The 67,296-nt window shown below is 38.5% G+C and overlaps 5 protein-coding genes across 7 annotated transcripts in view; 2 read left to right on the forward strand and 3 right to left on the reverse strand.

Moving 5' to 3' along the window:
- The first annotated feature begins 995 nt into the window (after positions 1-995).
- Positions 996-6,190, forward strand: synprb (synaptoporin b). Its single transcript, XM_085354409.1, has 5 exons — positions 996-1,019; positions 1,575-1,699; positions 4,858-5,056; positions 5,539-5,730; positions 5,819-6,190. The coding sequence occupies exons 1-5, from the start codon at positions 996-998 to the stop codon at positions 6,188-6,190; spliced, it is 912 nt and encodes a 303-aa protein (XP_085210535.1).
- A 1,479-nt stretch (positions 6,191-7,669) lies between these two features.
- On the reverse strand, positions 7,670-14,583 carry LOC146632462 (green-sensitive opsin-like). 2 transcript variants are annotated; one of them, XM_085353353.1, is made up of 6 exons: positions 14,199-14,583; positions 13,939-14,107; positions 13,609-13,774; positions 13,248-13,487; positions 13,071-13,162; positions 7,670-7,688 (listed from the first exon to the last, which is right to left on the reverse strand). In XM_085353353.1, the coding sequence occupies exons 1-6, from the start codon at positions 14,581-14,583 to the stop codon at positions 7,670-7,672; spliced, it is 1,071 nt and encodes a 356-aa protein (XP_085209479.1). The 2 variants fall into 2 exon arrangements, with proteins under 2 accessions (XP_085209479.1, XP_085209478.1); XM_085353352.1 differs by lacking the exon at positions 7,670-7,688 and having other exon boundaries at positions 13,064-13,162.
- Positions 14,584-27,476: 12,893 nt separating this feature from the next.
- LOC146632463 (green-sensitive opsin-like) lies at positions 27,477-29,258 on the forward strand. Of its 2 annotated transcripts, XM_085353355.1 has the most exons (6): positions 27,477-27,498; positions 27,747-28,091; positions 28,182-28,350; positions 28,542-28,707; positions 28,835-29,074; positions 29,160-29,258. In XM_085353355.1, exons 2-6 carry the CDS (start codon positions 27,767-27,769, stop codon positions 29,256-29,258), a joined length of 999 nt encoding a protein of 332 aa, XP_085209481.1. In that variant the 5' UTR covers positions 27,477-27,498; positions 27,747-27,766. The 2 variants fall into 2 exon arrangements, with proteins under 2 accessions (XP_085209481.1, XP_085209480.1); XM_085353354.1 differs by lacking the exon at positions 27,477-27,498 and having other exon boundaries at positions 27,707-28,091.
- Positions 29,259-45,039: 15,781 nt separating this feature from the next.
- LOC146632464 (green-sensitive opsin) lies at positions 45,040-48,772 on the reverse strand. Its single transcript, XM_085353356.1, has 5 exons — positions 48,388-48,772; positions 48,122-48,290; positions 45,888-46,053; positions 45,384-45,623; positions 45,040-45,138 (listed from the first exon to the last, which is right to left on the reverse strand). The coding sequence occupies exons 1-5, from the start codon at positions 48,770-48,772 to the stop codon at positions 45,040-45,042; spliced, it is 1,059 nt and encodes a 352-aa protein (XP_085209482.1).
- Positions 48,773-64,058: 15,286 nt separating this feature from the next.
- Positions 64,059-67,296, reverse strand: part of LOC146632465 (sodium- and chloride-dependent GABA transporter 2-like) — a 12,945-nt gene continuing 9,707 nt past the window's right edge. Inside the window, exons 13-14 of the mRNA XM_085353357.1 lie at positions 64,591-64,761; positions 64,059-64,223 (exon numbers count right to left, since the gene is read on the reverse strand). Of these exons, the coding sequence (XP_085209483.1) occupies positions 64,059-64,223; positions 64,591-64,761 (336 nt within the window). The remainder of the gene's footprint in view (positions 64,224-64,590; positions 64,762-67,296) is intronic.

Genomic DNA, 67,296 nt, shown 5'->3' on the forward strand with positions numbered 1-67,296 from the left:
CTGATCAAAATTAATATTGAAGGGAAATATACTTGTCTGTGGAGGTCACTGAACTAATATTACTTAGGATTATTACTCAAGATCCCCTGACACTCTGGGCTTACTGAGCCCCAATAATTACTGAGACCCATATGTTGTTATTAATGAATACAAAGCAATTCAAAGGAACTGTAATTAATATACTCATCAGACCTCAGTGTAAGCAACACAGCTACACTGGAGCTACATTAAAATGAGAGTAACCAGAGTAACCAACTGCATATCTGTGTCAATTCGACTCCCTCATTACGCTAGAAATAAACAACTACAGCATGTAAACTAATATTTTTAGGATGATTTCGGCTTAAGGGTGCCATCAACTTTGAAGTTTTTCAGTAATGCACTGGATATCTAAATAAGCTGTGATGATCCCAAATGGAAGGAGAAAATTAAACCTCCAGTCTTTCATTTGCTTTTTCATTTTCAGCTCAAAGCCCAGAAATCAAAGGTAGACAACACAAGACTAATTTGTTTCATTTTTTTTATGTTTACGAACACAATTTCCCTCAATTTTATGTCTCATGTTGAAGGTTTTATGTTTAACCTTAATTTCAGCATTCAAATTCACCTGATTAAGTTCAGAGAAATAATTGTCATGATGAAAACACTGCCCCAGATATTTGCATCCGTTTCATGTTCCTAATGCAGCTTTATTTTGAAAAGATGTTTTTGCCATGACACGCCAATCCTAAAAAACAGGAATTGTTCTTATAATCAGTGCAACACAAGTAAAGTAAACAAAATATTTACCTGATATTTTTTACACAGCTTATTGCAGCGCTTGAATAAATATAGCATCTGACTATGTCTCCGACTCCTCCTTGGGGAAGGCACCTCCTGTCAGCCCTCCCCTCTGCTGGAGGAGTCGCTCTGGTTTTCCTATCTACATCAGTGACATTTCAACCTGGTGACTAAAGCTGTCTGCACTGTGCGGAGTTGGGCTCTGTGATTTTTAAATGTGTATGGTTATATTTGCTCCGGTAAGTTTCTTTGCTTGGTGGTTTATTTTCTGTATTTATCTCTTCGGGTTGGTGAAAATGATGACGTCTGCTTCTATTCACATTTAAAATGTAATTGTATCAATAACAGCAGTTTAATTAGGGATCATTTTTAGTTTGTGTTTGATGTTAAAAGTAATAAATGGACTCAAAGTTGCCGATGCAGAGTAAAGCTCTTGTTCTTTGTGTCAGTGAAGTGGAAGAAATAGGAAGCTGTCTGCCTCACAGTCAGTTGGGTCTCACAGTAAGTTAGACCTCTGAGTTTGGTATTAGCATTGACAAATTGAATCTCACTGTACTGCTGTGGCCTCCTTCCAGGGCACAGTCAGGAGCTCTGTTTGTTGTCTTCCAACCTTTAAATTATTCAGGTTTTGTTTTCAAACCAATTATAAATCTTAATAATCTGTCATATAATTTATTGATGTGTATACATTATGCAGGAAGCTGCACTCACATGCTGATTGGAGTCAACTACTTTTGGAGAGTCTGAATAAATGATCAACTAATGGTTACTGGTTTATGATTTTTCTTTCAAAGATTTTTGCCATCTGTGCTTTTGCAACATGTGGAGGATACTATGGTCATCTCCAGGTTAAGGTGGACTGTGCAGACAGGAGGCAGAATAACCGCAGCATCAACATTGATTTCGGGTATCCTTTCAGGTAAACGAATTGCTTATGTTTCCTTTTTGATCCCTTTTGGTTGTTTGCTTCTAAGTAAGATTCCTTTAATCTTTCACAGCTAACTTTAAATAAATCTCTTTACATTTTATTATTTTAAGAGCTGAAATGTGAATAGTCTCCTAAAAAAGCATGTCCACAGTAATCATCTTAAATAGGCCCAGAAAGTATTTTAAAATTGTACAGGCCTGCTCCATTGACATGACAGCTCTAAAACAGAGGAGCTGCTTTTTCTTTGTCCAACTTAGGATGAGAGAGCTTGACAGCTGAGCAGGAGTCTGACCCATTTATTGTCCCAGAGTCTAAAATACTTCCCCGCATCATTAGATTCATCCGTACCTGGACTCCTATGAGAAAAATCTTAGCTTCAGGTGCTTTTGTTTTTAACTTCTGTTCCAGTGTTTCTATTTTACCACTCGCTCTCATCTTACAACATGTACGTGTAGGTGATTTGAATGCTTAGCGACCCAATGATATTATGATGAGCCACAAATTAGTATCTTTGTCATAGTGTGTGTGGTAGCGGATCCCAAATTTGAACCCAAAAATCACTGTGAGGAGTAAAATCTAAATCATGCCTTTAATAAATAAATGAGGGAGCAGTTCAAATGAAAACTGAGATCAAAAAGATAACAAAATCCAAGGACTCCAGGAAAATGGACACTAACCTAACTAGGAACATCAGCAGGAGGAATAACAAATGCACAGAGCAAGGATAACAGGAAAAGTGAAGCTGCTTCTGCACACAAGGCTACTCAAGGGAAGTGAACGCAGCTGGGGAACAACACAGGTGCTCACAGTCTGCTGCAAACAATCTGGAAAATAAGATGAGGAGAAGTAAAACTGAATACAACTATAAAAATAAAGCAGGAAGTGAAGCATGATAACTAAACAGGGGAAACCCAGACATGGCTGAACTAACGCAGGGAAACTGACATGAGAAGATAGACAGGAACTAAGGGAATTGAAATCATGAAGCAAATAACAAGGCAACCTAAGAATCAACAGAAAATATTAAAATGAACAATACTAGAAAGTCCACAACTCGAAAACACTGCATCAATGACCTGGGGCCATGTCAGCCTTTCTTTGTGAACCATTACATAAACATTACTCGGCTGTCTTCCAGGATGACAAAAAAAAATTGTTCTTATTGCTTTGTTGAATCTGGCAGGTCCTTTTTATTCACAGCAATTACATATTTTCAGATCTGTGGTGGGAATATAGAATATAATTACCCACTGATTAAATGAAATTGCTGTGTTATACAGAGAATCCAGCCAAAAGTGGATGTTGAAGAGTTTAATTTTATACCAGTAAAGTGCAAAGAGCAATGCATGAACATTGGGGGTTTTTATTGTCTAAAAAAAGCCTGGTTTAGGTGAGTGGCTTCCACAGGGAGGTCACACTTTTCACATCATTTCATTTGAGCCATGAGTGGTGTGCCTGTTAATCATAATTACTAGTCTTGTGTGTGTGTGTGTGTGTGTGTGTGTGCAGGTATTAGTCAACCTTCGCAGTGTAATTGTGGAAAATAAATGTTGACAGTTGTGCAAAAGTTGCCATCATGGCAAATAGGTTCTGTTGGCTTTGTCTGTAGAGTTTGGATGCTCCTCCTGTGCCTGCATGGACTTTCTCCAAAGAGTTTGCTGCTACATTGACTGTAGATGTGAATATGAGTGTGAATGATTTTCTGTCTCCATGAGTTCAGCCTGTGATAGACCAGTCCAGGCCTGTATCCTGCCTCTTGCCCATGCACAGCTGGCTTACTGTCCTGAACCGGAAAAGGGGTTGAGACGATATGAAAAATATGAACATTTACAACTGCTTTGCTATTTCATTCAAATGAATAAAATGTTCATTTGGCAAATATGTCTACACTGCTTTTCTATGCATATATTTTAACTCGCTTAGCATGTGAACAGTGTAAAAGTGGGAGTTGTGTTGAAAAAATTGCTTCTGTTTTTCATGCTCTTATTTGTGATGGGTTTTTTTTTTAATCATTAATTTATAACAAACTGATCAAAAGCCAAACCCTGGTGAAAAACAACCAGCCACATGAACCGACCCACTCAAACCTCTCATGCCCTGTACAACTGCATTAGAATAGATGCTGAGAGAAGTCAAACATACATTGTTAAGAATACTGGGCAGCGGTGGATCAGGAGGTGGAGCAGGTCATTTGCTTGAGAAGGTCAGCAGTTCCTCTAATCTGCATGTTGAAGTATCCTTTGGCAAGATAGTGAATGCGGATGGATCTGTGTGAATATTAAGTTAAAAGCACTTAGTAAGGTAAAACTGGTGCTTGTGTAGGTGAATGAAGCTTGTAGTAAGAAAGTGCTCGAGTAGAAAAAGTGCTATATGAGTACCAGTCCATTTACCATGTACTCCTTATGCTTTAGTATTTTATAATGAAGACCTAATTAATATTGGGTCTACTTAGTAGAATTTTTTTTCTTCAGTGCTTTTTAGGCCATATTGTACTTTTTGAGCATGCATAAATACGCAACACCTTGCATCACACTTTTCTCTCTGAGGAGAAGACAGAAAACAGCATCAACTATGAAGCACAGCGTCTGCGGTTTTTCAAGTTTTATCAACCATTATAAACCAGTATAAACCAGTATAAAATGCTAACTGAAAAAAGTGACTAATCCTCACTGAGTGAAGGATTAATGAAGATTTAAACTTGATCCTGTCAGGGTAACAGTTGCTCAGTTTGCTGTTATCAGACTGGTCAGTGCTTCATATTTCAGAAGCAGTTTCACTGTCCTTTTGTCATATTGGAGAGAGATCTTGCAGACGTCCTTGGCTTTTTTTTCTTTTTGCAGCTACTTTATAAATATTGTATTGCATTGCTTCTTATATGAGCAACACCAAATTCACAAGAGTCTCGTGAGAAACAAACAAAAACAACAGCTAAGAAAGAGAAAACTGAGCTTTATTTTTTATTAAAGCACCACTAGATTTCTAAGCTGTCCTTCACAAACTTTCCTTTTTGTTTTTTCCCAAACACTGGTGAACAAGTTTCAGACAGACTTTGAAAACTGATTGTATATAAAGAGTTATTTAACCAATCAGTTTTGCAGCAACAAATTTCCCCCGCTTCTCCACGTAAACCTGCTCTTTCTGTTTTGTAGATTACAGCAAGTGCATTTTAAAGCTCCTTTGTGCAAAGAGAACAGAGATGAGATTATTTTCCTGGAAGGTGACTTCTCCTCAGCTGCCCAATACTTCATGACTGTGGGTGTCTTTGCTTTCCTGTACTCGCTGTTGGCAACGATTGTCTATGTCTTCTACCAGAACAAGTACTTGAAGAACAACAGAGGTCCACTTGTGGTCAGTGAGTTTTCATGTTCAGATTTTTCAGTGTTCCAGCTTCATATTACTGTCTGATAGAGTCTTGTTTATGTATTATATAAAATGCAATTCAGACGTGACCAATATAGCTAAAAGAATAGTTGCAGTATTTTGTGACTCCACTCTGGAGCCTTCCTGCACATCCATATACATGAAGTGTATAAAGTGGGGAGCAGCATCAAGACCTGCTTATTAAGTCAGACAGGGCATAAAAGTGGAGCTAGGGTGGAGACTGGTTGTCAAGTAGCTTGCAGATTTGCACTAACTTGAAATAGCATGCTCTGTATGAGATACCCAACTGTGTAGTGGAGTCATTGGCTGATATGAGGTGGCATTAATATAAGCATATCTGCTGGTATTAGGCCTGAGGCTGACATTCATGATCTAACTTTACTTTTTTTTTTTTTTAAGTCGTTGCTCAATTTGGTTTTTGACTTTTTCTCCTTTCTCCTGTGTCTCAGGACTTTGTTGTTACGATCATCTTCTCCTTCATGTGGTTGGTCAGCAGTTGTTGTTGGGCCAAAACTCTTTCTGATATAAAGACAGTCACCAACCCAACACAGGTGCTTCTTCTCATCACTTCCTGCAGAGCTCAGGAAAACAAATGCACAGCTACAGAGGAGCCTCTCTGGTCACGTCTTAACACATCTGTGGTATGTCTATAATTAAAGAATGACGCACGTTCTGAAGCACTGCTATTGAAAGCGATTTTATATTAGTGTGTTTTTTCCTTTCCTCCAGGTCTTTGGCTTTGTTAATGTTGTCCTTTGGTCTGGGAATATTTGGTTTGTCTTCAAAGAGACGGGCTGGTACAAGACTGGACAGAGATATCCGACCAGGAGTGCGTCTGGGAAACGCTCCGGTTCAATGCGACAGCGGCTCTACAGCGAGAGCAGCTTCGACCAGCCAGAGGAGAACTTTGCTCCCTCTCGACAAAACAGTTTCAATCTGTCAAAGGGAGACTTTGATCACCAGTTGCAGAGGCAAGCTAGCATCAACCAGACACAGGTAAGCTTCAGCTTACCACAGACATATCTTGGTAAACCGGTAATTTATGACAGAGAAGATAAAGTGGCTTCTCAAGGTCCAATGATATTTGTCAATGAGATGTGACTTAGAGTTTGACCGTGCACATGCACGTAGAGAACTGAATGAAAATTTGCTACTGCTGTTTTGAGTTTGTGAAAATGACATCATTGCTGACTAAATGTAATGCTGAAGGGTTTGGATCACAACGTAGTTTATCCTCTACATAAACTTATACGCTCATGATTGCTCAAGAATACTGTTTCTGAGATCTCTGGGTCCTTTTGCATGTTTTACTGTGCATTTTCTATTTTCCTTTTATTTTCTGTGGACAATTTTTTTTTTTTTTTGGGGGGGGGGGGGGGGGGGGAGACTAAGTTTCATCTAAATCTAATCTAAACTCTACATTTCCAGAAAACAATTAAAATATCCTTTCACAGTTACACTGAGATAGGATCTGGTTGCTTTAGCGTTATCATTCTGGGGCTTTGTGTTCTTCATAAAGAAATGATTTTACTTTACAAACTTTATAAGTGCTTGATCTTACCTTTAAATGAAAAAACACATCACACTACAGTGCTCTCTAATATGTAATATGGAAATATGTTGTATCAGTGGACAAATACATGTAACCAGTGTGTGAGCATTCTCCCATGAATATTTATTTGTTTGACTGTTCTGCATAATTGATTCTGTTTGTTATTAGCACTGCAGTGTCTCCATTTGAACATTTATGAGTATTAATAGATATGTGCTTCTGTAAATGCATGCATAGTCACCTTTTGACGTAGTTATATCAAAGCTGAATGTTTCCTTTATATATCCCTTCCAATATATCAGTATAATTTTCATGTTGAAATCATACTGTTAACATGAAACAGGCGTAAGTATATTTTACCTGCTTGTGCTTGTATGTGCTCATGGGATTTTCAGCCTATTTCATGTTTCACTGCATATTCTTCAGTTATATGGTTGATTTTTTAGGTAGTCACAGTTTAATCAGGGTGTATTCTGTGGTTACTTTCTTCAGTAAAAGATGTCAATCTCTATGTTTTCATTAAAAAAAGAAACAAAACAAAGGACATTGAAAGTGAGGAAATACTAAAAAAAACCTAATGGAGATATTTCCAAAGGAAATAATTAGTGAACGCTGTTATGAGAACACCAAAGTAAAGCGTTTCTCACACTGTGTATCAGGATTATCTCAAGTGCAAAGCCCAAAGGGATAATCCCTCAGGGTATCTGTTTCATCCTATTTGAGACAATTAACAAAATGCTAACTAATACTTAAAACCGCTTAACCTGTTTGACTACACAGGTTTGGTCCTTGTAAACAAGTCGCTGCAAAGACAGAGTGATATACATGCATGATGGTACAAGCATGATCAGCCAGTGCATTTCAGTTTAAATAAAATCATGAAGTTGAACACGACTGTACAAACTGTGCAAACAACTGTGCACCTGTGGTTGTAGCGGGAAACCCAAACAGTTTTCATAAGACACCACAGAAATTATTTTAACTTGTGAACTTTACACATAACTTTACAGCCTGTTATTGTGTTAAATTTATATACTACTACTACTTCTACCACTACAATTATTATTATAATCATTATCATCACAATCACTATCGTATGAACAGTATTTACAAATATCCTTAAATTAAAAGATTTACTCAAATAGCACTATGACAGCACAGCAGTTACAGTGCTGATAATAGAAAGTGTTTGACCCCTCCCTGATGTCTTAGTTTTTTTTTTTTTATCTATTTGACACACTTACATGTTTCAGATCATCAAAATATAAATTTACATTAGTAGTTGCCACTCTCTCCTTGTTAAATCATAATTTAACTGTGATTAACTTCCTTTTTAAAAGGCGGCGAGAGTCATTATCCACAAATGAAAAAAAAAGACATCAGGAAAACTACCACAAGAGTGAACCTTCCTCGGAGTCATTTTCCTACCAAAATAATTCCAACAGCGCCTCCGTGACTTATCCAGGAAGTCATAAAAGAATTGCTCAAAAAAACAAAATTAACCTTTTGAAAGTACCCAGTCAAAACCCAGACTTAAATTCAATTGAATTACTTTAGCAGCACGGTGGCATGGTGGTTCGTACTCTCTCACAGCAAGGAAGTCCTGAGTTCAGCTCCACTATCTGGCTGGGGTCCTTCTGTGTGGAGTTTAAATGTTCACTTGGCTTCCACCCACAGTCCAAAGACATGCAGTTAGTGGAGTTAAGGGTGATTCTAAGTTTCTTGTAGGTGTAAGTGTCAATGGTTGTCAGTCTCTCTATGTTGGCCCTGCAACAGATTGGTGACCTCATGAATAAGAAGAGGAGAGTGGATGGATACTTTAGCATGACCATTAAACAGGGTCTTCATGCTTGTGCTTCCTGCAGTTTAAACCTCCTGCAGTATGACTGAAATAAAACAATTCTGCAGTGAAAAGTGGGCCAAAGCTCCTCCACAGGGATGTTATACTGCAGACTCATTGCTATATTTTATCTTATTTTATATTATCTCAAGCACTTGATTGCAGTTCTTGCTGTCAAGGATGGCGCAGCCATTTGTTAGTTTTAAGCAGTTATATTTAGGTTTACTTTTTCACACAGGGCTAGGTCGATTTGGACATTTACATTAAATCTTAATTTAAAAACTGCATTTTCTTTTCACTCAAATTATATTTTTCTAAGATTACAATTTGTTTGATGATCTGAAACATTCAAGTGTGAGAAATGTAGAATTTTTTGAATTTTTTATTTTATTTGTTTTGGATTAGTTACAGCTGTATTACTGCTTATTAATGCCAATTTCTAATCAGCCAATCACATGGCAGCAACTCAGTGTATTTAAGTATGTAGACGTCAAGACGACCTCCTAAAGTTCAAACCGTGCTGTGTTCAAAGTGACTTTGAACACAGCACGTGTATCAGGATTATCCCACAGTGACATTTGGATGGTAGGGTCAGAATTTGATGTAAACAAGATGAAAGCATGGCTTCCTGCCTTGTACCAATGTTTAAGCTGATATATGTTTTAATTATACATGTAAATTGAAAAATACAATACACACGTCTGTAAATCTGCTGGATTAGTGCAAGAATTGAATCCAACAAATGTACTAGAGTTTTGTTATGCATGTATAATATGATCAAGTGACTCATGTTGTTTATAGTTTATCTTACTCTGAAGGATTTAACTTTAGGATGTATGTTATGTCAGTTGTTGCTGTGCATATTTCTTCAATCATAGCGTGATAGTGGGTGATATATGCCAAAGTGAGTGTATACCATTATTAGTTTGTGTAGAAAGAGATACGACCCACTAATTTCAGTGACAAAGTATATAAGTAAAAGAAACAAAAAAAGTAGTAAATACTAAAAAATACAGAAAGCAATCAAATTTGGGAAACCAGCATAGTGAATCACTAATGAATACTGATTTAAAGAAGCGTGACTCACACTGTGAATGGAATCATCTCACCTGCAAATCCTGATGGAATAATCTTTTCGAAGTCAGTGTCATCTGTTTAAGGTGGCCATAATACTAATACCTAAAATGTTTCACAACTCAGACCATAAACTGTTCATGACTTTGAGTTGGTAGCTGTTGGTTGAGCTGATTTGTGTACATGTTCACCAATATAAATGTCAGCAATCCGTAATGCTATAATCCACCTTTGATTTTAAAGTCATTTCCATGTCACCTAAGTAAATTATTATTGTTATAAGTAAGCCACTACAGGTGGAATAAATATTCTTCACTGAATGATAACTTTGCTTGTGAACCTCAGTGTGTCAGTGGATCTCCACCACTCATTCATTCATTCATTCACGGGAACACCACAATGTTACACATGGAATTCGGTTATCATGGCAGGTGCCCAACAGTTGCCTGTTTTTGAACGTGTTTTGTGTTGTTTGACAAGTTGTTCTTGCTTTAGCCCATGAGAAGGCATACTCATAAGTAGTTTGATGTGGTATCTGAGCAGCAAATAATATGACAACACTGTTTGTGCTCATCTGAGCATTGAGGCTGCATACTCAGTGAGGCAAATGCTTCAAAATCTGTTTGACTGATTTAACTTGTGTTCTGTAGAAAAATAAAATGAGACTGAAATGCCTGATATTTAGGCTGTTTCAACAAACACCGGGATGATATGTCATCAGAACAAATTGGTTTTAAGAAATGTTTCATTTTTTTTCACACACAAACATTAACCTGCCAAAAAAAAGAAAAAAGAAAAATGCAAATAAATTTTCCACTACATAAATTTGCCGAAAAATGGCAAAGCAGAAAAAACTCAGAAAAAAATAATTAACTTTTCTTGTCAGGGATCAAATAATATAGATTTCGTATGTTAAAAGCAAACTGTGGTAAACTTACACTTGCTGACTGGGAATCCTGCTTAAAATTAGGCCGGTTGTTAACAGACTGCTGCTAACGGAACTATTATGTAGCTCCAGCCGTCCTCAAAGTGAACATTAGCTTTGAGTTACAGTCAGAGCATCCCCAAGTTTGTTATTAAGGCCTCTGTATGCAGTCCGCTATCTGATTAAAGCAATTAGAACAAAGAGGGGTGATGCTCGCCTCTGCCGGCCCCCTGACAAAGAGACTGAGCACATGCAGGTGTCCAGAGGAGGCTCTTTGAAGAAAATTGCAGTGAATGTACCCACAGCATGCCAATTAGGGTCAGGTCATCAGCAGGAAATAAAAGGCTACATCATGAGATAGATGGCCCATCTTGTATGGAGGAAAGGCTACATTTAAATGTAATTAATCCCCTTCGTAAGATGTCATACTGGCATGTAGCACTTAATGTTGGTTATGTCTGTTTTCCCTGGTGTACATGAACCAGCTGTGACTTTTATTTCCAAATGAAGCACATTGAGGAAGATGTTGTACACAGTGGTGATACAGAGACATAAGATATTTTTCACTTTTTGTAAACACCTGCAGGGGGCATTATCCACCTGTTTTATCATCTGTAGGCTTTCCAAGCGAGGGTCCTACTATGTTTATTAAAAAAAAAATAACATCAACTCTTTTCTTTTTTTTTTATCATTCCACTTGAGCAACAATTATGTGCTACCTTTCTAAATGTCAGGTCTTTGCTTTTCATTTTGTACCTTTTTTCAGTCTCAGAAAATGTAGCATGTATAACAGCAGACACGTAAGGTTGTATGTTAGGAGTTAGGCCTCAAGGGGGTGGTGTAACATCACACCAAATATAAGTTGTTTTTTCTACTGATGCATTCCCGTAAATAGGATTAATAATGTCCTCTTCTTCTCCGTGCAAATTGCAGGAAAATAAGTCATTTTTTCACTTGTTCTCCAAAAAGAAACAAACCACAAAGGGTGTATGTTTTTTGTTCTTGTTGTTGGTGTCAAATGTTTTATTACACATATTTCTCAAAAATGTCTACACTCATTTATCACCACATTGCAGAAAAAAGCTAATTATTTGTAAAAACATGTTTGGGTGATTTCTCATATATCAGCTTCACATCTTCAGACGTAAGAAATGTGCTATCAGAATTGTGTATTTATACATAGACTCATGACCAGGCCGAAGGACATTTTGATGTTATGGTCAGCAGAGGTATTCATCATACCCTTGGTGAAAAATGTATTGACGCCCATTGTAGACCCGTTGTTATAATCCCCTCACTGTGATTGTTTTCCATCATAAGAGAGTGAAACAGGGAAACAGACCGTTTCTGATGCAGGTCATTTATTTCACTGGCCTACTTTCACATCTCAGCAGTTCTTCATTATTTTAAACATTCACACATCACAAAACCTTCGCTATATAAAACTTGCAATAAGTGTGACACTTCTGTCTAAGGAGCACTTCCTTTTCTTTTCATTGCTGCCCTTTCATGGTGGATTACTATAATTTATAAGTATGCAACAACAGCCATTCCTGTCCAAAAGGGAATCATTAACTGTCAGTCTTGACTAACTTGAAGATGACATGTTGACAATATAATCAGCAAGTGACTATGTTTTGTTTTTAATTGAGAAAACAGTAATAACAGCCTGGAGAAATTTAGTGGGTGTTGAATGATACACATATGGTAAATGGCCTGTATTTGTATAGCGCTTTACTAGTCCCTAAGGACCCCAAAGCGCTTTACACATTCAGTCATCCACCCATTCACGCACACATTGGTGATAGCAAGCTACATTGTAACCACAGCCACCCTGGGGTGCACTGACAGAGGCGAGGCTGCCGGACACTGGCGCCACTGGGCCCTCTGACCACTAGGCAACGGGTGAAGTGTCTTGCCCAAGGACACAACGACCGAGACTGTCCAAGCCGAGGCTCGAACCGGCAACCTTCCAATTACAAGGCGACCTCCCAACTCTTGAGCCACAATCGTCCTGCACATATGTGCAAACCTGTGTGTGTGTGTGTGCCCTTTGGATTTAATTTAAATCTATGTGTAAAGCTTTAGAGTTAAACAACAAACAGGTATGTTTCTTTTCATGCATGCATTTATTTTCTACTCAAGTCTATATTTTATTTTTTTATACATAAAAATAACACCACTGGTAGACCAGTTAAGTATACAGTATGCCCCCCACACACATCCCCAACCATAAAATTACATGAAAACAATCAGCATGTGATTGCACATTCATCAGGTAAAAGTGTCACATTTCAGCAGTTTTACAGTTTTTCTTTTGACATTTTGAGGATCTGAGTTCCTACACATCGACTCACTCACTCAAATGCTCTCACATGCACACAGACGCACAACTGCTGTACAAGATCACCTCAACAGAAAATGCATTTTTTGTTAGTTCAGAGATAAGATAAGATAGAATTCCTTAGTGTTTTTGTCCAAAGTCCGCTTCTTAAATCCATTTGGCAAAAGATTTCTCTAATGGGAATTTTGAAAATTTGCGAGCGATCATCAGTGTCCTTATATCTGAAGATGCCATCAAGATTAAGACACAGAGGACACCTCTGTCTTGCTTGTTGAAACTGAGGTCTCATCCTCCACCATGCCGCCCATTCCAATGGTGGATAGCATGCAGTTACGGAACTGAAAGACAGCCAATTCAGAAACTCAGTAAACAGCAAAAGACTGAAAAACAGAGAAGAAAACTATGAGAATACGTAACACCAACCTGTTTGTTCAATAGCACGTAGATAACAGGGTTGTACAAGGCTGAGCTTTTTGCAAAGAAAGCAGGGATGGCTGCAGTGAGGGGACCGAAAGAAGCTCCCTTGTTCATGAAAATCCAACCAGCAAAGCTAGCATACGGTGTCCAAGCTATTAGGAAGCCCATGACCATCAAGAAACACATACGGGTCACTTCCTTCTCAGCTTTCTGGGTAGAAGCTGAGTCCTGCTGCTGTGCTGCTGCCTGTTAAGTTTTATGGTCAGTTAGGTTAATGTAACACCAATAAATTCCACAGTAGCAATGGCTAGCTTGGTTAGATTAACTAAACTATTATAAATAATTTAAGAACTTTAGCTTCACTTACAGCTTTGACTGTCAACACAAGGCTTCCATAAGTGAAGAAAATGGTGAAGACAGGAAAGAAGAAGTGAACAACAAACATGTAGATGACATATGACTCATTATTGAAACCTGGAGCCAGTGTGTAGTAGTCAGGACCACAGGAACACTGCAATCCCTCAGGAAGGTACCTGTGTGAGATTGTGAGAAAGAAAGTCATGTCCTCATTCAGTAAAAATAGCTCTTTACATTTAACATCTAGTTTTGTGAGTGAAAATATCTAATTTTCAAGTTAGTGGCTTAAAAGTACAAAAGGCTGTTTAACTAAATAAAATATTAAGAAATATTTGAGTACCTGGACCATCCAAAGAGTGGAGGTGCAGCACAAGCCATTGCCATGATCCATGTGAAGAGTACTCCAGCACCAGCATGAGTTCCAGAGAACTTGAAGCTTCCCATGGGTTTGCAGACCACAATGTATCTCTCAACAGCCAGGACAACAAGTGACCAGAGAGCAACTTCACCTGTAGACAGAAAAGGTGAGTTATTCATTGATATTGTATATCTGCCAATGAAATAGAAAGGATCCTGAAAAGGATCTGACTTCTTGCTTACCTCCTAGTGTGGCCATGAATCCCTCAATTGCACAGAAGGTGGCTCCAAGAATGAAGTAGCCACTAAAAGCTGATGTGATGGTGATGGTGAATCCAAAGCAGCACATGATGAGTCCAGCCACAGCCAGGTTGACCAGGATATAGTTGAGAGGTTGCCGGAGCTTCTTGTTCTGAGCAGTTACAAACAATGTCAGGCCGTTGATGGGAGTCCCAGTGCAGATCAGGAAGAACATGTAGAAAGCCAGGAGCTTGAAAAAGATCGGGTCTGCCATATAATACTGATTGTACTCAAAAGGACTTCTAACAACCCCAGTCCTGTTGGACATGGGAATGTAGAAGTTCTTGCCTTCAGTGCCATTGGGCTCAAGTCCTCCTTCCCAAGCCATCTTCTGTTGTCTAGTTTGCTTGAGTTTCAGCTGATGGAATATCCCAGTAGTGTTAGAAAGGTGTAAACCAACCACACACAGGTAGTTTATGGCTGCCTTGGTGTTTTATACCTGCTCCGGGTTATCCTCAAATTAGCAAAATTAGATTACAAGAGGATTGTGAGGAAGTGAACAGATCAAGTCTGACTGATAATTGACTTTAAAAAGCAAAGAGGGACAATGACCTTAGGGTCAAACATCTTGGCCTCTTGACATATAAATTTCCTCATTTTGCAGAAAATGATGCTTTACATTACACACCCCCTTCTTATAATGTAGGAAATGATATTTTTCTTTGCTTTTGGTTGTCATTGCTTAAATTCACAGTATAGTACAAACATTGTTTCAAATAGTTTTAGAAATTCTGTTTAAAGTAAAATAAATAAGTAAATAGGTTTTATGGTTGGAGTATTTAAAAATGAAACCTCAGAAAGGAAGTAACCATAACCTTAACACAATCCTAAAACTATTGTATTAAAATATGTGATTTGGAGCATTTGAAAGAATTTCTCCCAAGTCTTTGCAATTAGGAGATAGAAAAATGAAGTGTTTTTAAACTTTTGATCATTTGTTTAAACAGTTTATCAAAGGAACTTTATCAAAGTAACTAAAAGGAACTGAAGTGATTAAGGAAATTGTGACTATTAAATATATGAATACCTATGACAATTATTCATGGTAAAGCAAGACTGTTGATGTAGCGATGTATCTCTTATTTGTTTCAATACATGTTGCGTGTTCAGTACCCCATCAGCGTGGTGGGGTCAAACACAAAGATTAGGAAAAAACTGAGTGTATTCAAAACAACACAACTGAAGACCTAATTGCTATAGTTTTGTTATTTCAGTAGGTGTTACAGTAGGTGATTCAGCCAACTAGTCCAATGCCTAATTAACGCCTCAAAGAGACGTTTAACATTTGACCATGAATATGTGAACTCACGCCAGCAGTTAACAGCTTAGAACAGACACGCAGACATTACATAAATGTAACGTCGGTGTCAGCATGATTTTGGTCGTTTCAGGTGTCATATAGTATTTCTAATTTACATTTTCTGGTGTGCCGAGAGTCGTTTTGGCCTAGCGTGAACAATTACTGCACAAACTGCGATACTGCAAACAGTAACAAATGGACGGACCTCTCAGAGCTCACTTCAAGTGCAACTCGCCACTGGGTGTCCCCTGCTGCGCGCTAAAGACTCCCATACTGTGTGTGCGCGCATGCACCCGTGCATTTCTTTCGCAGTGCTCCCAGTATCTACCTGCTTCTGCTACAGATTACTTTTAGAGAAACCGCGAAATGGATGGTCGGAAGAAAAGAAAAGGACAGAGGCAGAGAATTAAAAATGACAGAAATCCCTCAGCGTCAGACGCACCTAAATACCGCAAAATAAGCCCCAGTCAGGGATCAGGTTAGTCAAAAACACTCGCTATAACACAAAAAGAATATGTAGATTGGCATTCTAGCTCGTAGTGTAGTGAATATGGTTGTTGTTGTTGTTGTTGTTGTTGTTTTTACTTTGATAATTTTGTTTATTGTTTGAATATAGTGATAGTTATCTGGACACTCGCTTTTCAAAATGGGTATACAGCTATTTTTATGCCTCCCGTGGTGCGTTGTGTTTTTAAATGTAGTTTTCCCAACCATATACACGCTTTCCTCATGTACAAAAAAGGCACATAAACGCAACACACTTTGGAGTTCCATAAATATCTAGACGTGCGTGAATCTCGGAGTAAGTGTGCTGCATGCAATATCTTACGCCAAATACGAGGAAGTGCCAAAGCTTGTAAAACTTGTTTGATATTCTGAGCTAGTTGGAGGAATTTATTAAATACATGCAGCTTGATACAGCAGCAGGATCAATAGTGTCAGAGGATTGTGCTGACGTTTGACTACCAAACCGGGGAAACAGGTGTCGCTTCATCAATTAATTAAGTAGTTTCTCCGGACAAAATATGATATATTACAATATTTAAGCGATTCCCCCCTTTTTTGTAATCCACGCAGACAAAACATTCAACCTAATGTGCCATAGTGGGAAAAACAGTTACTCTCTCTGTCATGTATTATTCAATAAATGACGTGAGCTGCACTCCCAACGCCGACTTTTACTGACTTAATTATCCCTCAGAATGTTAGTTATAGTGCACTGATTTGTTTGGTACAGTTGCTTTAGCTCACTATAGTGCATGTATTTATACTTAGGCATTCTTTAGCCAAAGGGATACGCAGTAACAGTAGGCTAATGTGTGTTAATTGGCTGAAACGGTTTTGTCGTCTTAGCGCAGTGTTTGAACTCTAGCACTGGGGAACAGGACTGTAGGCTACAGTATGGATTATTACAATTTTGTCTCTTTCTTCCTGCAGAGAAATGAAAAAGCTAATCTTGTTTCTCCTTCAGATGTTATAACTGACTGTTTTGGCCGTGCTAGGGTTGAGTGGGGTTAGTTGGGTTTGTTATGGGACTAATCAATGTTAATGTAATTACTTTTCTGTTTATATAATACGGCTTACATAGCTAATTACTAACATATGATAATTAGCTAAGGTTTTTACTGTAAAACCGAAACATGTATTTGCATATTTGAATCATATTTTTATCGGTACTGGTATATTTCCAGGTAAAATAAAAACAGCAGAAGTCATTCTCATTTATGCAAGTAATAATAATAATAATAATAATAATAATAATAATAATTATTATTATTATTATTCATTTATGCAAGTGATTAGAAGCATTTTTTCCATCAAAGAAAAATGTGTCTTTTGTTTTTGAAAAGTTATGATAATTTCATTGAAAAATGCGATTTATTGAATAGCCACCTCAATGGGTGTCATTTAAATTGTAGAAAACACGTTACAAAAATTGCAAATGACAACAAGGAGTACATTTTGGGGGTGTTTATTGATCTTAAAAATGCATGTGAAATGGCAGATCACAGATTACTAATGAAAAGATAGACTGATGCTAGCTCACTCATGACTGAGCACATCTGTATAAAACTCGTCATGTACAGATAAGAAATGTTGACTCTGGTTTAAGGTTACTTGTCAGGTTCCACAACCTTCAGTGCTGGGCTCTAAACTGGAAATTTTATAAATAAATGACACATGTAATGTGTCTAAATTGTTGTTTGTCAGTTACACTAAATATGGGTAAAGTTTGGAACAGCTTCAAAATAAAGTGGAAAGGGAGCTAATATTTTTGAAAGAAACAGTTGAAATTAATAAATTATCACTAAAGCAAAACAACCTTTATAATGTGGCAAAATAATTTTTTATTTTTTCTTTAAAAAACTAAATGATATTGAAATAGAGTGTGTATGGATTTTCTTTTAATGTGAAGATCATTATACATCATTATACATCATTATTAATTCCCTGTAGGGAAATTACTCTCTTTATTTAACCCATTCACTCAGTGAAGTAGTGGGCAGCCACCAATCCAGCACCCAGGGAGTAGTGTGTAGGGATGGTACCTTGCTCAGGGTAGCTGTTTGGTGGACCCCCGACCTTCCAATCATGGAGCTACCTACTAAGCTATCTCTTCTATATCTCTTTTTACTACCTATTCATTTATTCATTTATCATTTTTCTTGGTGTTTGCTTTGATAAAATCTAGTCAATAAAGGGATTTCATTTAGAATGTGTTCTGTATAAAACATAGGCTGAAGCTAAAGCTTCAGCTCACATCTTTTTGGCCAAAATGTGTTTACATTGAATCAAATTCCCTGTTGTCAATTAAATAATCATTGGTTGTTGTTTTTGAAAAAGGGTTAATAATTATAGACCAGAACACAAGTCAGTCTATGCCGTTGTGTCACATATGCTTTAACGTATTTTATCATGTAGACCTTTGACTACAGGGTCAGTACAGTTGGAAAGGCGTTGTCTTTCTTGGTGAATTTAAGCAGCTAAAGGCTGAATTAGCTCACATGCTTTACATCTACTGGTCACACATAGGTGACGCATGACAGAGACATAATTTCCATAGTTATGCTTAAACCACCACAGTACATTTTTAATAACAGAATCAATATGTGATTGAATTACATACTTTCACCTTGTTCTTTTTACACAGCCATTTCTAGAGGCTCAAAATTCATTTAGAAAATTGACCGACAAGACTTTTCAAGGCCATGTGACTCCTGTTCCCTTGACATGACATATTTGCTTTATCACAAATCAATCATTAAGCTTAAAAAATAAATCTGTCACATGGGTAAACAAAACTTTAGAATAAGCTAGCTACATGCAGTGGCAGAATTATTTTTATGTTTAAAAAACGAAAAACAACATCAGCCAAGTCTGGAATACTCTGGAAGAGGAAGGCATCTCATCAACGTTTACAAACAGGAGATGCCTTCATTGAAATCCAGAGGGTTTTGTATCATGATGCAAACCTCTGGTACACTCAAGAACAAGAAGGGCAGACGAGACTTTGTTAGAAAAACATCTAGAAAACATCTGAAGGAACTTGGCAAAAACAAACACCTGGAAGAGAAAGTCAAGAAAACAAACGCAGCACATAGTGATGTTGAAGGATTTTCATCCAATTATTAAAAGTAACCGAACAAATTCCTCCACTAGTGGAGGACTTTAAATATTGTCAGAGACACTTTGCCACTTTTTGCATTTCCCAAAGGCAAATTGGTCCAGGATGAAAGGACATCTTAAAATCGATTCTAAAAATTCCATGTAATGAAAACTGAGACACTAAAATATATTGTTAAGAAAAAAGTTATCAGGGCCATTCTTGCCTGCCAAGTAGACCCTCTCTGGGCCTGCCTCATGTATTAGGGGTCTGTGCCTTAGTGGACTGGGAAACATCCAAAGGCAATTTGGTTCCTGATTTCCAATAGGTGGAATAATCCGGAGAGAGGGGAGCCTGGTCTTTGGCTTCAGCCAGACTCACCTTAGAATGCAACACAATCTCCTGCAGAGGAGGTGGATTATATACTGTACGGAGATTTTGGATAAGAGGATTTCTTTTACCTGTGTCTTTGGGTTGAGGGAACAGCATCTGATTGTTGTGGTTTGCTTTTTGAGTCTTCACATTCTTCAAATCCTTATGTGTTGTCTCCAAAATGGAGACCTTTTTGCAGCCACAGTACAAAGACATTAAATTTTTAGGGGTTAATTGGTGATTCTAATTAACCCAACGCCTAAATGAAGACCAGCTTTTTACCACTGCAAGGTGAAAAATATTAGATTGTTATATCTTGGAGCTCAATTTACATTTTGCCTTTAGCCCTCACCAGTTCTGTTCATATCTAGGTTTAGTGGGTGCATCTTTGCTTTTTGAAGATGAAGAGGTCCTGTTCACATCATGAAGGGTTAAGCTTCAGCTTGCAGAGGGGTCTTTAGTTTCTGGTTGGAATAGAGCAGTGTCTTAATCAAGAAAATGTTGTTTTGGAGTGTAGGGTGTTTCCAGCATTGAAGTAGCTCCTTGACGCTCTTGTTAAAACTCTGCAAAAAGGAAGAAAATGAACCACACAACATATCTAACATGTATTGAACTTTATTAACACATTATTAACATTTTTGATTGAATTTATTTAGGCTAAATGTTTGAAAATTTATTCATATATTTTCTAAGATAAACTAATAAAAATATATTTATTTGCATTCAAATTCTATTCTACAGGAGAATAAACTTTTATTATAATAATAAACAATCAAAGCATAAAAACTGGTGTACTATGTTTCTACATTCCAAGTAAGTTGACAAGCTGCCTACATTATATACTTATAGAACATAAAGTAAATACATTTTTCTATACTTGTCCTTTTTTACTTTTATTATTCCATCACCAATGTGGTACAGAAAATATATAATTCTGACATGAGCTGTTGTGTATAAGGAGTACTTTTACTTTTGATTACTCTTACTTGATACGTTAAAAGTAGGCAAGTCCTGCTGCTGTAGAGAGAGTAAATGTTCACCACTACATGAACTTAAACAAATCCCATATATCCTCATTAGGAATTTTGTATTAAAAAATCTTAATTGTGCATTTTTTAAATTTCCAGATAATTTGAGAAAATTTAAAAGGCTGGACACTGATGAAATTTTTTTCCCCAAATCCCAATTCATCCCAAGAATGAATTTAACAAACAAAATTAATAAATAAAAAAACAAAACTATACTAGTTACATGAATGCTAATAGCTCTAAACAAAACATGTACAATTAAAATTGGTATGGCAAAGACAAAAAGCTCAGAGCTTTTCATTTTAAATCCATAATTTTCAAGTTAGTTTGGTCAGTTCTGGTTTAATTAATAACACAGTAGATATGCATTTGGCAAATACCCTATAATAACTACATAACCACATTGAGATAGTTAAGTTCTCACTCATTAAAATAAATAGAATTTATCACCAAACATGCTTCACATATGAAACCACATCCTAATAATATCATTTTCTCTACTGCTGAAAACAAAACATTCATTTCCCTTAACATAAAATGCCACAGATCTAAACTGAGTAGAATATTCATGATTTAAACTGTTCCCTTGACTACAAGGGTAGCCAAACTTTCACAGTCACTGTAGTGGACTAAGCAAAGATTTCAAATCTTAAAATTTCCAGTTAATACTTAAGTCGAGTGGGAATTTACAATAACAGTGCAGATGAAATTGTGCTTTGATTGAAAGCAGCGTCTCACTTTATTGCAACAATATTGTTACAGCTCGAATACTAATTTGTAATTTCATGTTCTACTTTGCCCTGAACAGACTACTTCTCATTGTAGCTCTGTCTTTCTGACAGGCTCATCAGGTCTGCTTTTATGACTGCTGTACTCTCCATGCTGCTGAGCCTGTGGCTTGGTGCTGCGTGGGAGCCTGTGGCTTGGAGGGAGGCTTATACTACTATACTCTAATACTTGATATTGTGACGCAAACAGGTACTTTGTCTTCTGTACTTCTATAGAGTAAGTGTTCTTGTCAGAGCCCAATCATTTATTCAACAGAGATTCTGTAAAATGACCTCAAGAAAGACACTCATCCTGAGAATATGGCTGAGCTGAAGCAGCTCATTAAGGATAAAAGGCTCAAATTTCTGCACATCACTGGCCGTATTCACCAAATCTCACAGTATAAAGAGATGTTCCTCGTAATTAAACTTTAAGGAAATTCTTAAAATGGTAAAGTGTTTTGATAATTTCTGCCTTAAAGGTAAGATTAAATACAGATTAAAACTAAACTTATCCACAAAGTATCTTAAATAAGCTTCTGAGGTGAAAAACAGGAGTAGAAATGGAGACTTTTAAGAGGCTAAGAGTTTCTTAAGCAGAAGAGAAAGAAATGGTGCTAAGACAAACAGGGAGTTTGTGTTGAATGTCAGCGATTAAGAAAATTTTACAGATTAAATTGAGTAAGGATAAAGTTTGCGCTCAATCTCATTAGAGATGTGCTTACAGCTTCTGTCCAACAGAATAAAGAGCAACAGTGCATCAGTTCATCAGCGATGACTTGTGTCTGTCGCATCCATCTGGAAGCACAGTCATCACACAGACAGTTACAGTGCTTTTAAAAGTCATATTGCTATATATTTATATCTTATATCTTATATATTCATGCGTAAAAGATTCTTGTTAGCTTAAGTGTATTGTGTTTTTATTATCATTCATGCTCGATTCACAAAGGTTTTTTGCTTATTATATTTGCATTAAATATGATCTAACTTTCTGCAGCCTTTAACTGCACTTTGTTCTTTACTCCTTATTTGCACTTAACGTTTTAATGTTGCATTAAACTTAAAATTGTTCCAGGTAGATAGTTTCTGTAAACTACCTAAATCTTGTTGTTCATAGTTACAAATTTAAACCACACGAACCTTTAACATTACTCAGTACAATAGGATCTGTAATCCGTAGTGAAAGTGAAGCTTTTTCATTGTGTACAGACTGTAGTGAGCCATATCTTTGAGCAACCAGTATTAATTTATAAATGATAGACATTATTACGGTATAAGAGATACAAATTATATGAAGGAACCAAAAAAGTTTAGATATTTACATTTTATGTCTTCAGTTGCAGTTTACCTTAGTGTGTGGCCATGAAATCCTGGAAACCATCATCTCCACTCCATCCACAGCTAAGTTGACCGGGATGTAGTTGAGAAAGTCCAGATCAGATTTTGACAAACATAAAGAAATCTACAAAGGTCTACCAAACGAAACTGTGGGTGTTCAAAGGACTTCAGCCTCCTCGTCTGGTTGGAAATGGGGGTGTAGATGTATTTTACTGGACACCTCTAGGAATTAACAAACATTTAATGTAATTACAGTTCCTTATTTTATAAATGGTGATGACCTCAACTTAGCGAAATTAGATTTCAGGGCCCTGTTTCAGGAAGCCGGTTTAGTGGAAAAACTGAGTAAGTATACCCTGAGTTAACGAAAACTCTGGGTTTTCGGTTTCACAAAGCGAGTTCAGCTGCAGCCTGAGTGAGTCACTATGACGACACACTCCGTGAAGCTAACCTGCCCCCTAGCAGGTTTACTACAACTAACCCTGACTGTCTCCGCCCCTTTGTCGGAAACCTGACAGTAGGAAGTGTCGGACATGGCGTGCCACTTCCTTGAAGAGCCAGTAGATCGTGAAGCCCAAATTCTCCGCAGAGCTCTCCGCCGGGAGAGAGTGATCAGAGCGCGTTTGGACATTTTATCATTTCCTGATGATTTTCTGTGCGAACGTTACCGTTTCTCAGCACAATCTATAATTTATTTGGATAACATCCTCAGGCCATATATTACGCATGTGACACATCGCGGACATGCTCTCAGTTCATTGCATATTATTTGTATTGCACTTCGGTTTCTTGCAAACGGGAGCTTTCTGTATAATATTGGTGACGCTGAGCACGTTTCCAAGGCTACCGTCTGTCGGGCAGTCAGGAATGTTACAGTTGCACTGAAACGTCTCCTGTACTCGTCTGTGGTGTTCCCCGGTCACAGACCCACAAGATTTATCAAAGAGGGATGCCACAAAATTGCAGGTATCAGGATGACCAAAACTTAATGTATGATGTGGTGATACTTGGACTACTACTTAAATTGCACATTTATTTTCAGGGTTCCCAGGCGTGATTGGCTGTACAGATGGCACTCACATTCCAATCATTGCTCCTTCAGTAAATGAAGGAGACTATGTGAACAGGAAGTCTTTCCACAGCATTAATGCACAGGTACATAGTTCCCTGTAGCATGTCAAACTAACAAATTATTTCATTATAGTAATGGATGCTAATTTGTGTTCTCTGCACTGTGAAGATCATATGTGATGCTGCCAACATTATCACAAATGTGGAAGCCAAGTGGCCAGGCTCTGTCCATGACTCACAAATATTCCGTGAATGTACACTGAGCACAAAATTTGGACATGGTGAGTTGAGAATACTTTAAAATATATAAAGACCAATTGCTTCAGGGACATTTGAACTGAAGTGTACCCTTCTGTCTTAGGAGAGTTCACTGGCTACTTGCTTGGTGATAGGGGGTATCCATGTTTACCCTATTTGCTTACCCCTTACCCTGACCCTGAACCGGGCCCACAGCAGCGATATAATCTGGCTAATTGCAGGACAAGAGCCAGAATTGAAATGACTATCGGAATGCTTAAGGCCCGGTTCCAGTGCCTGCAAAGACTCAGGGTCACCCCAGAAAGGGCATGTGACATTATTGTGGCATGTGTGATTCTTCACAACATTGCCACAATTAGAGGAGAACACTGTCCTTCTGAACCAAACATCAGCAGTGATCCAAACCATGAACATCCTGACCCTCCCACGGACATACAAGATGGAAGCGCAGTCAGAGACACCATATGTCACAATCATTTCCTTTGACCCATCACCTCAACATGTTGAAAGAGGAATAAACAGATTTTTTGTTCAACTGGCTTTATTGGTCGCCTGTATTTCCTGTACACAAAGTATTAAAAGATGTAAACCTCATAAAGTGTCTCTGTTGCTTCCTCCTCTGTAACAGCTGTCAATGTTTCTTCATTATTTTCCTGTAGTAAAGAAATAGACAACATTGCTGTTCTACTGTAAACTCATATAATCTGTGGAGTATTACTCACAACTGCATGTTGGTCTGGCTCAACAGGAGGCTGCACCAGATGCAGTACACCATCACCATCAACTGATAGAATATGAGGTTTATACAGGTCACTTATAACTTACAAGGGACCAAATGGCAATTAACAAACATACCAAGCACCTTACACTTCATTGTCATTATGCTCTCAAAGACAACCAAGACTGAGGGAAGGCAAAATCAGTAGGAAAATAACTTCACTACAAAATAATCCATTATGGTAAAGAGTTTATCAAATGAATGAGTAGCACTGCAAAGGTGACTGTGAAGAAAGGATGTATGCACATCATGTATTATTTTGAATTTACCCCTTATGTAGGCACTTGTGTCTTGCGGGGTTATTGACTCAGAGGATGTCCCCGCAGAGATGCCTTCGGCCACAGGGCGCCCACTGTTTTGGCTGAGGGCCAACTGCTCAGCCTCTGTGAGTGGTGGTGGTGGAGGACCCCCACCTGTTTTTCGGGCCTCCGCTTTTTTTCTGTTGGCTATAACGGGCCACATTTGAGCATACAGAGTAAGCAAATATGTACTTGTAATGTGCTCAGATAATTTCAATAAGTGCTTACAGAAAGAAAATTAATGTAGCCTCTAACTGCAATTGATTTACATGGGACAAACAGACCAAGCACTATGGCTCATAATACAATTACACCTTACCTGTTTGGACTATATTTTTATATTTCATTTTTACTTGCTGCCAGGCATGTTTGGGGCCTGTTGGGTTGCACCTGCGCTCACATCACATCACAAAATAAAATGTATAAAATAACAAATAAAATAACATATGATAAAATAACGTGTTAAATGGGTGGAAATCCCTAGATCAGTGTTTATATTAACACTCACGCATTGACTCTGTCGGCTATGTTTTGCCATGCATGCTCCCTTTCTTTTGCAGCTGTGGCTGTGTTACTTTTTTCCGCGGAATTTGCATGTTATCGGCATATGCTGCCATCAGAATTTCGGCCTCAAGCGCTGTGAAATACATTGACCGCGCCTTCTTTCCCTCCGTCTCCATGGTGACTCGCTTAATCTGTGCTCCGCTTATCAGGGCTTTATGTATCCTCGTCCGCGCGCTTCACTTGGGGTTAAAGCAACTCCGCGTTGACTGAACTAATTGTTATCAGCCTTTCTGAAACCGAATATTCCGAGTTGGACAGTTCGGGGTTACTCAACCGTGAGTGTCGTTTTTCACTCTGAGTTTTCCAAACCGGCTTCCTGAAACAGGGCCCCGGTTGGGTGAGGTTAACCCTTTACAGCCGATCGGAGCGGGCACGCTCTGTTTTGCGTAACTATTTTTAAATCCCGGTAGCTCTGCAACCAAGTAAGCTAGCGCAATAATTTTTTTTGCATATGAAACTGGAGGAGTTGTACTTACATCTTATGCCATCAGCTTGTCCTAGGTCACAGTTTCCTTCCACATATAGCTTTGCAAAAACTGCATAAAAATCACTTGCAGCAACAAAAACATGATATTCCAGAAACACGCTTCGCCGATCCATCAGCTGTTTGTAACACTTCCTACGTCCATCAGCGCGAACTATCACATGACCGCATGACCTGCCCGAAACCGGAAGTGACGTCATTTTGCGGAAATGTAGTTTTTTACGATCGGGGCCTTATGAGCTTGTGTTTTACTTGTTATGTGTTTTAAAAAGTTATGTTTGACTTTATGACTTTCTGTGTCGTTTCTGGGATGCTTAAGACTCATATTGCACTGCTGGAAATAGTTTATTTTGATGCATATGCTGTTATTTTGCAAATTTGCACTATAATATTTATTTTCGTTTTTCCTGCAGTATATAAAAATTGGTGTATTTCAAAAATAAAACTATGAAGACACTCAAAATAAATTTCCTGTGGTGGGAAACTAGTTTGTGTAACTTTTTTGTATTTACAGTTTTGAGGGATAAGCCTCTTAAATTTCTCTAACTAGAAATATATGTTAAAAAAACAAAAACGATTTTCAATTTTTTTGTAGTTTATTGCACTTTTTTGCAATTTATGTAATTACTATGCACCTAATGCAGACATATTATTAAAGTTTGGGCTATAATGGTTGTATTGATGTATAGCAACTTGAAATGCTCCCAAAAATGGCTCCACAGCATGTAAAAATATAATATAAGCTCTGGCGAACTTGGTTCTATGGTAGGTCTTAAAGGGTTAAGAGAAATTTGTTAATGATCTTAACAGTAAATCGTGTTTTAAGTCTTTCTCTTAATTTGTTACCTGAGGTCAGGTAATGAGGCTACCACCTGAGGCACCTTGAGGTGTGTCAGAGTTGAAAGGTACCACTGAGGTTAATCCAATCAGGATAATGACACCCAAAGTTCCTCCATATGGAGACAGACTGTGAGGGTAAAAAAAGCTTGACTGTAGGTCTTGTCTGAATTAATAAACACATAAAATTTTTAATGTAGGGTAGTTAAGCACTGTAGGAAAGAAAGCACCCACAGTGAATTGGATTAGAAGAAGGCAACACATACATTTCAACACATACATAGCTCACATTAAAAGACACAGACTGTGTAAAGCACACTATCACTAAACATTATCTGCTGTAGTTAATATATTTAACACTCTAAAATCAGTACACGTTATTGTTTTTATATACACAGACATTTCTCATATTTCAGGTATGATTTGTGTGTTTGCTCATGATTAACTTCTCTTCAGACTTTAAAAGCTGAGGGAACGTAATTCCCTTTCTCGAGTAAGGATTAAGAGAATTCCTCCGGACTTGGAAAGGGGAGCAAATTAGTTTGGACCCTGTCCTGTCTATCCGGTGTTAAGATTAATTAGTGACCTCTTAGCTTCTGCACTACCTCACAACCCGCTAATCCCATTTTGGCTGTTTGACAGGGTTAGTGGAGAGGTATAAAAATCATAGGGTGTAACTTGAAACATCGTCACCGTCCACACAAGTAGACTTTTTACACAGACACAACTAAACAGCTGACTAGCAAAGATGGCTTGGGATGGAGGAATTGAGCCCAATGGCACTGAAGGCAAGAACTTCTACATTCCCATGTCCAACAGGACTGGGATTGTTAGAAGTCCTTTTGAGTACACTCAGTATTATATGGTAGACCCGATAATTTACAAAGTTCTAGCTTTCTACATGTTCTTCCTGATCTGCACTGGGACTCCCATCAACGGCCTGACATTGTTTGTAACTGCTCAGAACAAGAAGCTCCGGCAACCTCTCAACTATATCCTGGTCAACCTGGCTGTGGCTGGACTCATCATGTGCTGCTTTGGATTCACCATCACCATCACATCAGCTCTTAATGGCTACTTCATTCTTGGACCCACCTTCTGTGCTATTGAGGGATTCATGGCCACACTTGGAGGTAATAAAGAAAGCAGATCTTTTCAGGATCCTTTCTATTTCATTGGCAGATATACAATATCAATGAATAACTCACCTTTTCTGTCTACAGGTGAAGTTGCTCTCTGGTCACTTGTTGTCCTGGCTGTTGAGAGATACATTGTGGTCTGCAAACCCATGGGAAGCTTCAAGTTCTCTGGAGCTCATGCTGGTGCTGGAGTTTTCTTCACATGGGTCATGGCAATGGCTTGTGCTGCACCTCCACTCTTTGGCTGGTCCAGGTAAATTCTATTTCTTTTCATTTCATCATAATGATTTTAAACAGTCAGAATACTGCACAAAGGAGATTAACAAGATGAATAAGTAGTTAGTTGTAAAGGTCTTGAAATATTATGAATGTTGAATAAAAGCTGGATAAAAGCTAATTTTATTGAAGAAATACATGAGATTTTTAAAAAATAATCTCACACAGGTACATTCCTGAGGGAATGCAGTGTTCCTGTGGTCCTGACTACTACACACTGGCTCCAGGTTTCAACAATGAGTCATATGTCATCTACATGTTTGTTGTTCACTTCTTCGTTCCTGTCTTCGTCATTTTCTTCACTTATGGAAGCCTTGTGATGACAGTCAAAGCTGTAAGTGAAGCTAAAGTTCTTAAATTATTTATAATAGATCAGTTAATCTAACCAAGCTAGCCATTGCTACTGTGGAATTTATTGCACCTTGCTATTATTGATTACATTTAAATGAAAAACTTAACAGGCAGCAGCACAGCAGCAGGACTCAGCTTCTACCCAGAAAGCTGAGAAGGAAGTGACCCGTATGTGTGTCTTGATGGTCATGGGCTTCCTGGTAGCTTGGACACCGTATGCTAGCTTCGCCGGTTGGATTTTCATGAACAAGGGAGCTTCTTTCACTGCCCTCACTGCAGCCCTCCCTGCTTTCTTTGCAAAGAGCTCCGCTTTGTACAACCCTGTTATCTACGTGCTAATGAACAAACAGGTTGGTGTTACGTATTCTCATAGTTTTCTTCTCTGTTTTTCAGTCTTTTGCTGTTTACTGAGTTTCTGAATTGGCTGTCTTTCAGTTCCGTAACTGCATGCTATCCACCATTGGAATGGGCGGCATGGTGGAGGATGAGACCTCAGTTTCAACAAGCAAGACAGAGGTGTCCTCTGTGTCTTAATCCTGATGGCATCTTCAGATCTATGGACATTGATGATTGCTTCCAGATTTTAGAACATCCCATTAGAATCATTTTGCCAAATGGATTTAACAAATGGAGTCTGGACCAAAAACACTAAGGAATTCTATGTTATCTGTGAACTAACAGAAAGGCAAATGCATTTTCTGTTGGGATGATGTTGTACAGCAATTGTGTGTCTGTGTGCATGTGAGAGCATTTGAGAGAGTGAATATGAGTGAACTTGTAAACGAAAAACACCTCAAACTGTAAACCTGCTGAAATGTGACACTTGTACCTGATGAATGTACAATCACATGTTGATTGTTTTCATGCAATTACTTGGGGGAGCATATATTTCACTGGTCTACCAGTGGTGTTATTTTTATGCATTATATGAAAAGGAAAAAAAAATATAGGACTGAGTAAATATAATAAATGCATGCATAAAAAGAAACATACTGGTGTGGTTGCTTAACTTTTACATGCTGGTTTGATTATCTGCTGCTTAAAACCAAAGCAGAACATCACACATTTAAGGGACATTTTCGATTAAATTCCAAACTTTTTTTTCTTGAGCAAAATATAAGATTTAGCTAATGCAAATTATGGCTAGCTGAAGTAGTAGCCCGGCTATTTCCAAAAAATATACCAAGGTGGAACATCCAAGTCACAGATGCACATTTGAGAATAGCTGTCATCACACTATAGTTACACTGATAGTAATCCTTTGTAAAGCTTCTGCTGAAACAAGAACAGAATGTGTCATTTGGAACTGCTGCAGAAACACTAGGTCATGTAAATCCAAATCCAGTTTATTTATATAGCACGTTTAAAAACAAAAAGTTTGCCCAAAGTGCTGTAGAGAAACACAGGGTAAAACACAAGATACAACCACTGACACTCACATAAAACATAATAAAACACATAAAAACCATATCAACTCAAGCCAGTCTGAACGCTATCGAAAAAAGGTGTGTTTTCAAAAGCATTTTAAAAACAGGAAACGAAGATGCCTGTCTAATATTTAAAGGCAGCGTATTCCAAAGTTTTGGGGCCATAACTGAAAAGGCTCGTTCTCCTCTACGTTTAAGCCTTGATTTTGGGACAACCAACAGCAGCTGGTCAGCTGATCTGAGGGTCCATGAAGGAATATAAGGCTGAAGTAACTCGGAAAGGTATGGGGGAGCAAGACCATTAAGGCATTTAATTACAGCAGCTGCTTTATACTCAGTGTTTAGTTCTCAAAATCTTTGCCAATGCACGTTTGAAACACATGAAAAGCTTTAGGTTCAGTAGAAGTCATGTTGCAGCTTAGGTAATATACAATTGTAACAAGATTGAAGGTCAGTATTTGTTATGGCCACATTTATTCTTCAGCACAGTCTGAACTCTCATAGGCAAACTTTCTTCTTTTTTCTTTAAGAAGGCTTCAGGAATAATTCTGCAGTCTTCTTGAAGGGCATTCAGAGCTCTTCTTTAGATGTTGGCTGCCTTTTGTTCTGTTCTCTGTCAGGATGATTTTTCGTTTTTTATTCAGGTATGCTTTTACTGCACTGGCAGTGTATGTGGAATCATTCCCGTGCTAAAATTAAGCTGTTCACAGGTGCTTACTACCTGTTATTGCTGCTGGCGCGGTCTCTGCGCACAGAAAATCTGCGTTGCGCACAAAAAAAAATCTAACCTGAATTGAAATGAAAATTAATACTTTAACAATCCTGTTTTGCAGTGTTAGTCAGTGAGGCGTGGCTGATGTGGAGTGAAGTCACGTTAATGACAACGTGCACAATCATTGGAGATGTGAGCAGGACAGACGGAACAATTGAAATTAGAGGGAACATTGCTGAGGGAGTGCAACACTCCGACAACTAGAAGTTGATGATCTATTATCATGACCCATCTATTTCTTGCATTTCTGTTGTCTTCCTTATCACATTAACAGTTATAAGTGAAACTTAAATTCACTTTGAGTTCTAACTAATCCTCAAACAAGAAGATTTACATTATAGCTGCTTTTTAATTAAATCTTTGGTAAACTGTTGCAAATGTTGATCATAGGATCTGGTCTCAGACACTTTACTTTGCAGCCCAGTAACAGGATTACAGCCAGAAGACTGTTAGGGAAGTGAGATGTGTGTGCGTCATGATGTGCGTCTAGTACTTTGGATACCATATGCCACTTTCACTGCATTGAATCTCCCTTCGGTGCCATCATCACCTTTAGAGGTTAACAGTGCACAGTCCTGTTATCTGTGTGCTGATGAACAAGCAGGTTGGTTTATGTATTATTTGTCTTTCTTTTTCTTTCTGAGCCGATTGTTTTTTATTTGGGTAAGTGCATGCTGGTGGTCGACAAGGTGATGGGTAAGACTTCACTTTCTGCCCACAAAACAGAAACTCCTCTGTCTTTTAAAACACATTTTTCTATATCGGGACATTTTGCTTTTTAATTGTCTGTTTGATGTAGAATATATTTTGATGCGCACTAGTCAACATGTTGAGTCCGAACCACTTGATTTGGACAACTTGATTCACAAACACTCGTGTTTGTGAATTTAAAATTGCGTATCAGTGTATGTGTGCTTACTTTAATTCCCCCTGCTATTTAAGGTAGTGATATACGCTTGATGTAGCACCATAGCACCATCTACATTTCATCTTTTCATTTTCATCTTTTATCTTTATCTTTTTTAATGCTGCAATTTTTTAATGAAGCAAATGGCATATAATTTAAACATTGCATTCATCAGGCTTAAAATTGGCTAATAGCAGCTGACAGAAAAGCTTGCTTTTTTCCCCATGAAGAATTCCTGCCATGCTGTTCAGGGCTTACAATTATTTTAGTGTTCCTACTAAAGATTTAACCTGGCCAAGCACATATCTCTCCTTACTGACAGTAGAGGGCAACATCTCCCACAAGAGGCATCTTTAGATCATGTAATTACAGTTACTCAATCAAGACGGTGCTGACACAAAAGGGTGTGGTAAAGCTAGATCAGGTTAATCCACTTAATAAAGAAAAGAAGCGAGTCAAGCCCACCAGGGCTGCACACCTTAGCTTTTTGGTAGAACACCAAGCGCTATGAGTTGAATGAACTATACTGGTTCTTTTAAAATAGATAAATGCCATAGGAATGTGTAAGTTGGTAAGATCTATCTGAAATATAAGCATAATGTGACAGCATAAGGGTAGGAGTAAACAATACAATAAAATACCCAAGTTCACGCACATGTGAACAAGAACCTGAGATATTTTAAGTCCTCCACATTGGGCAGCAACTCATGACTGAGAGCTATGGACTCGGACTTGGAGGTAAAAATTCTTATCCCACTACTTTACACATGACCGCAATGAACTATGTCAAACATTGTGGTTATAAGCCTGTGTATAGAGATGCTGACGCAAGTTTTAGCTTAAAAGCTTTTTAGCAATTACTTTTGTATGTGGCAATATCATCGACTTACTACAACCCTGTAACAGTAGCCTCTTTGGTCATAAAGAGGCTACTTAATGCCCTGTACACAATATAATAAGGTATTATATAATACCCTGTACTTACAAATTAAGGTTATTTTCAAAGATTACTGAACAAAATAGATTAACAAACCATTGCAACGTTGACTGATAATTTGATGTGATAACAATGATGTGTATACTAATTGGTGGCCAGCTAATGAAATGAAAGAAGATCTCTATTCATTTATCTGTCTGATTTTCTGGGTGGCTGCTGGTCTCTTCTTTACATCACTTCCATATTCCCACGCTGTCAAACTCAACGCTGTCGTCATCACTCTGGCCCAATCATTTTGTTGCCCTGCTCCTGCGAACCAATCAGTTTTTGTCCCATGTGCTATAAATCTCACTGCTCTTCTGTCATTCTGCCTGCAGGATTCCCATTCGTGCAGTAAGGCTCCTCCCAACATCAACCTCATCCTTCATCAAGTCTCCATCTGCTGCATTTCTGCCAGCATGTTTCAAGGCTTTGGGAGTCCTGCCCTACTTCTGTCAGTGTTGTACTCGCTCTGCTATGTAGCTACATTGTTGTCTAATCACAAAATAATGCATTTATTAAAACTCTGATCTACATTAAATGATGTTTAGTTCTTTCAAATGTTCTCTCTTAATGAGTTGCATCAAGAAGGGCAAAGCTGCCAAATCAAACATCCACCCACTGCGGTGACCACTTGTAAATAGGTGCTTTTATTAGTAGTATTATAAATTTTGAGGGGCAGTCCTGTTAGTAAAAGAGGTAAATTTATTACTCTGAGAACACTAGCAACTGTTAAAGCTCTGAGTTAATAAATCAACATTGGAATAAAGTTCATGTTGATCATGCTAACCTCAATTAACCTAAATTTAAATTTTATATGAATTATATGAAATAATAATAATAATAATAATAATAATAATAATAATAATAATAATTGTATGAAAATAATACAGGAGATAAATTGAAAAATAAAAGATTTAAAAAGACTCACCAAAGGTAGTTAAAAGAAAAACAAAAAATACAGTAAAATGTTAATTGACAGAATAAACAATAAACAGACTTATAACAGTACAATAAATAGATTCAAGACCTTTAATGTTGTTGTGCAAGCATAAAAAAAATCCTAGCCTCACACGGTGCATAGCATTAAATATGAAGCAAACATCTACACATGTAGCATCCAGTCGAATTGAGAAGGCCAGAACTGATGGTTGTTGAACGACCTTTATTGTTCCTTGCCGTGTATCGGACAACGAACCAACGTAAGAGCTAGACAAACAAATGAAACAATTACCATATTATTCATGTACAGCATCTTAACCGCTCATTACGCTGGTCTAACCGTTATCTATTAAACTATATAATACATATTATGCATTTCAACTTGCTCAAATTAAATCTTATACATTACAAACCTTGTTCCCCTGTCGACTGTAGCTAGAACCATTTGTCTTCGTACAATTTAACTATATCCCTCTCTCCCTTTTCTCCGTTAGCATTAATTTTTCACCTTCTTCCGTCTTTCTGCACATCAAGCCGTTTACCGTTAAAACATTCACTTCCGGTCCCACAGGAAGTTACCAAAACAAAAGCACAAACGTTACATTACGTGAATGTGGGCCAGCTTTACACATCCGCCGCTACACTCCCACCAAATTATTTGCTGTTACAAACAAATAAAACACAAATAATTTCTAAACAGGTAACTTAACAATGATAATACCTTTGTATATGCAACAACAAATTCTCATTGCATTTTAACTGCTTAGTGCATCTTGTTTTTCACAACTTTCCAGCAGTAGAACCAACTTATGAACTGGGCGTTCCACTGTAGACATCTTATGCAAACGTTCACCCTTTTTACTAAGGTTTCTGTCTGCAAAGGTTACTTTGACCTTTCTCACAAGTCCATCTTCGTCTGTTATGGTGTCCACAACCCTACCAAGTCTCCATTGGGATCGTGGCAGTATTTCTTCCTTGTCCATCACTATGTCACCTACTTGCATATTCCTTTTAACAACATGCCATCTCTGCCGGACCCTGATGTTGTGCAGATATTCTCCCTTCCATCTGCTCCAAAATTGCTCCGTTAGGTATTGCACCTGACGCCATTGCTTCCGGGCGTACAGATCCTCTTTAACAAACTGTCCTGGAGGAGGCAAGGCTGTTGTGGTCTTCATAGTTAGGAGATGATTTGGAGTTATTGGTTTCAAACTGTTTGGATCATTGAGATTGTCTGTCGTCAATGGGCGGCTGTTTACTATTGCAGCTGCTTCATAGAGAAAGGTTCTGAGCGATGAATCGGTGAGTCGTCTCTTTGCGAGAGCGAGTGTGGCGTTGAGGACGTTTCTCACAGTCCGAATTTGTCGTTCCCATACTCCACCTGCGTGGCTAGCATGGGGTGTGTTAAACACGAATTCACATTGTTTCTCAGATAGAAAGATTGTCAGTTTTTCAGTGTCTATTTCATTCAGTGCTGCACACAGTTCATTTTTGGCACCTACAAAGTTAGTACCTCGATCACATTTTATTTGTCTGACAGAGCCTCTCAGAGCTATAAAGCACCTTAGTCCATTAATGAAAGCGTCCGTAGTCAGGTCTTCTAACATTTCTACGTGTACTGCTCGTAAATAGAAACAAGTGAAAAGGAGAGCGTACCTTTTGTTTTCTTTTCTTGCTTGTTTGGTTAGGAACGGGCCGAAAACATCCATACCACAGTATGTGAAAGGCGGAGAATGCTCGACTCTTTCTGTGGGGAGATCTTTCATTTTTTGTCCTTCCACAGCTCTCCTTAGTCTCCGACATGTCACACACTGACGGATGTAGTCTGATACTGTTTGACTTAGCTTGGGAATCCAATAACCGCTGGACCGTATTTCGTTCATTGTGAAGCTCTTTCTTTGATGATTTATTCTTTCGTGACAGTGAGCGATTATGAGTTTTGTAGTATGATGGTCTCTTGGAATGACAGTTGGATGTTTGAATGTGTTAGGAAGCGATGAGTGTTGTAGCCTTCCTCCCACCTTGAGCACATTGTCTTCGTCCAAGAAAGGATCCAACTTGTAAATTTTGTTGCTCTCATGTAGTGCCTTTCCTTTGCTTAATGTCTTTATCTCATCTGAAAATGTTAGTCCTTGTAGGTTTTTGATAATCACCATTTCAGCGTTTTGTCTTTCAGTTACAGTGCTGAGTGACTTTGATTTGTCTCTGAGTAGGAACCGCTTGAGACGTGCTATGGCACTGACAGCATGTGACCAGGATGAGAACCTTGTGAGACGGTCACAGAGACTCCTGTGTTCTGTAGTTTGGCTGTTGAGTGTTTGCACTTTTCTCACCTCTGGATCTCCCACCAAAAGTTCAATAGACTCTTTAGTTGGAAGATTTAACTTCCTTTCCCATAAGAACTGAGGGCCTGTGAGCCAGTTTGATGATAGCAGCTCTGCTACTGATGTGCCCCTTGAAGCTATGTCAGCAGGGTTTTCACCCGTTGGTACATAGAACCATTGCTGTGGTGCGGTATTGTTACGTATTTTTTGCACTCTATTGGCAACGAATGTGTGGAAGCGTCTTGCTTCATTGCTAATGTACCCCAGCGTGACCTTTGAATCTGTCCAAAAGAACTCTTCCACATTGTCATAGGGTAACTCTTCCTTTAGCATGCTGCTTACTGTGATTGATACTGCAGCTGCAGTCAACTCCAGCCTCGGAATTGTGGTAACCTTTGTTGGAGAGACTCGAGCTTTGCCCATTACAAAACTACAGTGTACCTCTTTGTTTTTGTTTATCAGTCTTAGGTAAGTGCATTGTCCATATCCTGTCGTACTTGCATCAGAAAAGTGGTGCAATTCTCTTTTTACCACATCTCCAAACGATGTAGGAACATAACATCTGTTTATCTGCAACCTTTTCAGGTTGTGTAGATCTTCTTTCCAGCACTGCCATTGCGGGTTGAGATGTTCAGGAAGTGGATCGTCCCAGTCTGTACCTTGGCGGCACATTTCCTGCAGGATTCTTTTGCCGTTAAGAACGTACGGAGCAATGAAACCCAACGGGTCGAATATTGCTGCGACTGTGGACAAGATGCTGCGTCTGGTTGGGGGTTGATCCTTTACAGCTTTGTTGAATGTAAAACAATCCTTTTCTATGTTCCAATACATCCCGAGTGCTCTTTCTGTTTGTGATTCGCTGAATGTCAAGTCCCTTGTTTTTCTGTCTGTTGCATGTTCTGAAGCAGGAATGTCTTTGAGTGCAACACTGTTGTTAGACACAAACTTATGTAACCTTAGCCCACCTTTCGCACATAGCTCACGTGCTTCTCTTGTGAGTTGTGCAGCGTCTTTCACGGTCTCAACGCTTGTTACCCCATCATCGACATAGAAGTCTCTGGTTATAAACTGTGCCGCTACGGGGTACTTGGAGCTGTTCTCTTTGGCTAAACGTTTAAATCCGTAATTTGCACAACCAGGTGATGAAACAGCACCAAAGAGATGTACGGTCATTCGATAAGCTTGAGGTGGTTTGCTCATGTCTCCTCCTTTCCACCATAGAAAGCGTAGGTAGTCGCGATCGTTCGTGTCGACTTTGAATTGGTGGAACATTTTTTCAATGTCGCACATTAGCGCTACCTGATGTTGTCGGAAGCGGACGAGCACGCCGATCAAGTTGTTTATCATGTCGGGGCCATTTAGTAAATGGTCGTTGAGACAGGTACCCTTGTGTCTGGCTGAACAGTCGAACACCACACGTAACCGTTCTGGTTTCTTTGGGTGATAGATGCCGTGGTGCGGTATGTACCATGTCTCGCCTTCAGGTCCATTATCATCGGTCTCTTCGGCGTCGCCCCTTTGTATGATGTCATTCATATATGTGACATAGTCTCTTCTGTATTTTTCATCGCGCGTTAGTTTACGTTTGAGCTGATTGAGTCTGCTCTCGGCGAGTTGTCTGTTATCTGGCATTTGTGGCCTTTCCTTAAATGGCAATGGCATTTCGTAATGTCCCCTTTCTGTTTGTGTTATGCCTTGTTCAAGTTTCTCGAGAAACCTAAGGTCGTCTTGAGACACCCTCTTTTCGTTTATTTCGTCTTCTTTAAAGTCCCTTTCTAGTGCACGTATTGCATCTGCGGGAGTACATGGAGGCATTTCTTTAACAATTATTCTGTGACAGAGACTCCTTGTTGTCTCTGATGCATTGCATGGCGCTGAGTTGCCAACGATGCTCCATCCTAAATCAGTTTGGATGGCATATGGCTCATTGTCTTTACCTAAGAGTACTTGTCTGGGCGCCAGAGCTTGGGGACAAGTATAACCAATCAGGAGACTCACCTCACAACTGAGGAGCGGTGGGATCTCATCTACAATGGACGACAAATGGCTCCACAGTTTTGCCGTGTCACATGTTGGTATGTGTTCTCTATTTGCAGGTATGTAGTCCTTTGTGTAAGCAGTTGGGAGCCTTAGCACTGTTGCTGAATTGTAACCTCTCACTAGAAGATCACACACCTTTCCGCTGCTTACTACTGCATTTTTACCCATCATCGTGGTTAGTCTGAGTTTCACAGGGCACACATTTGCTTGCAGTTTCTGTGTTACATCCTGATCTATAAAAACAGTGTCGCTCTGCGTGTCTAGTAGCGCATAGACTAGTTTTTCCCTTTGTGGATTAGCAGCCGTTGAGACCCATACTGGGACTATCATGGAGGTGCTGACTGTGTGTTCTGCTCTAGCGACATTTAACGCTATGGCTGTTGCACTTTCAGGTGAGTTCCCTTGTGTTGCGTTGTCTATACTCACTTGAGCTTGCTTTTCTCTTTGCAGACTAATGCTGTAGTTCTCATCGTGAAGACAGGTCGGGTGTCTCTTAGAGCAGGTTTCACAAGTGAGGCGCCGTTTGCAGTCCTTAGCACTATGACCTTGCTTTAAACAACCATAACAATGTTTATTGTCCTTTACATGTTTCTTTTTCATTTCCAGGGTCATTTGCAGAAAGTTTGGGCACTTTATAAGTGGATGCAACTCTTGGCACAGTGTGCATGAAGAACTGTTGTATATTTTAGTCTTTGCATCTCTTTCAGTTGTGTTAATGTTAAATACACTTGCCTTGTTTCTTTTGACTTCTTTTGTGTTTCTTTTGTCATCATTTGTTTCTGGGGAGCGAAGTGCATGTATGGAAGTGACTGGGTTACATGCTACTTCTGCTTCAAGCGAGAGAAAGGAGGCAAATTCACTAAAGCTGGGGAATTCACCACCGCCCATGAGTATCTTTGTTACATGCCTGTTCCATCTTGTGTTTATCCAGTCTGGCAATTTATGCAACAGTTTCTGATTTTCTTCACAGTCATTGAGTATTTGCAGTCCTTTCACATGAGGCATGGCAAGTGTGCATGCATTCACAAAATCAGCAAAGTTCCTTAGCCCATCGGCATCTCTCGACTGTATTTTAGGCCAACTAGATAACTTCTCTCTAAATGCCCTTTGTAGCACGAATGGCTGGCCGTACCTTTGGTTTAACTTTGCCCAAGCGTCGTTATACGCTTCTTCATCATTTCTGAAGAAAGTCCCTTCAAGGCACTTGCGAGCTGAGCCAGTTACATACCTTTTTAGATAGTACAGTTTGTCTGCTGCTGACATGCCAGTTTGTTCAATAAGTGACATGAAAGTGGATTTCCATTCAATAAATTTTATTGGCTCACCACTAAACATCGTTGGTTCTGGCGCGGGGAGTCTATTTATTCTTATGCTGTCTTGTACCGCCTGTGCAAGCTGGCTGACACTAGGAGGGGCTGTTGGTGCTGGTATGGAGTATGATGGTACAGTGTGTTTGGGTGTGTGCTCTGGGTTCACCTTTTCCATCTTAACTGAATATGCATCATCAAGTTGTGACAGCTCTCTGTTGTAGGCGTCCAACCTGGCGCGAGCGGCTTCCACCTCCCTTTCGGCTTTCAGGCGTTCCAACTCTGATGTTTGAACTGCCATTTGTTTCTTATGCTCCTCTTCTAGAGCCTTTATCTTTTCCTTCTGTCTTTGTTCCTCTTGTACAATCTTGTACTCTGCCTCCTTTGCTGCTAGTTCTGCTGCTGCATCTGCTCGTTTTGAAGCAAGATGTGAGGCTGAAGACAGTTGGCTACGTTTCGATGCTGCAGTTGAACCATAGATGGATTGGGCATAATCATGTTCTAATAGTCTGCGTAGACGTTTTCTTTCATATTCTCCATCAAAATCTCCATCTACGCCGCTTAGTCTTTCCAGGATGACTTTCACGATGTCATGAGTAACTGCTTCACATGCATCGGTTTTTCTTCGTATGTCCGATGAAGGTGCAATGTGACTTCTCATTTCAGTGTACAGCTTTAGCAGTTCATCTTTTCTTTGCTCTACATCATCTGCAAGATCTGCCATTTCTTTCTCTGAAATGTCCAACTTTAATCTTTCTCTTGTTTCTCGCACTCGTATTTTCCATTGTTCATAAAGAGTTAATAGTCTTTTTTCTTTTTTACTTATCTCTTCTTTCTGATAAGTTAGCATTTTTTCGGTTGGCACCTTGGCTCTTTCTGAATGTCTTGGAATCGCGGAGTCACTTTGAGCTTTATCTTGTGGCTCATTTAATATTTGTTCTTTGTTTGCAAACTGTTCATTAATGTCTTCTTCTAAATCCTCCATTTTAACTTTATTTTCCTTAAGCCTTTCACCGTTTTATTCTCTGACCTGCTTCTGCCATCTGCTGGACGTTGTGGGAATTGCCGTTAAACCTTGAGCCCTCGTGGTGTAGCAAAATGGCGGCGGTCAAGCTCTTACTGTAGCATCCAGTCGAATTGAGAAGGCCAGAACTGATGGTTGTTGAACGACCTTTATTGTTCCTTGCCGTGTATCGGACAACGAACCAACGTAAGAGCTAGACAAACAAATGAAACAATTACCATATTATTCATGTACAGCATCTTAACCGCTCATTACGCTGGTCTAACCGTTATCTATTAAACTATATAATACATATTATGCATTTCAACTTGCTCAAATTAAATCTTATACATTACAAACCTTGTTCCCCTGTCGACTGTAGCTAGAACCATTTGTCTTCGTACAATTTAACTATATCCCTCTCTCCCTTTTCTCCGTTAGCATTAATTTTTCACCTTCTTCCGTCTTTCTGCACATCAAGCCGTTTACCGTTAAAACATTCACTTCCGGTCCCACAGGAAGTTACCAAAACAAAAGCACAAACGTTACATTACGTGAATGTGGGCCAGCTTTACACATCCGCCGCTACAACACATATAAAAAGTATAAAATTGAAAAACTCTAACAAACGACAAAACTGATTTAAGTGATATATCCCTTTAAAAACAGAGAAACAACTTTCAAAGTGTTTTGACAGAACACTTAAGGGATAGAATAAAAGGTTAAAAAGGTTAAATATTACAAAAAAATAAAGCAAATTAATTAAAGAACAAAAGGCTGCAATTAGGAAAACAAATAAAGAGAGATAACCAAAAAATAAGAAATCAAATGTAACAGAATCACTCATAAAGGGAAATCACTTATTCTGCTGGCCTTATCTCCTCAGCCGACCGATTTCAAAGCTGATGACACTAAAGGCAAGCCAACAGTGATCATCAGATTTAAGCATTAAAACAGCCAGAAGGGCCCCCAAGCAGGCATATATGGGGTCTATGTACCTAGATGCAGATGACATTTTAGTGATCAGTAAAGTCTATAATCTAATTCTAAGATGTAAAAGAAGCCAGGATAAGGGTGATGTGATTTTATCTTTTTTCTATAAAGTGAAAACAAGTCTCACACAAACAGTTTGGCCATTGTCCTACTACGCCTATATCAACATGTACTGTAGTGTGTCTCAGCAATTATTATTTATTTTATTATCATTTCATTTCTTTATCATTTTAATTACAGAATATGATAAAAAGCAAAAAATAATAAAATAAGTAAATCAGGGATTTCCTAACTCCAACAGTAAAGAGCAATCATTATTCCTGTTTATTGCAGAATCAGTCATCTAAGCAGAGAAGCCCAGATCTCCCTCTTGCTGCTTCCTGCAGCTCTTCCAGGGAGACACCGGGATGAAGACAGCCAGCAGAGGCAATCACTACATCACATTCTGCATCCACCCCAGAGCTTCCTAACAGGGATATCTGCCCAAGACATGTCACCCTTGTGGCTCACAGGTTATTTTTACAAATTACATTTTCACCATAACCGTTTGCTTTAATGTTAGTTCCTCTTCGCATGCACTGAATAGCAATACATCATTCTCATTCTCGTATTCCTATTCGCACGAGTCTCCTCATGGTTATCTTGTGTGGTTACTCTTCCTGTATATTACATTCATAAAAAGAAGTCTGTGATTGGTTTGCATGTATGCACTATTGTGACAAACATCAGTAACATCAGACGAGCTCTACAGGACAGACGAGCTCTACAGAGGGTTGTGCGGTCAGCTGAGCGCACCATCCGCTCCGAGCTCCCTGACCTGCACTCAATCTACAGCAGGCGGTGCTGGACCAAGGCCAGGAAGATCGTGAAGGACCTCAGCCATCCCAACAACAGACTGTTCTCTCTGTTGAGGTCAGGAAAGCGATTCCGCTCCCTGAAGACCAACACAGAGAGACTGAGGAGGAGCTTCTTCCCGCAGGCGATACGGTCTCTCAATCACACCACCACACAGTACTGACCCACACATATGGTTCTTACACACACACTGGACTTTCTGGACATTGTTTTTGCACAACACTGGTCACTATATTCTTCATTTCCAGTTAATACTTGTACAGCTGCTGTTATTGTGTATATATTTATTTATATTTAGATTTCTTCATACATTCTTATATAGTTCTATATTGTGTATTGTGTATTTTGTTGTACAGTTATTTTATTTTCAACTTTAATTTATATATTTTATCTTATTCTTCCCAGTTAAATTTACCCTTCATTCTAATTTGTGTTGTACAGTTATTTCATTTTTAACCTTAATTTATATTTTATTCCTTCCTAGTTAAATTTACCCTTTTTAATTTTGCATATTTATTTCCTATCTTATTCATAGCCTTTCCTTTTTTTGTTTTCTTTAGGTCACGAGTAGTTGTCCAAGCATTTCACTACATATCGTACTGTGTATGACTGTGTACGTGACAAATAAAATTTGAATTTGAATTTGAATTTAACTATATCAGTAACATTTGTGTTTCCACAAAGTTCAGGGATTAAATCTTTAGGATGAATTAAACAGTTGCAAAATCTGTTTATTAGATGTGTTGGTTTCAGTGCTGTACATAAATGAGAATATTAATCTGTCTGTAACTTGAATACAGTGATTAAAATGCTTGTTGAGAATCCTGTAGTCATTTTAATTTATTAAATATTTATGTTTTATGTATATTTTATTAAATAACTGTGAGGGTAATGAGGAAGCTAAGGGCCTCACTTTACTTAATGTGACACATTAATTAGCTCACCCTTTAAAACCTGAAGGATGAAAAAATTACCAGAAAATTTACATTTTTTGAAAATGCAGTGTTTATTGAACCATTTGACAAATTTGTTTAAAAAATAATTACATTTTAATGTCTTTTAATTTATATCATATTTGCTATATCAGGCATTTTTTTAATCGCTTTTAAATGTTTGTGCAATTTATTTAGATTTTTCTTTCATTATTTATCTCTTTATTTGAATTTTTTTGATACATCCATCCATCCATTCGCTTATCCTTTTCCAGCTGTCATAGGGCGAAAGGCGGGGTACACCCTGGACAGGTCGCCAGTCTGTCGCAGGGCTAACACATAGGGACAGACAACCATTCACACTCACATTCACACCTAGTGGCAATTTGGATTATCCAATTAACCTATCCCCACAAGTTGCATGTCTTTGGACGGTGGGAGGAAGCCGGAGTACCCGGAGAGAACCCACGCAAACACTGGGAGAACATGCAAACTCCACACAGAAAGACCCCGGCCTGATGGTGGAATTGAACTCAGGACCTTCTTGCTGTGCGGCAACAGTGCTAACCTCCGTGCCACCGTGCTGTATCTGATCGTTCAGTCTGACGTCACTACTAGCCGTGTCTGGGCCTAAACTCTGCTGCAGGTTCATATATAAAATGATCACTGTGGCATTACTGAGAGTTACTGAGATTGTCATTCCCAAGCCTAGCTAAATAAGGAGGGGTTGCATCATAAAGGGCAGGTCGAAGCCCAGGTTAAAAATGACTGCCCCCTCTGCTGTCGGCAGAAGACAGAAGAGGAGGATATAGATGGGAAATGGTGTGAATGGGCATTGTGAACTGGGAAGGGTTCTCAAGACTGAATGACTGATAGCTGTTACAGGCTAACACCTCTGTTCAATAATGGCTGGATGTAGATGGTCTCCTTTACTCTCTCAAATCTCAGAATACTAATACTAATCACTTACATGATTATAGGGTCGGTAAGCAAGTCTGAGGGCCATCTCCTAGTGGACAACCCCAGCAGGGGCTAAATAGCTGTGACTCTTTATCTTTTTTGTTGTTGTTTTTTTTTTTTTTGGGGGGGGGGGGGGGGGGGGGTGTTTTGTTTTGTTCTGTTCTGTTTTGTTTTGATTTGTTTGTTTGTTTGTTTGTTTGTTTGTTTGTTTGTTTTTTGTTTTGTTTTTTGTTTTTTGGGGGGGTGTTTTGTTTTGTTTTGTTTGTTTGTTTGTTTTTTTTGGGGGGGGGGGTCGTTTTTTACACTTAAGAAGGCTCTTGGATGAGAATTGAACTGTCAACAGGAACCAAAAAGAAATCCAGCTACCTTCATTTTAGGAACTTGTCTAGTGACTGTCATGACCTTGAGAACCTACAGAAACATATTGTTCCTGTACTTTTTATGAACTTTTTACAAGATATAAACAACATCTAATCTACTTCTGCATCTCTCAAACCTCTCAGTGGTTTCAAATAAAATCTAAGGATAAATTCTGGAACTGTTCAAATAAAGGCAACAACCAAGTAATAAATCTTTTCATGCATGCATTTAATATATTATTCCTAGGCTTTTGTTTATAAAATATAAACAGAATATCATGACAGAAGCTACCAAAACCTCTTTATGTCACAAATATACAATGGGGATTCTTATCCCATCAAAAAAAAAAAAAAACTTAGAGTCAAGTTTTCACATACAATAGTAAGGAACAATTACAGTAAAATCCTGCAGATAAAAATGAACTTGTATCCATTTTCTCATGCCCATGTCAAGACAGTCATTCGGAATGAGAGAAAAGTCAGGAAGGAGTATGGCTGGAGATATGTAGGTAGTATTTTTAAGAAACGGAGGAGACTTCTGTCTTGCTGGTTGATACTGAGGTCTCATCTTCAACCATACCACCCATTCCAACTGTTGAAAGCATGCAGTTACGAAACTACAATGGGGATAAAATGAAGAAAAAGAAAAGAATGAAGGAAACTTCATTGTGGTCTTTGTGATCATCCCAAAGCAAAGAATCCAATAAATGAGCCTGAATCTAATAAATATTTGCCATGAAAACTATTAAAAATAGGGTTTATAAGACATTACACGATAATTGCATGCAGCCATGAGGACAGATCGTAGCTGCTTACTTGTCCCCATAACTGCTGATTTGCAGGATCATAATAATAAACTGACCTGTTTGTTCATGAGGATGTAGATGATGGGGTTGAACAATGCTGAGCTCTTTGAGAAGAAAGCAGGGATAGCCATGGTTGTGGCTGTGAATGCAGCTCCCCTGTTTAAGAAGATCCATGCAGCTAAGGAAGCATATGGGGTCCAGGCCAAGAGGAAGCCGAAAACCATCAGGATGCACATGCGTGTCACTTCCTTTTCAGCTTTTTGGGTAGAAGCTGAGTCCTGCTGTTGGGCTGCAGCCTGTAGATAAAGAAATCATTAGATAATGTCTGTGCTGAATTCAGTGTTGATGCTAAAACTATTCGATGACATGGCTTAGGTCATGAAGGCTGATCAGTTCAAATATGTGACCAAAATGTCAGCAGGTAAGGATGTTTGTTTTTTTCAGAATATTAGAGCAATGTTAGATATTATCTCCAACATTGCCCTAATATTCTGAACAACAACAACAACAAACATCTGGATATAGAGGAACAACATTTAATTGAAATAAACATCACTTACGGCCTTCACTGTAAGGACTAAACTTCCATAGGTAAAGAAGATGGTGAAGACAGGGAAACAGAAGTGGCAGGTGAACATGTATATGACATAAGATTCGTTGTTGTATCCTGGGGCCAGAGTGTAGTAGTCAGGTCCACAGGAAACCTGAATTCCCTCAGGAATGTACCTGGGAATACATAAAAGGTTAGTTGAATATGAAGCATCAGGTAAAAAAAAAAAAGAAGAGGTTTTTAGCATCCACCGGTTGAAGTGAATGATATCACCTCAAAGGGAGAGATGCCAGCCTCCTTGAGATTTGCAAAGGCTAACCATTTATTAAACTGGTGCCAAGACTGTTCGTAAATCCTCTGTGTCATCCACAGAAGTTCTCAAAAAGTAGAACAGGAGGAAGAAATATTTCACTCAGCAAATCTTCATCAAGAGAAGCAGTTTAAATCCCAAAGATGCATATTCTCTGGAAATGTTACAGCGATACTTCAGTCAGAGGTACACATTATATGTACACAGTACATGCTTTTGAGGTACTTCCAGAGAAAATAGCAAATAATCAACTGATTTAAACAAAACTATTTATTGGGGGCAAAAAAGCTGAACAAACCAGAACATTGTCATCATTATGGTTTGAAACAGTCTCTTAATATAATTTTGTTAATATTACATCAAAGCTGAGACAAGATGTACCTCAAGTGTTTTAAATAACAGCTAAAATAGGAACCGCCGGTGGAGGATTGATGCTACTGAAATTCAGTCTATCCTCAAACTAAAGCAGAGAGTAACTGTATTTTTATGTAGGTTTTTTTTTTTTGACTTTTTGACTTTTTGACTAGTTTGGAAAGTTCATTCAAACACTGCAGGTGTTCTCACAGATGTGCTGCACTTGCTGGTTGCTATGCTTTCACTCATCCATCCAATCCTTGAGGTTTAAGTCAGGAGACTGTATTTATGAAGTGTCTAGTTCTTGTCTTCAAATTTTTGAGTTCGTTGTGCTGCTTTAAGTTTGTTTTCCTTTATTACTTCCCTTTGTTATTTCCTTTGCTCCTTTGTTGCTTCTTATTTTATCATTATTGTTGTTTGTTTGTTTGTGTGTTTGTTTTGTTAGCATATTACCATTTGTGCTAGCTGTCCTCTTTTTTTTTTTTGTACGTTCCTCTTGATTGTATATTTATCCTATGTATTCCTGCTGTCTACTATTATATTTTATTCTAGCACAGTTCTTGTGGAGCACCCACAATTTTGTTGTACTTGTACAATGACAATAAAGGGCTCTTCTGTTCTATTCTATTCTATTTTTCAGCCCTTCCTTTGCACAAACAGAGGATTTACGAGTAATCAACAAAAGTTTGGGTATGTGTAAGCTGATGTCTTATGAATGAAAGATGAATTATGTTTTTCAGCTTTTTATAATTCAAGCTTTGGGAATTTAATATTATCATCTTATCTGGAACAACTAAATTTTTTTAGAATTAGACTGAAACGCCTAAAATAAAAGACACTTCCTGTTAGGTATTTTGATACCACGGTAAGCATTTACTGGATATTGTTTTATAGTGACATTATGCAGGAAAACTCTGTTACTCAATAAGGCCCATCTACTAGTTGTTTTTCTCTTTCTCTGTGACCCAAGAATTAAGGTGTAAGACTCACAAGCTGGTACCTCAAGGTCGAAAACACCACAGAGATGAGATCACTTCCTTACTCCCATCCTCCCTTTTTCTTTATCTCCTGGAAAAGGCTCGTTAAAGGCTAGGTGGTTCGTTTCAGAATTCACTAATGAAAGAACTCTGTATTCTGTGTATTTTGCTGGGATGATCATAAATTGTAGCTGAACTGATAAACTACACACAGGATACTTCTTTGCTCACAAGGCAGGAAGACGTTTCCTTATTTGGTCTGTACCGGTTTGAACTGGGAAAGCTGACACACGAACCTTTTTTTCCTCTATATAAGCTGTTATGTACTAAATAAACCTTTGAGTCGATTTGGGAAGACAACCTGAAGCAGTCTGTGTTTCCTTGTTCTCCCAAGCTGCTCCCGACGTCGTAACTAACCCAGCTGAATGGCATACCTGAGTGTTACTTTAAATAATTAGGAATCTTAGAAGGAAAGGACAGAACTCTGCTTATCGCTCACGCCACGGAGGAAACCCGGGAAGGCAATTTCCTTCACTTCCATTCCCCTTGACTGCCATTCCAGACATGGGTAGGATACAGAATTTTGAGTAAATATCTCAGTACCTTGACCAGCCAAACAATGGGGGGGCAGCACAGGCCAAAGCCATGATCCAGGTAAAAGCACAACCCACTCCTGCATGGGTAGCTGTAAACTTGAAACTTCCCATGGGTTTACAGACCACAATGTATCTCTCAACAGCAAGAACCACAAGAGACCACAGAGCTACCTGACCTGTTGAGAGGAAAGAGAGCGGGATGTATGATGAGAACCTTTAAACCATGTCACCTTTTACAGTTTCTTAAATCTGCCTGAAATTCCAAAACTTTACCTCCAAGTGTAGCCATGAATCCTTCAATAGCACAGCTCAAAGGACCCAAGGCGAAATAGCCATTGAAACAAGAAAAAATGGTGACTGTGAATCCAAATATGACCATGACCAGTCCAGCCACTGCCAAATTAACCAGGATAAAGTTGAGAGGTTGTCGGAGCTTTTTGTTTTGAGCGGTGACCAGCAGTGTCAGAAAGTTGATGGGGAATCCAGTAATGACAAGGCAAAAAATATAGAAAGCAAGCAATCTGAAGAACCATGGATCTGCCAAATAATACTGCGGATATTCAAAAGGACTCCTCACGAGTCCTGTCTTGTTGTTCAAGGGGATGTAGAAGTTTTTGCCCTCTGTGCCATTAGGCTCAAGTCCTCCATCCCAAGCCATCTCTGCTGATCAGTTGTCCAGCTAAGCTTCTTGGAGCACTGTTAATGCAGCAGAGTCTGCTTTCTAACTTCTTAAACACCACTGAGCAGCCACAGTTATATAGCCCCAAGGGGATGATGACGATGGGCTAAGAGGATCTGAGAATTCAGCCCATAATCTCTGAGTATAATCACTTGTTACTTGGCGATCCTATTTCCTCCACATTTTCTTAGGAAGCATTTAGTAAATAAAACCATGACTTTTACCAAATGATGGTCACTAGGTCATTGAGAGTAGGCTTTTACCTGTTATTCATCCATTTAAACTGGGAGCGTTTTACTCATAGACCATTGCGTTTCATAAACAAGACAGAAATTCTTGGCGGTCTCAAATTTCTGTCACAACTTTAGCATAGGCCAAGCTTCAGACTTCGTGTTCACAAAGGTTTTCCACACAATTTCTTAGTGGGCAGACTCAACCCTGTCCACATGCAAGAGTGTCGCAAACCTTGGCAGGTGATATTTGCAGTTTATTTATAAAATGAAACAAACTAAAAATAAACTGTTTTTCAAGTCACCAGCACTTTTTGCACCGCTATATCAGGTGGTGTTTTGATACAGAGATCCAGAAACCTCAGTGATTTATCATCGCTGAACTTGTGCCTGTGTCCTGAAATTGGAAATAGAATGGATACGCCCACACGTCGCAGCGCCGTGTTGATTAGTCCCATTAGTCTGCCCTAGTCTATTCACTTCCTTTTCCACTACAAAAAGACCAGAAGAAGAAAAAAGGACATGCTGTAAAAGGCCAACAATGCCAACATACTGTAAATGCTATAAATAGATGCTTTGTGCATTCTTCTTTCTTTCTTTTCACGGGACACATTCCCATTAACACCACAGGACTCGAAACCCTTACAGTCCTCTCCTCATTGAGCTTAGTCATGGGCTGTATTGTAAAGTGTTAGTGAAAAAACAAGTGATTTTAATTTGTGTAATTATATAGTTTTGGGTATGATAAGTCTGGTAAATCTCTGATTGTGAGTCACATGTGTGCACTGTGATCAGACACAAAATCTATGCTGACACCTACTCTCAAAAAAAAAATCTCTGCTTGAAATCAATGGGAATATATTCTTACAAGCATGTGTTTTTAACAGATTTGCTTAATTGCTAGATTACCCTTTCTTCTTATTGCACTTTATTGTGGGTTAAAAAAAAAAATGTGTGGTCATTTTTTCATTAAAGTCAGTGTTTCCATGACCTTAACCTCAAGCTGATTGCAATTATGTTTCAATGAAATTGCATTTGCTCTATTGTGCATACAGCAACACAATTAAGATGAGTTTTTTCCCATAATTTGGAAAGACCATTTCTCTTTCTCCTGCTGTGCTCCTTTAACAAAGCACACTTTGTTAAGGCACAGCTCATGAACTGCAACATCTTTAGTAGAGTCTATTCAGGGACCTGTATATATGCTTCATCTGGCTCTGCATTGTGCTAAACCTTTACTTTAGATGTTGATGTTTGGGTTCCTTTAAGCTCAAGGGAGACAACATCTGACTGGTTTCCAGTTCTCACTCCCGAGGCGTAACATGTCGACGTTTTGTCACGTCCCGCGGCGCTCAGGAACGCCGCGGGAGGAGACCTTCGGCGTTCTTATGGTACACGGCGGGTTATGGCTGGAATCCAGTGCAATGACGCTCCCGCGGTAATAGACATTCCAGCCCTAAACCTAACCTTATCCCTAGCCCTAACCATAACCTTATTCCTGATCTTAACCAGGACTATAATGATGTTAAATAGCGTGTTTCTAAGCGATTTGAAGAAAAAGAGCGAACATGTGTAGATGGAGTCCAGACGGTTCTCATATTTCCTGTTTTTTCCGAGGTTGTCATTTAGGAACGTGGTGGGTAGCCGAAATCGTAATATGTTGACGATTTGTCACCTAGCGTAAAATGTTACGCTTTGGGAGTGAGAACGTGTTGCCAGTTCCTGCAATTTATTCTTCAGCAGGATGGCAAATCTAATAACTACAAACATACAGCGATGGGCACTAAAAAAAAGCCATAAGAAGAACAAGAAGAACAGATGGTCTGGCCCTCACTTACAGAGCTTTGTGGTAAACATCATGGATTCAGTATGGGATTATGTAAAGAGACCGAAGACACTGAGACGGCCTAAATCCACAAAAGAACTGTGACAAGTTCTTCATGTTGGATTAAGATATCTGCCTAATGCCAAGGAAAACTATGCAAAACTGTACTTAAAATAACAAGTGCTGTTTTTCCTGGATTTTGATATTAACAATGATATTTTTTGTCTAATTAAATTTATTTTGGAAAGAAAGAATGGATGAATTAAAGATAATGTGTCAAAGTTTGCAGTATTACCCATGCAAACTATAAATGTCAACTCAGTACTCATGGGTAGTAATATCAGAATGTTTGATGAATGCTGGAACTGATATAAGACAAAAAAAAATCTAGTTGTTGTTTTGTTTTTTTTGCCCCATTCCTGCTTGCAAATCACAGGGGTCAGTGGATTTAATTTACTTAAATTATTTTTGTTGCTTTTTTAAATTTAAATTGTAAAGCTAATGTGAAGGTCTTTCTAAAGTCTCAACCAGTGACCAGCAGTCAATGAAATCCATTGTTTACCATTTGGTGAAGATGATCATAGGTCGGATTATTCAATGTCAGTGCAAAAAACCCTAAAACCAATTGTGAGCAAAGAAGAACAGACATTTTTATTCTGCTTAGTGTTTAGTGTAGGTTAAGATAGAAGTTTTAAAAAAGCAAAAGAAACATGTTGGAAAAGGAAAAAAACGCAGTTCAAACTGAAGACGCCAATATTCAGCTAGACAACCACACAGCAGTTTCTCTTAAACAAGTGCTAAGTAGCTGCTAATTCCACTTCCCTGTCAGCAACACCATGTGATTTCATTATCTGGCTATGGTATCCTTTCCACCATCCCAGAGCACAGGCAGGCCTACCTGGACCTGCAGCCACGTACTCAGAAAATCAAATTTGAATATTTCAAGCATCCAAGAAAAAGTAGATGCATTCTTCAGGTATATGTGTCTGCCTGTGTGCCATAGTCTAGCGTTTGGTGACAAAACACTAAACCCATCAGCAGAACACCTTTTTCTGTCACTGGAAGAACAAGCATTGCTGAGGAAACCAGTGTCAAAATGGAAAGGGCCTTTTCACATGCCCTAGTGACACATTTGGCAGCATGATGGTGCAATTCAATTCAATTCTGTTTCATTTATATAGCTCGAAATCACAACAGTTGCCTCAAGGTGCTTTATATTGTAAGGTAGAGACCCTGCAATAATACAAAGAAAGCAGATAAAACCCCAACAATCATGTGTTCCTCTGTGAGCAAGAGCTTTGACAGTGGGAAAGAAAAACTGCCTTTTAAAAGGAAGGGGGATGGTCAGCCATCTGCTGTCAGTTGGGCTGAATGGAGGAAGACAAGACAAAGAGATAAATAGTTGTGCAGTGGTTAGCACTGTTGGGTCAAACCCCTGCTCACCTGCTTTAATCATTTAGAAGAAGCTAATTTACAGTTTTGAATTCCAGTCCCTTTCAAATGACTGAGTGAGAGACCTGAGAGAGCACAGACGGAAGGGTCAATAATGCTGTTGTTTATTCAGCAAAGGTGAGCGCTAATTAGCTAAAGTTAATGTGTCATTCATTACATTCCACAGTATCACTCATTTAATGACTAGACGGTCACTTTAAGCAAGGAAGTAGTGACAAGTCTGCAATATCTTTTTATTAGGTTAACGAAATATCGTATCACATATTATTGTGTTTATTTATATGACTGACCTCTTACAACATGTTTGCTGTCACCAAGTTAAGCATTGGTGCAGTTTGGCCAAAGCAATTATGTGACTGGGGTCAGAGTTGCAACTATGAATTGTTATAAATACTGATTAACGACAACATATTGTAGCCTGCATTCTGATTTTTGTCTTCTTTGCTTGGCTGGGATTTGACATTGGCTCCTGAAATTGGCCTCCAGATGGTTAAAGCAGTCCATGTCAGCATATTAGGCTGAATTACTACAAACTTGTAGCAAAGTTGTAATAGACACACTTGATGCTACACTCTTCACTGCATAGTTTGGACATACTGGAGGCCTGGAAAACTGAGACTGTTAATCTATTTGTCAGATGTAGTGACTGCTCTGCTGGATAATAAGGATCATGCTCTTAATTAATTAGACAAGTCAGGAGCCAATTACCTCATTATGAATGCATATAAGTTATGCCTAGTACTGGTAAACCAGTTCCTGCAAAGGCAGCAATAGGACCTTGCTTGAAGATGTTCTTTTACTTACCAAACAATGGCAACAATCCCAGGTAATACTGTGGGTTGTTGTTGTTATATCAATAACAACTAAAACTTCCAAATTACTCAAAACTACTTCTGTTTGAAGTCAAATTATGAACCTGTTTTTCTGTTTTGTAGTTCTGGGCAATGCAAGGATGGACTGTTGGCTTTCCAGTAAGGCAGAATATTTGGAGATGCACTTACATGCAGTTCAGCACAAAGTCAAAAGGTCATTGCTGGAAAGAAAATAAAACAGAAAAGAGTTCACAATGTACAAGAAAAATACTGAAAATATATCAAAGATGAAAAAGGCATCCATAAGAACCACAGACAAAGGCTGCAGTGGACAGTTTAAATTGTTTATAACCCTCAGTTTTGGGCCACTACATAGAAGCTCTTTGTATGTCATGATAGCGGGCGATAATTCAAAGAACCAACAGTGAGTACCCCAAATTATATCACATGAGTCTGCAAAGCTCTGTGAAGCACCTATGGACTAAGAGTGCACTACCAGTCTGAAGCCACAAGTAATCTGTACACTACACTGAGGCAGTGATGACATTCACACAATTAGACAGACAGCCAAAAAGTATCACATCCTTTCCATGACCACGGACTGCTTTTACTCCTATACATCTCTCTGAGGTCATTTAAACAATTTCTTCTTCTAAACCATCAACATCTCACTTACAGCACAACCCAACCTGTCTCAGACATAAAAAACCCATATTATTAATGATCTTTCCATGCACAAAAGTCTTTTCTGGAGTTCCTCATAGTTTCCTAGTTAACTCATGGTATTCTCCATATACTGTACCGTATATGCTTGTCTTAGGGCCAAGCAACATCTAACCATAAAGGTTGTCTAAATGTTTATTTATTTATTTATTTTCAGTTTTTCTTTTTTTGACCTCCCTACTTTCACGAGGGGATTTGAATTGCTGTCTAACAAATTTTATAAATACACCTATCTTTAAGATACCTTGTACAGCTCATATTTTTATACATAGACAGCAGTAATCATATATTTGCTTTGATATGTCTTGTGTAATTTTTCTTAATACTTTGATACTTCATATTTATTTTAATATCTATTTATCACATTTATGTAGCTCTGTATTTTATCTTATTTGTATCTTATTTTTAAGATAAAAATATATTTAAATTTGCACACAGTGGGTCCAGGGAGAAACTATATTTCTACCCTGTGTATGCACATATTACAAAATTGACAACAAAGTTAACTTAAATCGAAAGTGAAGGACTACAAATTTTCTTCTCATCTGTCATTAAACTTTCCTACCTTATTGGTTGTATTTTGTTCATTATTTACAGCCACTATGTCCAGGTAACTCTCAGAAAATTAACTGGGTGATCCAAAACACTGCAGTTCACGTTAGGGCTGGCTTTAATACTGCTAAGTTTGGGCGTTGCCTGAGCCACAGTTGATGCTTTTTAATGGCTGTTTTCTCTTTCCTTGTACCTTATATCCTTATCTGGCCTGATCAGCCTGCATAGTGAGTAACTTCCCGCTTCCTGGCAGAGCTTTTTTGTAATGAGTGTCAGGTGCTGTTTAATAAGTTAATGAATTTTGGGAATCCTTTTTGGTGGCCTCACTCAGCATCTTAATACCAATTTAAATAACCAGATAAGATTCATCCATTATGTTCATCAATTACAGTAACAGTATTTGCAAGTAATCCATTTACAAGCGCAGCCATTCAATGGAAAGAGCACAGTGAAGAAAATGACCAGACACTGCTGGATCTCTTTAAACTCAGTATTCATTTCAGATTTAAACAGGTTTTCCTGAGTTAAACAAACATTAAAGATTCCATCCCTTCCTGCTGTTGTTGGGTCATTCTACTCATAGGAACTAGACAGTAACTTTTGACTCCTTTGCACTATGTGAACCTTAATACCAGTTGAATTAACTAGATTGCAGGCTGGAGTCAGTGTAATGAACAAAGTTTGGGAGCACATGAGGTAATCCCTTTACAAGAGGGTCCAGTCTTTGATGAGAAAAGTGAGCTTACTTCATTAGTTAATTAGTGTGTCAAAAGTCCATTACCTCATTAAATATTGACGACCAATCCCTAATACTGATTTAAGCATTTTGTTTCCCCTTATATCTATTATTTTTCAGCTTAAGACCTTTGTATTCATAGTGTTAGTTACAGCTAGTGGCATATTTGTGAATAAAATCACTGTACAGTTGATATTTATCAATAAGCAGAAATGTGCAGGTGCACAGACATTGGAGTTAATCCTGCACTTTCTGTATGAAAAATTAAGTTGTTTTTTTTTTATTTAAAAATTAAGTTTTACTGATTTAAAGGTGATAAAATCTCAGCTATAAAAGTCATTGCCTATTATATTCCTTTTGTAGTTGTTGCAAAAAAATGCCTAAAAATATAACAAGGCAGACAGACACAACACATAACACAATGACAAGTCAAAGTTTATTTATATAGCACCTTTTTAAATAACCTCTGTTGTCCAAAGTGCTGTTGAGTTATACAAGCAGTGACTAAATTAGTAATAAACTAAAAATATAAAATACAAAACAAGCAAAAAACCCACTGTGATTGCATAAAAAGGAACCATGGCATTCTGCTCAACTAAATCTGAAAGCAGGTGAGAATAAATAGGTTTTTAAAAAGGTTTTAAAATGATTGAGAGACTGACCAGCTCTAATGTGAAAAGGTCATTTGTTCCAAAGCTTAGGAGCCTCCACTCAAAAAGTTTATCCAAATGTGATTGAGGTATGTATGATACAGCTGGTGTTAGTATATCCTGTGACATATATTGTAAGTGCTTTATTTAAATCCAACAAAGGAGCAAAGGTAATTTATTATATTTTTTAACTAGACCCTTAAAATAAATAATCATCATGCAGTGCTGTTGTCTTTTATTTGTTAACCATACCATATCAGATACTGTTTATCCAGTTTACCGATTACCCAACTCTGTGGCGTTTAAAAACCAAAAATACACAGTTGAAACCTTTTTTGTTTAATAAGGCACTCTGCTGACATTCTTTTGTTATTACATTTTGATTCTTTTTAGTCTGTTAACATGGTTGACTTTTGATATTGTGTTTTTAATGTTGTGCTTTCTTTGTGAAACGCAACCTATATATAAACTTTACTTACTTGCTTACAGTGTTGGGTTTCATAAATACTTTGATTTGTGTCAATACGCCAAGTTTACATTAAATATTTTCGTTTTAGTGACATAGTAACCAGGAGCCTTGGGTTAATAAGGGGTCTAATTTTCCTTAAATAAATTTGTTTTTGTAAAACGATGTTAGGTCCTAAAGAAACTATAGATTTACACCTGTCATCCTGACTAATCAATGGGCAAAACTGCTAGTGCTGGAAAAATCAAGTTATTTCATTACCTGTGTTGTTATTACTGCTCGTAAGGGATCATTGTTTAAAAAGGTATTTTTAAGGTATTTTTGCAATATCGATTTTAAAAAATACATTGACTGAAAATAAGATGCAGTCACTCAAACATCACAGATTATTATTTTTCACTATATAGTGCAGACAATTTTTATGTTATGACAGTTCAATAGTTATTGATTTGGAAACACAGGGGAATGTACATATGACACATTTTGGGTTTTAAAATAAAGGAGCAACACTTGCAGTGCTAGAAAAGTTATTTATAATTTAATTGAATGAGAACTCATATTAAAAGTATTTGCAATGTTTTACATCTCTCTGCTGTAACACTTAATGGTATGAACCTGCACATAGAGCTGCTTATTTAGTTTGGGACTAAATTTCAAGTAGCACAATAATAAACCTCACCCAAGCAAATCATGTTTCTTTAACTGTTCATACTAGATGAAACAATATTAAAAGTTATGGGGATGCTCTGGATAGAAAAACAGGAAACCATCTGTCACCCAGTTTTCATAAGTATGCCAATTCCTCTAGTGGGATTCCAGCCCAAGGAGCTTGTGTTTATCCGCTTAGCGTCCAAAAATTGTCACCAAGCTGTTAAACCGGAGGGGTTTGTCCCTTTCTAATCCTCAATCCCTACAAATTGGATTCACACCTTGTACGTAATTCAGTGATGTTGAGTAGGTTGCCTGTGAGTCAGGGTGGATGTTAGAGGTGACACCTGTCTCCTTCAATTCACAAAGTCTTCAAAAGTGATTACCACAGTCAAATACAAGCTCCACTGGTTTCTCAGGGCAGAGACTAAAGGTTTGCATAGCGTATTGTATTATTGTGTTATATATATAAAGGTTAGGCTATATAACTCCATCGCCTGTAAATATTTAGCAAAGCGTAGTTAAATACACTTTTAGCTAATACCAAATCATGTAAAGACTATTGGTATTATTATTGATATTACAAGTCAATAGATACATCTGCAAGTGTACAAAAAAAGACTTGCACGTGCAATAAATCTTTATTGTAACTTTGTCAGCCTCTTTTGAGTCTGACATCATTGTGTATTAGCTACACATAGTATCTAGTTAGCATGCTAGTTAGCATGCTATTTTTGCTGTATGGCAACCAACATTAGGATGCAAAGTCACTGGATTAATTTCTTTTTTATATGTTCATTGTCATTTTCATAGATAGATAGATAGATAGATAGATAGATAGATAGATAGATAGATAGATAGATAGATAGATAGATAGATAGATAGATAGATAGATAGATAGATAGATAGATAGATAGATAGATAGATAGATAGATAGAAACTTGTTTTAATTGTTTTAATGTGATTGGAAGGTCAAAGCAACAATTTGCATATTCTAGGGCAGCTGGTATGATAAGGATGTGAGAGCTGAGCACTAAATGAGATTTATGTAAAAGCCCAAGGTAGGTGAGAAGTCCAAAAAAGCTTAGATCAATCGGGTGCCTGACGTGTGCCTAAAGTCACACGTAAACAACAGTTAATTGGGATTAGCGCTCTGCTTTACAGCTACAAGTACTTAACACACTTGTAGGAGGCTATGCGAGTTGAAACGGAAACAGGAAGCAAACATTAACTGTTGCTAATGTTTCAGTAGTTCAAGAAAACACATTACTGACATTGTGTACCACATAAAGTGGCATTACAAAATAATTACACACTACAATAACGGCATTGTGTAGGCACTTCAAGATATCTGAGTTATCATAATAAGTATCTAAAAGTATTAACTTCACACACTTTTCACCCAGGAGACATTAAGTACCCTACATCATACATAGTGTTGCTGTTGTTTTTTTTCTCTGTAAAGGCATGAACGGAGATTATGACTGATGATGTCCAGGGTTCTGCATAAAATAGCTCAGGGATTTTATCACATAATAAAGAAATCTTTTATTCATGCAAATGGAAATAGACTCCACTAGCTTAAAACGAAAGTAAAGCAAACACTCTAAAGGATATCAGGTGCCATAAAACTAAAACAATGTGACGCTTATATTGTAATAATAATCATATTAAAATGATGGAAAATCCACGTAACATGTGACTAAAATGCCTAGCAGAAAAACAAATTCAATATTTTCATACATTTTTTAGCTGGATGAGAGATCAAGACAGCTTTTCTTAGAGAAAATAAATACAATTTTATGAGTTGTATGTAAAAATAATCCTCTATTCAGCACTTAACCTTTATATAGCACAGTCATGGTAGTGGTGGTGGGTGGGGAGACATGTGAATAATAAATTATGTAGCACCTGTTAAACTGTCCTAGCATGGAATAAACACTTTCTCCCAGACCCTGCTGTCTCGTGAAGACTGAGGTTACTGCCGTGTCTAATCTCACCTTCCAGAGTGGCCCAGACACTCACATGCATCACGGATTACTCCCTAATGCTCTCTTCTCAATTCCTCTCCTCTCTCGTGCATAAATATCACTACTCATTGCTACTGAATCTAGCCATTTAAAATAAATCTTCAAAGAACTGGAAATATTTCCATATATCATACATTACACTTCATCCAAGCTGTGCTACAAAGTACAATTAATAAATGCAATCCAGACTATCATGGGTGCAGTGATATAATTTAAAACAAAACAACATTCTTACTATTGTTTGCCTATTTTCCAATAGAAATAATGATTGTCTTTCATTCATCCATCCTATTTTAATTTAATTATCAGTGTTGAAAAAGAACAGAAGTCTTATTCCTGGATTTATTCATCACTTTATTAAGTTACTAATTTAATTTTATGGTCAAAGTGTATTAGCGAGACGGTGATTCATCTGTGTTTTCTTAATACCACAGTTTGTGGTGATATTGAATTATATATCTTTTACAGCAGTCGTGTTGACACGACACCTGGGTTCACCAGCAGGGATGAGCCTTAATTACTGTCAGTAGTAAAACTTGTGTTTGATTATGTTATTCAAATTGCAACCACTGTGGGTAGGCTAGATATTAAAGCAAAGCAGAAAATTCCCAACCCTGGATGTGTAATGTGGCATTCTATTCAGCAGACGTCTCCACCCACTGGTCTGAAGAAGCAGCTCTGTGGATTCCTCCAGCTCCTTTAGCTCCACCTAAGCATGTCGTATTAGCATCACTATTGCGCTCTTTCTATGAATATGTATGTATGGGTGCATAGTGACTGAGGGGGGCTGTTGTGTAACAAAAGCAGTACTCCCCAAAAGCTGATTCTGTTCATCTGGACATAGCGTATTCAGTGGGAGAAACGTTTCATCGCTTATCCAAGTGACTTCTTCAGTCTCAACTGACTGCAGCTTTCCCCAGTCTTATAAACAGTACATTTGCATAATGTCTGAAACTAGCACCACTGAAGGAACAGTGGGCTGGGAGGTCAGTTCCTTGACCTCAGCAGTACTGGTAATATAAGGTATGTTATTTCTGACCTTTTGGTAGGCTACCCCATCTAAAACTTACAATTATAAAAGCTACATAAATAAATATATAGATTTTAGGTTACCTCAAAATATAATAGGTAGAAGATTTAAAAAAAAAAAAAAAAAAAAAAAGTAAAAACAAAACAGGATGAACTCAGTTTTGCTTTTTTTTGTTTTTTTGTTTGTTTGTTTGTTTGTTTGTTTGTTTGTTTTGCAGTGCGCTAGTACCAGTACGTCTTCTGTGGGAACCTACTGCACATATGGTTTCACCTTTAGTGTGGGTTGTTTACATTTGCGGTTGAAGCGCCACCTGGTGGTCAGCAGTGTGCACACCAAATTCAAATTCAAATTCAAATTCAAATTCAAATTTTATTTGTCACGTACACAGTCATACACAGTACGATATGTAGTGAAATGCTTGGACAACTGCTCGTGACCTAAAGAAAACAAAAAAGGAAAGGCTATGAATAAGATAGGAAATAAATATGAAAAATTAAAAAGGGTAAATTTAACTAGGAAGGAATAAAATATAAATTAAGGTTAAAAATGAAATAACTGTACAACACAAATTAGAATGAAGGGTAAATTTAACTGGGAAGAATAAGATAAAATATATAAATTAAAGTTGAAAATAAAATAACTGTACAACAAAATACACAATACACAATATAGAACTATATAAGAATGTATGAAGAAATCTAAATATAAATATAAATAATTACAAATAATTAACAGTGTTATTTCATGCTCAGTACGGTGGCCCCTAGAGACAAAGCACGTACAAAATACATGTATGGTTGGTTAACAGCATTATGGCAATGATAGGATTGCCAGCTGAAGATGAACTGATATTGAATCTATCATTGTTTTATTTCAAATTAATTTGCAGCAATGGAAAAGTGTCATTTTGGGGAGTTAAAACATTTTTTAAAATGAGGGAAGGACAGAAGTAGAAGACTTTAGGCATGTTTACAAACCTGTGTGGTGCATATTTTCTAAGCATGTGCTGTATGAAGGCCTGTTGCCTATTATATTGGACTTTTGTGGATGCAATATTATCATTATTTATGTAGCGAGATAAAAAGTGAAACACAGAATAGATGCAGAGCTATATCAATGTGGCTACAAAGCTCTGCTGAGACCATTCAGATCTATCACTGCAGTTAAACACACAAATGTTGAAGCAGCAAGGTTTAAATACAGATCTGGAGCGCCCTCCAGAGGGCAAATCTTTAAATGTACCTCTACCAGTATATACAATAAGAAAAGTGACACTGTTTTTCCAGAAAAAGGGAAAAAATAAAAGTTATTTGTGAAATATTGAGTTCCAGCATTGTGGGGGGGAAACAACGCGGGTGCTGTATATGATGGGGAATGTAAATACTCAAGGTTTATATTTACCTGAAAACTGCCATAAATGTACAGCTCTTATTACTTATTTATCACAGTATCTCACACACAGTGAAGTAGCCCAACTATATTTTGCGCTATTACCTCATTTAAATTATAATAATGTGTATTTACAGCAATAACCAGTTAAATTATAGCAACGGTCCCTGCATCATTCTGGGAAATTACCAACAATCAAACAATCCCCTATGAGCAAGCACTTTGAGACAGTGGGAAGGAAAAACTTCCTTTTATCAGGAAAGAAATTCCAGGCTCATGGGTCATGGTTAGCCGTCTGCGCCGTCTGTGAACAGCTGGGGGCTGAGGGGAAAATGAAAAGAAGAAAGAGAAAAGAAAAAAGGAAAAAAGAGCACAAGGCGACAGGACAAAAGACAGAGTAAGGAAGCGAGTATAAAAAATTTAATGACATGCTGCAGTGATATATAAACACAGACAAAAGCAGCATGCAGAGAAGTGCTCAGCGCATCACATAAAGTCCTGCATGAGTTTGAACCTTTATAACTAAGGGATGCTACAGGGATGTTTCATTCTTAATTATAAGCTTTATGAAAAATGAACGTTTTCCTAATCTTAAATGTAGAGAGGGCGTCGGTCTCTCTTATCCAAACTGAGAGCTGGTTCCATAGAAGAAGGCCCTGAAGGCTGAAACCTCTGCCTCCATTGCCCGGTACTCTATTAGGCGATGATATTACTAGGTCTTTAAGATATGATGGGCCGGATTATACAAGAGGCAAAAAATGTTAAATTCAATTCTGGGTTTAACAGGGAGCCAATGAAGAGATGCCAGTGTTGAAGAAAAATGATCTCTCCTTCTTCCCCATGTTAGTACTTGTTATAGTATTTTTTGACTAATAGGATGATTTCCAGGGAACTTTCAGAAAAAAACAGATACTAAAGAATTACAATTGTCCAGCCTAGAAGTAATGAATGAATGAACTAGGTTTTGGCATCACTGCAAGACAGGATGTTTCTAATTTTAGATATATTGCACAAAAATGAATATACACGTAAAATATTAACACAAAGACTGTCAGTTAAATCGCTATGTTACACACCATGTAATAACACTATTTAACACAATATTTGTCCATGTCTATTAAGGGTTATATCCTGACTGCCTTAAAGGCAGAAAAATTACTTATTTTTTTTACTTTACTTTACTTTACTTTAGTGATAAGAACAATAGTATCTACAAATTTAACTAAAATTAATTATTTTTATGAACGGATCAAAGCAAAAAGCAGCTTGATGGAAATTGTGTTTTTTGTTTGTTTTTTTTAAATGGAACTGCTCATGATCCAAAACGATTGCACACACAGGACCTGTCAAACATGGCAGTGGTACTTTTATGGTTCATGTGCACTGGAGTTTACCAGTGGTTTCATTGCTGATAATGAACTGAGGAGGTACACAAGAGGGTGTCTGTGTCTTACACTTAGTCATACATCAACATTCCAGCATTCAGTGGGGTACCAATATGTGAACATTTTTTAGTAGGGTATGTTATTATCAGTGAAGCTTGAATAAAATATAAGATGATACATCCAATAATCCAGAATCCTGAGGCAAAAACAAGGAGAAAGCAGTGATTACAGCACCATGTTATCTGAAAACAGTAGCCCAGTGGTGGCTCGCAGCAAGAAGGTTCTGGGTTTGAACCAAATCGGCTGGATTTGGCCTGTTCTCCACGTGCCTGTATGGGTTTCTTCCAGGTAGTCAAGCTTCATACAATCCGAACACTTGCACATTTGGTGATTCTAAATTGTGTGTAGGTGTATATTTTGATTGTTGCTCACACAGTTTTATCCTTGTTATGGCAACCTTTCCATAATGCACCCTGGTTCTCACTTTACTCAGTATAAAAGCTGTGGGCATGCACTGTCTTGGATTACAACCTGTTGTTCCAGTTTTCCCTTAGTTTCAGGTATTCAAGGAGTGCAGGTGTGTTCTGTTTTATCAGCTAAATAGAAGGCGCATTGTGAAGTGGTGTTACCTAACACCTCCAAAAATTTTGTCGCTTTTTCTTTTTACATGTTTGACACATCTATTTTTTTTTAATTATTATTTATCATGTATGTTTGGAGTAAGTATGTCCTCACTCTAATATTTAACATAGTAGAATTTATAAATGAAGTCAGAATACAAGAAAAGAAACCAAATGTAAAATTTAAGAATTGTTACCACCAAAACTTTTATGTTTTTCCTCTTTTTCCTTCATCTTGAGCTTACTGAGCACAGTAAATAATACAACACGCTGAAACAGCTACACAAAGGTACTATAAATGTACAACAAACAGTTCAAACTACATTTTCAGTTTAACAATGAAACATTAAAAAAATCTGTTATCTTCTACAGAGAAAAAGGTCTTTTACTGAGACATATCTGATTGATGATCGGTTCCAGTGATCGATCAGTGTTGCTTGAGAGGCTGTTTTTCAGCCTTAAGCAGTGTTTCCAGCTTTTTTTCCCCCACAGGTACCCTAAATAAAAAGACAGGGCAGCTTGAAATGATAAGTCCAGGGCAGAGTTTCAGAAGATCATTATGTTTACTCAGAGAGTCTCCCTCATCTGGTTTTGGTAGCTGGACACTGACCAGATGATGTTTAGAGTTGTTTGCCTAATGGACTTAGAATATAACTGTATGTGACATGTATTCTTCGCTGCTGTAGTTGTACTTTTAACCTTTTTTTTTTGTTCAGTTTAAATAATATATGATCCCTGTATTTGTTCATCTCTATCATCTGGACTTTTTGTCTTGCGCAGTGTGTGCAAGTCTGTGAAAGTTTGAAATGCTTCATAGTTTGATGCTTTCTTTGATGTTGCAGAAGGCAAGTCCTTTGCTGGCGTGCACAGAAGCTTCAGTCTCTGGGTGGCAAAAGAGAAGCGTAGTTTTTGATTATTCTGCTGAATGATCATATCATTATATTTGTAACATTACGTAACTGCCATCAAGGGCAAGGTTTAAGGCTCAAAATCAATAAAAGGTACACTGCAGTTTCACTGGGGTTTGTATTTCACTGTGACCACAAATGACCTTACTTCCACAAGGTATACACTTTAATTTAAACAGTTAAGAGAGAAACAGGAACTCCTGACCTCAAATTCCTCATGTTACCCTAAATACAATTTACAGTGAGCTGCCTAAGATGCATCCAGTGGAAGGATCAGAAGCTGTTTTTAGACTTTTAAGATTTTGTGACCATTCAAACTCACCTTTTTTTTTTTGATTTACCTGTCTCAGTGTTCCTGGAGTAATGCACACAGCATACAACATCCACAAAGGAACCATGAGTGTTGAGGAGAGTGTAAACAATCCTCCAATAGCGTATCCCCACCAGGGATATTCATAGGTGTTGTTGAATTTGAGTGGGGTATATTTGATCAGGGAGAAGAGAAATGTGCACTGAAAACATAAGACAGGAGCAGGTATAAACTAAAAGCCTGATTTGTATTTGTTACGTTCTGTGAGGCTGTGGGAGTGTGTGGGTGGGGTGTTTGCCCACTCTCCCCGCCTCCACCCCTCTTGCCACTCCTACCCCTCTCTGTCTCTCTCACTCTCCTCTCTCCCCAGGACACAGCTGCTGCTGATTAGCCTCGTTTGCCACCTGACTCCAGTCAGCAATCATCCTCTGAGGCTATTTAAACTGGGGATGAGCTGTGAGCAGAGTGGCTTTTTCCTCGGTGGCTCTACGCGGTTCTGTGCTAGATTTTGGACAGACAGCCTCTTTCTGACCAGTGAGCAGACGGGCTTGTGGGCCCTGAGAGTGTCTCCCCGTGGTGGGGAGTAGGGTAGGAAGTGTGGGAAGTGCCTCCTTTTTTATTGTGTTTGTTTGGTAGTCCTCCTGCCTTTCGTGGCTGCGAGCGTTTTCTTTGTTTCTTTGGCGTTATTGGTAAGACGGCGTTGCCGGCCCTTTAAGTTAATGTTAACCTGTACCATTTTGTAATAAAGATTTATTGATGCAGAACAACTCTGTTTGTTTTCCTTTTTCATTCTGATTCCGGACTCATTTGTTACTGGTCCCCTCTCTCACATGCCTAGACCCCTTCGGGGGGAACGTAACAATGTGGGGGCTCGTCCGGGATATGAATGGAAGGAACAACAATTGAGTTTTAGTGAGTTGTTTGCCGGTGGCTTGTTTAGTTGTATGGTATCTGCTGCGCTCTCTCTCCCGTTAGCAAAGGGGAGTGTCTAGCTGAGCGTAAGCTCCTCCTTCAGGCACTCATTTTTTATTTTTCCTTTATTGTTTTCGGAGTAATCCCGGGTGGGGATTAGTTCCCTGTCGGGGGTAGGCTTGTCGGTGCTTTGTGCACTTGACGCTTAGCCTTTAAAGTTGCCTCGAGCCTGGTACACTCCAGAAGCTAACTAGGCTAAGATTTTAGTAGGCAGGTCTGGGGAGAGGGTCGGCGGTACTTTTATTTATTGGTTAACCTCTGGCCACACTTTTCCCGCCTGTTTTCTCATTTGTGTATTGGAGGTGGTGCTTCTTTGTTGTTATTGTTAGCCTCAGGTAGTTTTTTGTTTTTAGAGTTGATGGCTACCTTTGATATTGCCGTGTTTAATAAAAACCCCTCGCTTGTCCAACTGGACGCCTGTAGGAAGAGGGATTTGCATGAGGTGGCATCAGGTTATAGCATTTCTGTTTCCACAGCTCTGCGTAAGGCTGAGCTGAAAGCTGCTCTTGTGGCTGGCTTGGTGGAGAAAGGGATAGTGGCCTTGCCAGTATCTGCCAGTCCACTTGAGCATGGTGCAGCGTCTCAGCCTGTTCCGCAGGCGTCAGCTCAAGCTGTAGGTCCATTGGTGTCGACACCTGTTGGTCAGGGGCTGCCTGTGGACAAACCCATGACATTGCCTCGCTTCGAACCCCTCTCCATTGAATCAAGTGAAGGCTCGAAGCAGGATGCTAAGCTCCGTGTACGCCTGGCTCGTCTCCAGTTAGAGAAGGAGGACCGTGAGAGGGAGTTCCAGCTAAAGAAAGAGCTGGAGCTTAGGCGTTTAGACGCAGAGCTTGCTAGAGCCAGAGAGGTCGAATTGAGGAAGGTGGAGGTGGAGGCAGAGACAGCTGTGAGGTTGCGACAGCTGGAACTCCGGCAGGTTTCCCTTCCTCCGACTGCCTCCATTCGTCAGGCAGACACCCCGTTTGACGTAGGGAAAAACAGTCGTCTGGTTCCGATGTTCCGTGACACTGAGGTCGACAGCTACTTCGAGTCGTTTGAACGAATAGCCACAGCCTTGCACTGGCCACGGGATTCATGGGCCATTTTGCTCCAATGTAAGCTGGCGGGTAAGGCTCAAGAAGTTTGTTCCTCGTTGTCAGCTGAGGACAGCTTGGACTATGACAAGCTGAAAAGGGCTATCCTGCTGGCCTATGAGCTGGTCCCAGAAGCCTATAGGCAGCGTTTCCGGGGGTTGAGAAGAGGTCAGGGTCAGTCCTATCTTGATTTCGCCAGGGAAAAAGGTGTTCTTTTCGATCGGTGGTGTGCGGCCTGCAAAGCCACTGACCTGGCTTCGATCCGGGAACTAATGCTCATAGAGGAATTTAAGAACTGCATTGCTGAGCGCATCGCGGTATATATTAATGAACAGAAGGTTTCCTCGCTACAGCAGGCTGCGACGCTGGCTGATGTGTTTGCGCTCGTCCATAAAACCAGTGTCAGTAGGTATGACCGGCGTGATGCCCCAGTGAAGGCTAGCGAGGTGCCAGTTGCACAGCACCCAAAGAGTGAGGTACTTGTGTTTCGTCCCAAGGCAGACCGAAAGTGTTTTTTCTGTTTTAAGTCTGGCCACCTGATCGCAGATTGTGAAGCTTACAGACGGAAACAATCAGTCTCGTCTTCACGTAAACCAAAAGGGGTTGGGCTGATTAAAACCATGCCTCCTGTCAGTAGGCCCCCTTCCCCTGAGACCCCGGATGAGTGTTTTAAGCCTTTCATTTTTAAG

The sequence above is a fragment of the Diplotaxodon limnothrissa genome, linkage group LG5 (genome assembly GCF_057381915.1).
Source record: "Diplotaxodon limnothrissa isolate DT_005_m linkage group LG5, D_limnothrissa_male_GT1.1, whole genome shotgun sequence".
Lineage (NCBI taxonomy): Eukaryota > Metazoa > Chordata > Actinopteri > Cichliformes > Cichlidae > Diplotaxodon > Diplotaxodon limnothrissa.

Coding starts and splice junctions, on each gene's coding strand:
- synprb (XM_085354409.1), top strand. CDS start 996: ATGTGTATGGTTATATTTGCTCCG. Junction 1,020..1,574: donor GTATGGTTATATTTGCTCCG/GTAAGTTTCTTT, acceptor TTTCTTTCAAAG/ATTTTTGCCATCTGTGCTTT. Junction 1,700..4,857: donor GATTTCGGGTATCCTTTCAG/GTAAACGAATTG, acceptor TCTGTTTTGTAG/ATTACAGCAAGTGCATTTTA.
- LOC146632462 (XM_085353353.1), bottom strand. CDS start 14,583: ATGGCTTGGGAAGGAGGACTTGAGCCCAATGGCACTGAAGGCAAGAAC. Junction 13,775..13,938: donor CCACTCTTTGGATGGTCCAG/GTACTCAAATAT, acceptor AATCTCACACAG/GTACCTTCCTGAGGGATTGC. Junction 13,163..13,247: donor ACGTGCTATTGAACAAACAG/GTTGGTGTTACG, acceptor GCTGTCTTTCAG/TTCCGTAACTGCATGCTATC.
- LOC146632463 (XM_085353354.1), top strand. CDS start 27,707: ATGGCTTGGGATGGAGGAATTGAGCCCAATGGCACTGAAGGCAAGAAC. Junction 28,092..28,181: donor ATTCATGGCCACACTTGGAG/GTAATAAAGAAA, acceptor TTCTGTCTACAG/GTGAAGTTGCTCTCTGGTCA. Junction 29,075..29,159: donor ACGTGCTAATGAACAAACAG/GTTGGTGTTACG, acceptor GCTGTCTTTCAG/TTCCGTAACTGCATGCTATC.
- LOC146632464 (XM_085353356.1), bottom strand. CDS start 48,772: ATGGCTTGGGATGGAGGACTTGAGCCTAATGGCACAGAGGGCAAAAAC. Junction 48,291..48,387: donor ATTCATGGCTACACTTGGAG/GTAAAGTTTTGG, acceptor TCCTCTCAACAG/GTCAGGTAGCTCTGTGGTCT. Junction 45,139..45,383: donor ACATCCTCATGAACAAACAG/GTCAGTTTATTA, acceptor TCCCCATTGTAG/TTTCGTAACTGCATGCTTTC.